Here is a 72,089-nt window from a genome sequence, read left to right on the forward strand (position 1 = left end):
CTTTCACACCTGTTTCAGTGAGTCCAATACCTACTGCAGGGGTGACAACCGGAGTTTCTGGAGTAACCACCTGAACAACTGGAATAGGTATCACCACAGGAGTGACAGGCTTAGGCGCAGTTTTTGGTTTAGGAGCAGCCACTTTTGGTGGACCTTGGTTCTTCTTAGGTTTCCAAACCTTTTTTGGTGCCCCTTCAACCTTTCTACATTGCTCAGTCGTGTGCCCCATCCCTTTACATTTATCACAGGACAAAGGTAACCAATCATAGACCACAGTCACCCTCTGAATTTTACCCAATTCATCCATGAATTCAAGCTCAGTAGGGAACTGTTGTCCTATTTGGACCTCAATCATGATCCTGGCATATCCTAAAAACATACGATGCTTAGTGGCATCATCACACCGAATCATCTTGCCTACCAATCCACTTATCTTCCTGAGACTGTCAGATCCCCAAAATTTAATATCAAGCCCATAGAGTTTCATCCAGATAGGAATTAACTTCACATCATGTTTTATCAATTCAAAGATCGGACTCCACTCTTTAACAATGACGGGTTTGTTATCAAAAATCAGATGACCATTATTAACAACCTCTATCTGTTTGTCCTTAGATTTGAATCGAACTAAGAAGATACCATTCGGTAAGAACGAAATTCGATCAACACCATAAGGTTGCCACACACGCTTAATAAATCCAGTAATAACACTGCTAGGAGGATTAACACCTAGAATGTAACAAAATACAGCAGAAGACCAATAATTGATCTCACCTTCCACATCTGCAGTCGTAAGCCTGAGAGGCGGTAGCTGCTGCACAATTTCACTCTCAGGAATCTCCTCCTCCTCTTGCTCACTATCCTCCAAAATCACATCCAATTCCGAATCAGAGGGGATGAGTTTAAGATTGATTTTGCGAGCAGAGTGCGGTGTTTTCGATTTTCCCTTACTTGTACTAGCGATAGAAGTATCTACAGTACCATTTTTTTGTGATTTTGAGTTAATATGTGACGTATTATTATTAGATGATGTACTACTATTATTAAGATTAATTGATTTAGGATTATTATACTTAGGGTTCTTAGATTTTGCCATTGCAGTAATTAAGATCCCTAATTAGATTTTAGAGGTTTTTATCTCTCTAAAATCTCTCTCATCCCTACTTACCTAATATTAACCCAGTTGTTTTAATTGTTACATCTAGCGAATCGACCGGCCGGAGACTAGCTAGATAACTTGGGAATTTCTGACCTAGATCGAAAGATTGGAAGGGAATAGACCTAATTATGAACAATAGACTACCCTAGTGGAACGAAAGGACCTAGAGTTATTTAGGCATTAGATTACTCTAATGAGGGCGAAAGTTAAGTTAGAAGTAATCTAGGGCGAATAGAGACCGAAAGGAGATATTCACTGCCCTTCTATGAGTACCCAGACCGGACCTTAGCTATTTTAGACCGTCATAGCTGTAGTAACCCGAAATCCTAGTATCTTCCTCTCTTATTACTCTGCTCTTATTTTCTCGTACTCTTTCTCTCTTTGCTTTAGATTAGTTTTAGATTAATTACAATCAATCAACCCCCGTTACTCATAGACTAAAATAAGACAGATAAATCTCATTTTGCCTCCCTGTGGAGATCGACCCTACTTACCGCTAGCTTCTGGTAGTTGTACTTAGGTATTTATTTTTGGTACCTGATGACGGTATCAAATTTTGGCGCCGTTGCCGGGGAGGCAGCGTAGTTTTATCTGTTTTTATTTAGTCTATTTCTTGTCTCAAGGAACCTCGGTTCCTTGAGACCGTTCTCATGTCTTTCGTTCTTGACTTTCCGCAGAGAGAGAACGAAAGCTTTGGTGCTTATATAGACAGGTTAGAGGAGTTTCTCGAACCAAGACGAGGAAGGTTTTCGGGAGAACAAATTTGCCGGTCTATCATCAAGGGAATGAATTTCCCTACGTGAGCATACCTCGAGGCTAAAGGTAAGGGGGATTTTGATGGACTCCCCACAAAAGAGGTATTAGAATTTTTTGATTGGTTTGCTGCTGAAACTGTTAAACCCAATTTCTCTCTTCATGTTGACTCAGACGAGGGGATGGGTGAGACTTTAGAGACCAATCTAGAGGATGCCATAATTTTTTACGGAGACATAGAGGAGACTTCTAGCATGGTTAAAAATCCCTTCTATAGGGAAAATCTAGAACCCCTTTATGATTCTTTCACAGACAATGAGGACGACTGGGAGGGTCTCTTTGAGAACTTCCCTCCTGACGAGTCTAGCGCTAGGGGGAGTGAGGAGGTAGATTTAGACAGTCTTGAGGTCATATGGGATAATTATGACAATGTAGATGAGCCTATTATAGAGGACCCGATTGACCCAATTGACTTTACATCCCCATGCATCTGGGATGATTATCCACCTTCTCTTTTAGCCGGCCAGATTCCTCCACTTCACAGTTTTTACCCGTCTGAGCATTTAAATTCTACTCGCGTTATTTTTGAGTCAAATGCTACAGAGCTCCTTTATTTACCACCTGCGGTTATTTTGAGCTTCTATATTCCGTCCTTAGCTGGAGGGAGGAATAATTTTGTGAATGATTTTAGGAGCTGTCATAGGAAATTTGTTAGGCTTAAATGTTATTATATTTTACTTTCCTATGCTGTTGCTGTCTTATAGTGCTACTTACAGTTTTGTGTAGCACATGCGCAGAAGTTTGATAGGTTGCTGTGAGCTTTGAGCTGTTTTGATAAGGCTCAATTAATTAGAGCAGCTGGATGAAAAAGAAGGTCGAGTTGGGACCTGTCTGAAACTAGCGCTACCCGGGAGGCAACCCGGAGATTTATTTTTAGTTGTTTTTCAAACATTGCATTTTATTTTAGTTATGTGTAATAATTGGTCTTCGTACCATAGACTATATCAGTATGCTTGCTTTGTTAGTTTTGCGGGCTGTTTTTATTGCGTCTTTTGCAGGAATATACTAAGGATCACTCGATCGAGTACTTCTTGTACTCGATCGAGAGCTTTTGCTGCTGAAATCATTCGATCGAGTACTTATTCTACTCGATCGAGTACCTGCAAAAAAAAAAAAAAAAAAGTACTCGATCGACCACTATTCCTCTTGATAGAGCTGTTTTGGACGCCCATTGCTTGGATTAGCTTTTTGTGACGATGTTTCGGAGCTATTATTGACCTCCCACGTTGCTGGCTGGTTTGGGGAGGTCCCTTATTCCCGCAATCTTGTGAGCTTTCCGTATTTACTCTCTTTCTCTTTTAGTTTGCATTTCCTTTCCATGTTTTGGTACAATGAGGGCATTGTACGGTTTGGTTTGGGGAGGTTATGCATCCATATCTGTGTCTGCATCTTGTTTTTATTGCATTTCTGTTATCACGTTTAATTTCAGTATGCATTGTTGTTTATTTTCATAAAAATCAAAAATCTCATAAAAATTGAAAAATTTCAAAAAATATTCACGTTTATTTTTACATATAGGTTGAGTCGGAACGGTAGATTTCTGTGATGAAATTGCACTTAACTTGTCTTTTTACTTGAGCCTTGCACTTTATTGACAGTTATTAGCTGAGTCTTGCGCATATCTACGAGTTTTTATTCAAATTTAGCTGACTGTTTAGACTTGACCTGATAAATTGGCAACCTACTCTACAATTTCTGAGTTTTAGAGCCTTATAACTGTTAACATTCATAACCGGTTCATGTAGGAATTGAGAATAGTACTCCTTGCATAGCATGTTCGTTATTTTTGCACTTTTATGACATTCGATTACTTGTCAAATGCATACATTCGGGTTTTTGGTCGGTGTCACATGCAGGGAGGTGCTTATAAATTTTCCCTTTTTCTTATATTTTTCACCCATATAGCTCCACTTAAGCCAAATCTTGCCTTTTTGACCCATTAGCTACACCCAAAATTTAGCCTGCCCAGTCAAGCTAGTTTAGTGTGACTTCTTCTGGTACATATCCATGTTGCGAGTTTGGCTCGGTTGTCCAATTGATTGCAGTTGGTAGAAAAATAAGGAAGGATGACAAAAAAAACGCGTGAAAATGAAAAAAGAATGAGACGTGGAACAAAAGAAAAAAATGAAAAAAAAAAAGAAATGAAAAATGAATTACACGTGAAACAGGAAGGAAAAAGAAAGAAAAAAAATCAGGAAAAAGTTGAGTTTGTTGAAATAAAAGACCGATTGTGCCTGTTTCTATCTTGTGACGGTCTTACTCCTCCGTTTTATTCATATCTTTTTGAGGAGATAGTGTTTTGAGTAGTAAAATGTGTGCCAATGAAGGGCACCTGTACCCTATTTTCTAGACAGCTGAGATTTGGATGGTCTTATATGGCCTTGTTTAGGAACTAGCTTGACGCTTTTACCTCCATATTCCCATAATTTGTTTTGCCTTTTCTCACCTGAACCTCACTTTCCCATATCATTTGTAAGCCCTCAGCTGTGACGGACATTGTTGGTTGGAATGTATGTGTAGTACTTGAATCGTCTATCATCTTTGTTGCATGCATGTTATGTAGGTCGCAGTCTAGGTGAGTGACTGTTTTCTCTTTCTCTCTTATACATATACTTTCACCCTTTGCTTCATGAGAGAAGAGTGACCACGTGAGAGTCCGATTTTGTCGGTCTTGCAAGGTCGATAGGTCAGCTTTATTTATGGACATCTTATAATTCGTTTGCTTATTGACCATTGTAGCTGTAACTGTTAGTTTTTGTTGCATTAAACTGGTTCAAGTAGACAAGTTAAGCTAGCTCTGAGTTATCATTTCCGTTCCATTAGTTGCATTTTAGTTTACTCAAGGACGAGTAAAGGTTTGGTTTGGGGAGATTTGATACCTGCATTTTATATAGTCTTTTTAGGCCTTTTTATGCACGTATTTCTATGCTATTATCGTAGTTTATGCTACGAAAAGCCCCGAATATGCTACTTTGGTTTGTTTTGTCTTATTTGCAGGAATGAAACAGAAAGTAGTGGAATCGAGCCTTTTACCGTCCGTTTAGCATGCATTTGGAGGAAGAGTGAATTTGGAGCGGGAATGTAGCTATTTTGAGATGCGCAAAGAAGAAATATAGCTAGGCAAGCAAAGGAAGAACTTCAAATTGCTAGTGCCTACTTTTGAGAGCCATATCTCGAGTTATACAACAGATATTCAGGTGATTCCGATTGGAGATGAAAGTTTGTCCTCTTAGCTTTCCAACGCCACCGGAATCGCCCTGTTTGCCCAAGTAACGAAGAAATGGCAGCCGTTTGAAGTTCAGTGCGCAAAGCAGAAAATTGTGCGCTGGAAATCTACTCGATCGAGTACAATTATGCTCGATCGAGTCCTTTTTCTACTTGATCGAGTAGTTGCATTTTAGGATTTACTCGATCGAGTAGATTTTCTACTCGATCGAGTGGTTTAGGCTTTAGTTTACTCGATCGAGTGGTTTTAAATCACTCGATCGTGTGGATTCTCTTATGGGCTTGGTCTTTTTAGTTTTATTCCGTCATTAGGTCAAATAAATCCTATTTTCTTATAAATAGGAAGTTAGGACGTCATGTTTAGGGGGCTTCTCCTCTGGAATTTTACCACATACGTTACTTTTTCTCTTTTCCACTGTGGAATATTACTTTCTCATTTCCGGATCTTTCTACTGTAACTTTCTCTCTTTCCCTTTTATTTAATTAATGTTTATTGTTCTTTCTCTCTTTATTCTTGTTCCTTATTTATTCATGTCTAGCTAATTTGCATACTAGGATTAGGGAATCTATAGCATAGATGGACTAATATGTTTTAGATCTGGAATTGGTATTAGTAGAATTGCCTCATAGTTGTTTTAATTGTTACATCTAGCGAATCGACCGGCCGGGGACTAGCTAGATAACTTGGGAATTTCTGACCTAGATCGAAAGATTGGAAGGGAATAGACCTAATTATGAACAATAGACTACCCTAGTGGACCGAAAGGACCTAGAGTTATTTAGGCATTAGATTACTCTAATGAGGGCGAAAGTTAAGTTAGAAGTAATCTAGGGCGAATAGAGACCGAAAGGAGATATTCACTGCCCTTCTATGAGTACCCAGACCGGACCTTAGCTATTTTAGACCGTCATAGCTGTAGTGACCCGAAATCCTAGTATCTTCCTCTCTTATTACTCTGCTCTTATTTTCTCTTACTCTTCCTCTCTTTGCTTTAGATTAGTTTTAGATTAATTACAATCAATCAACCCCCGTTACTCATAGACTAAAATAAGACAGATAAATCTTATTTTGCCTTCCTGTGGAGATCGACCCTAATTACCGCTAGCTTCTGTTAGTTATACTTAGGTATTTATTTTTGGTACCTGACGACGGTATCAAATTTTGATCGAGTGGTTTTTACGTCCATGGTTGGTCGATCGAGCAGTTTCTTACTCGATCCTTAAGTTGCTGAAAGATGGGTTACTCGATCGAGTAACTTTCTACTCGATCGAGTAGATGCTGTTGAGGATTTGCTCGATCGAGTGGTTTTATTCCACTCGATCGAATGGTTTCGCTGTTATGGGCTTTAATTAGCCCGTGTTATGTTTTAATTTCGCTAAACTTAATTACTTTGCTATTTAAGCACGCTTTACTAGGTCATTAGGATCTATCTTTTATCTATCTTTCATTCACTTTAAGCAGTTTACACATCAAACTTTGTTACGTTGCGTTTCTCCTTTACTGTAACTTTGTTCTTGGGATTATTTCACTCGGATTTTGTGTTCTTTATGCCGGATTCGCTTGGATTGTAATTCCTTTTTCTTCCTTTATTAATAATTGATCTTTTGCTTGCTTTAATTCTTCGTTTCGTTACATTTAGTTTCTGCCCTAATTTCTCTTTAATGCTTTTTATTTGTTATTTCATTATGTTTACTGCTGGAATTTTATCTGCTGTTAGTTTAATTAGTGCCATGAGTAGCTAAACCCCTTTCATGTTGGGATTAGGGGTCTGCGGTAGGATTGTGACGATGTAGTAAATGAATTAGATGAATTGATTACGGGACTCTGTCACCATAGCAATTTAATTGTATTTATCGACTTAGTTGAGTGCACGCTTCTGAGTCATCCTTTAATTTGGCTAAAATTAATCCTGGATCGAAAGATTGGACTAAATAGGCCTGCTATGAACAGTAGACTACCCTGACTAGAATGAAAGTTAAGTTAGTGGTATTTTAGGATAGAAAGTGGACCGAAATGACCTTTCCCGTATCCGTCTCACATTAATTCGTCTGAGTCATTTACAGCTGAGTCACTGGACTACCGTAGTGAACCGAAATCCTGACATGTCCCTCTCTCTCTGATAGTTTAAAACTTATTTCTTGCTTTTACTGCTCTTGCCCTTTATTTCTCTTCCCTTAAAACTTCGTAGTTTAGAAAACAAATCAAACACCCCCCCCCCCCCCATTTGTGACAAAATAGACGAACTTCTACAGATATCTTACCTCCCTGTGGAGATCGACCTGACTTCCCTAGCTATATAGTTAGTTTAGTTAGTTTATTTTTGACAGGTACACGACAGACGTGTCAAGGACCGTTCTGAGAAATATTTTGATATGGACGCCCTGGACGAGTAAGGTTGTCTATATCTTGATTTTTGATAGCTTTGACTATATCCTCACTAACCTTGACTAGATAGTGTTCTGTGAGGTATTCATCTTCATCGTCATCGGCCCATATTCCGTTGACGATACTAAGCTCTCTCAAACCTGATTATCTCGGCTTCTAGACTGATTATTTGGTCGACTAGGTTGTCAACCACGGCGATTACCTCTTGCATTGTAGACTCTTGAGACAGACTTAGTGGCACGTTTTCCTGGGGTATGGTGCTTGGATTGCGTAGGGATGCTATTACATCTTCCAACTCTGAAACTTGCCTACTTACACTCCTTGCCTATGCAATAAAATTGACAATGGTAGGAGAAATGGTAGAATAACTCCCCTCATCTTCTAATGCATAAATCTCATCTTCGACTGGAGAAAATTGGTGTGAACAATCCAAGTTGGATTCTTCATCTATGATCATCAGAACTCCAAGAGAATTCTGAGTATTGTTAGGTTTACCTCCAGGAGGTATGGGTAAACGACCTTCGATCATATCTTGAAGGACATGCTTTAGCTTGAAAAATTTCTCTGTATCGTGTCTCTTGCCTCTATGATATTCGTAGTATGCATTCTCATCCCAGAATTTAGACTTCTTTTCTGGGTCAGGCGTAGGTCCTATGGGTTGGAGTTTGCCTTGTTTCATCAACCTTTTCAGAGCATTGGAGTATGTGTCGTCAATGTTTGTGAACTTCCTTTGTGGTTTATTCTCTTTGATGATTTGACAAGGTTAACCTCATCAGTCTTGCTAGTAGAGCCATAAGAACGACTCGTTGAACCTTGATATCCATGACCCACCGTCTTGGACAAGAGTCTTTTACGGATGTCATCTTCAATTCTTGTCCCTAGCACAGTCAGATCTTTGAAGGTCTTTATGTTTTGGTACCTCAAGTGGTTTGAATAAATGGGTCTCAGGTTATCTACGAACTTTTCCACAAGAGTAGCTTCATCTGGACGTTCAACCAGTTGTGTGCTAGTCTTCCTCCACCTACTTAGGAAGTCGTTGAAGCCTTCTTTTTCATTTTGGGTAAGAACCTCTAGAGTACGCATGTTGACTTGGATCTCAGCATTATCCACGTATTGCTTAGTGAATTCAATTTCAGCGTCATCCCAGGTTGCAATCTTCTTGTGTTCTAAAGAGTAAAACCATTGATTAGGAATGGTGTCGATAGATGAAGTAAAGATCCCTAGGAACATCTCAAGTTTGATGCCTTTGATAGACATGTAATCTTTGAAAGCACGAATGTGGTTCAAAGGGTTTCCATGCCCCTTGAACTTTGGGATGTCAGTCATGTTGAAGTTGGTTAGCAATTGAGCATTCACGGCCTCATACTTACGATTGTTCTCCCTGTAGATGTCATCTCCCTTAAGGTACATTAGTTGTTCCTCCAAGTATTGGAGTCGCTTTTCAGCTTCAGTAGGACCTAGTGGGGGGTTGAGTTCTGGTTGCCCAACAAAGGGTGGAATGTCATCATGTACGCTCGCATTAGGAACATCATTTTCTGCAGGAGGAAGCCTAGTTCTACAGCAACAATTCGGCCTTCAATAGCGTTGAGGCGAGCATAAGCTTGGTCTTGGCTTGTTTGGAGACGAACGAGCACAGATAGGATTAAATCATTACAATTTTGGGGTTGTCCATTAACACTTGCGTGACTAGTTCCAGGCATCTTGGAAACTAGATAAGAGATCGACGATGAATCAAAACACGGTCGACCATTTTAGCACACTTACTCAAAAAAGACTCAACTTGTGAAGTGGGAGTGTGCCACTTGTGTTGAGTGAGGTTTGAAAATGATAAAGTTTTGAAATGTTTGTCCTAAGCAACTATAGTGTAGTTGTAGGAGTGTTGACTAAAAGTGAGGTTTTGAAATGGGTTTTGAGGCCCGAATTTTAACTGGAGATTTGGACATTGTTTTGACTCTTTTTGCGCTAATCTAGGCCATCTCTAAATGTTTACATTTTTAAAAGGTTTTTTTTTTTTTTACAGAAATTTTGTTATGGTTTCGTTTACAAAATGGTGATCACATATGATACAAGCATTCATACAGGCATTATAACGGTATGTTGAGTGCATTTATAAGGGTTTTGTCTTAAAGGTGGGTTGCCATACCAAGCAATCAAACCCTGGACTGTGGAGAGGTCTATGCCAAACAAGAGTAAGGTCGGTTCCTAGTCCATTTCCTCGAGTAGTGAAAGCCCTTGATACAAACATGAGTATGTACCACGGTATGGTTGATGTCAATCGCTATCTATCCTAGGCCCAAATAAGAATTTGGACCGTCCAGATGGGACGATTCGTCGAATGGGTTGGGTTGGGCCTAGGAAAGCCGAATAAAACGACCTAAGAAGGTCGAGTAATGAGAATCGACAATTGTCTCGTATAAAATATTCCCTAACCTTGTTCAAGTTTCACCCTTGGCCACACATAAGTGTATTAATCCCCAGTGAAGTCGCCAAACTGTGGACACGGGGGTCCCACGGGGGCGCTTGGGAACAAGCGTTGCATTTGTGGAGTCGCCAACAATTTTTATGAAAAATTGAAACCGTTCGAATACCTCGTATCATGTCAAGACACAAAGTAGTGACATGAACACTAAGAACTCGTTACCCTTAGCATTCTATGTGTAGAATGATTCTCGTGGATGCCAATGAACACGGATGTTCACAGAGATCTGGAGTAAGGGGTGAGGGTACGTATTAGGAAGTCCTTTTATTGAACACCTAATCCCGCCCGCCTCGATAGCGGCCTCTACTAACGATTAGGGAAATTATTTATAGTCGATGTGTTGTCGATTATATGCATGCAATACAACCATCTAACGAATTAATCCTAACATGTGAATTAAACTAAGTCGGTGATCATGTAATTTAGCATACAATTATGTCGAAGTTGATGTTAAATTAATTACATGTGAAGAGCTAAGTAAATAAACCATACAAAAATAAATAATAGTAAATAAATAACGATAATTAAAATTACAATGAATTACAATGATATAATTTATTTACGTCAAAAATATATTTAAGACGGACGATTTGAGGAAAATAAAGGAAAATAAATAAAGTTAGAAAATATGGACATATTAAGAGTAATATTACGGCTAATAGTCGATTAGTTACGCTATTAAGGACTAAGACAAAGCAAGAACGGAAATTCAGAGACAGAACTCATCCCGGAATAGGCGCAGCATTTGCTGCGTCCCTTGGAAGAGGTGCAGCTATCACTGCGTCTGTTCCTGAGGTGAGTTCTGGCTGTGAAGTCAGAACTGCGGGTCTGTTAATGTTCGTTGGTGTGTTTAATGGTTGATTATTGATTTTCGACTCAAATGAAAGTGATTTAGCAGATTAATTACATACAGAACTGTCATAAAAGCGATAAACACGAATTAAAACGAATTAAAACTAATTAAAACGAGTTAAGAACGGATTAAAACGAGTTAGATCTAATTAGGTTTATATACGAAGGCGGAAAACGATTTGGAAGGACATGATAAACTGATGAAAACATGTACAAAAGTCGAATTCCAGAAACTTGATATGAACGAATCGAGTCTCTAAGAATCCGGGTTTGGTCTGATGATGAAAACCCGCGAATATCAATTATTAGGGATTTAAGCCGTAAAATAAGACAATAATTAGAAGTAAAATATTAAAATCTTATCTTTGTATGAAGAAAAGAAAGGAAAATAAGAAAGTAAAACAAAAGAGGCGAAACAACTGAAAACCGAGGAAGAAGAAGAAGAAGAGCAGGAACTGCGGCAGCCTCTGGAAGAGGCGCAGCAGATGTTGCGACTCTTCGAAGAGGCGCGGCAGTTGCTGCGTTTCTTCTCGACGTCTGGTTACTGTTGATCCACAAAAGCAGTTTAATAAAAGGGTTTTAGAAGACGGTTTTAAACATACTTTTGACGTGAATATTACATTAATTGGTACAAAAAATAAAATACAATAAAAACAAGTGTGATTTACACCCTCAGACTTACATGTTTGACGGAACGAGATTAACTAAGTTAGCGTTTAGTGATTGCTCGACTCGAATGTATGTAGAAAGTGCCCTCGTTAGAGGATTCAGATTAAGTTGATTGATGTGTAGTGGTCAAATTGGTCGGTCATGCAACGTGACTGGTACTCATAATGATTTGAGCTTACGTGGTCAATTGATCAAGCACGTAGATGTCAAAAGCTTAGAGCACGGTCTTAGAATGCAAAGAGAGAAGAGAAGGGCGGACACTCACATGAAAAATATGTGGAACGAAGGTCCCTATTTATACTAAAAAATAAGGAGAGTTATGGAATGACTCAAACTTTGGAAATAAATCATGGAAAAATCTGAAAACAAGCAGAAATGAGCTGGGGAAGAGGCGCAGCATCTGCTGCGATCCTTCGAAGAGGCGTAGCATCTGCTGCGTCATTTCCCCAGAGGTTTCCTCCTATGGAAGAAAGAATTCCGCATTTCTTTTAGGGAATTGCGGTGGATCTCTACTTCCTTATTTCTTAAAATAAGATTTTCGGGATATATTTTACCAAAAGATATAAAATCAATTTATGGAATAAATATCCGAAATATTCTAGAGCATTCCGAGTCGACATTTTAAACGGTGTGTTAGAAAATAAAGCAGTTTTTGACCCGAACTCCAAATGAACTCTAATTACTATCAAAACGACCGTATCGGCGCGTAGATGATGACCAAGGGGTAGACACAAGTATTTGAGCTATTACTTGAAGATAAACTTACGAACTGTCATAAATCGTTCCGCGTACCAAACATGCGGCCCAATCATCACTGAGTTGTTGGCGGGAGGTGCGGAAATGAGGTATCTACAATAACGCAATTTAAGTGAGACATTTAATTATTTATCAATGATGAAGCGTTCAAATTGGGAATTTCTGGAATATTGAAAAGCTTGATTAAGGGGGCTATCGTGATGAGTATAAAACGTTTCCCGTTTTCAATTACTGAGATAACGCTCGAATTGTTAAAGAGTTGTTTGTTTTATGAGAAATCAGTGTTTTGTGCTTGTCTCCCCCAAAGACACGTGGTTTATGGTAAATATTCAGTTTACCCTTTTAATAGTATTTATAGATTTATAGATTACAGATTTTACCTATTTATTGGGATGATGTGGAATTGTTAAATTAATCATCTTGTTCATTAAAAAACAATATTAAAATTTATGGGATATTCTCTCGTGTACCCCTAAACTTTTTCTTTTTCTAACATGTACCCCTTTTTTCATGCAAAAAAACTTTGGCCATCAATATCTCTTGGCTACAAGTTCAGAATACGATAAACTTTTTTTCAAATTGACCGTCTTTAAGAGGTCTTCAGTTTGAAAAAGAATTTACCGACTTCTCAACTCGTAGTTGAGAATTATGGTCGGTAAAAGTTTATTCGTTAAAAAAACTTTGACGCACCATAACTACCGGCTCGAGTTCAAAAAACGATTTTTTTCAAATTCAAGGCCTTGACGAGTTAATTGGTTTAAAAAAAAATTACCGTTTTTTGAACTTATAACAGAGAATTATTGTCGGTCAAAGTTTTTTTTGTGAAAAACGAGGAGTACACCTTAGAAACGAAAAAGTTAAGGGGTGCACAAGAAAATATCCCAAAATTTATTTAACTATTGATTTGTAAAGGTGGAACTAATTTTAGTATTTACTTTTGTGGTGTAAATAATTAGAAAATACGAATATAAAGAGAATGATAATTTGATCTCGACTTTATGTCTATTTCACCCGGCTAAAATCTCTTTGATATTAAGAAATAAAATAGTTACATCAAGGGGGCGTTTGGTTCGAGGTCTATAAGAAAGGGGAAGGGAAACAAAGATATTAATTTCCTTTGTTAGTGTTTATTTGACACAAACAAAGAGAATGAAATTTCCTTCCTTACAGCTCAATCCATCTAATTCTTTATCCCCCTCCCCCCGGCTAAGATCTCTTTGATATTAAGAAAGAAAATAGTTACATCAAGGGGGCGTTTGGTTCGAGGTCTATAAGAAAGGGGAAGGGAAACAAAGTTATTAATTTCCTTTGTTAGTGTTTGTTTGACACAAACAAAGAGAATGAAATTCCCTTCCTTACCGCTCAATCCATCTAATTCTTTATCCCCCCCCCCCAAGGTATTAGATTTCATTACCTTTGTTACCCTCCAACCACCTTATTTACCTACCACCACACTTGCGACTCCCGGCACACCAGTCACAATCAAGACGCCATCGCTGCTGCTGTCACCACAGCCACCCCACATAAATCACCACCACCACAACACCACCGCCACTATAATACTACGGATTTCCTAAACTTGTACTCGGCCGAGTATGGCCTACTCGGCCAAGTAAGGGGTGTCGTGTATCCTGGACAATTTACTGCCCAAGAATACTCGGCCGAGTATGTGGAATACTCGACCGAGTAGATGTTACTCAGCCGAGTATACTCTATACTCGACCGAGTATCCGGTCTGACAGGTGTTATTTCCGCGGTTTGATTTAGAGATGGTTAGATTATATAAAACGCGTTAATCAGTTTCTAATCACTTTTTACAAAACCTAAACATTTCAACGACGCTCTAATCCTCTCCAAATCTCTCCCTAGTGCGTGATTGTTAGCAAGTTTCTTCATCTTTCGTTCTATCGTCGGTGTCGATAAGTCCTTGATTTCATTAGTTCTTTTATTATCGTTTAGGGTTTGCTTTGATTTATGAATTGGGGGAAAAAGGGTGATGCATACGGTAATTGGAGTTTATGTGATTGTTGATAGGTGAAGAATTCATAGAGAAGCCTTTCTAGATTATGTTGCTTGTGTCGCTTTGCAGTTGTGCTAAGGTAGGGTTTCCCTAGTCAGTTATTGTTTAATTGATTTGAGATTGTGTTGTATTGTGTACGATTGATTGTCTGTTGATCATTGTTGGAGCGTTGGTGTTGGTGTGGTTGTGGTGATGGTTATTGAGTAAAGTTACTTGCGGGAGTGGCTTCATGCCCTAGTTTCGCCCTCTCTGGAACCTGCCACAGAAGGGGATGTGCACATTAATGAACAAGGTTATCGCTCGTTGATGAGCGGGGCTTAGGTGGGGATTGGCCGCGGTCCCCCACTGGCGGCGAGGATTACCTGTTGTGATGGGTAATCTGGCAGGGCTACACATTTAGGTGTGTCGTCGTTTACTGTGTGAGATCGGGAGTTTGGTGGTGGATGATGATCAGCTGGTTGCCTTTTGTACTTGTCTTACTTTGATTATTCAGTAACTGACCCCGTTGTTGTTTTATAAAATCAGTGGTGATCCTTTCGGGGATGTTGAGTAGATCGTGATAGGTGATGGAGTTCTCTAGTTATGGGGCAGTCATGGGAAGTCATCACTCGAGTCTAGCTTCCGCCGTCAGGAGACTTATCTTTCATTTCTAGTTGTTAAACTTTCACAATTTTACTTTGGTTTTGGTTTTGGAGAACATGTAAACTTTAATCATTTATACTTTAATAATTGTGTTAGGATTGTTAACTTTGATATACTGACCTCGGGCAACCTAGGTGGTGACGGTCTCTCATACTAGAGTGGTCCTGGTAAGCCACCTTGGTTTGTGGGGGTGTCACAAAGTGGTATCAGAGAGACGATTCTAGCACCTAAAACTAATGAACCCAATGAACTTAGGGAGTCTAAATAAAATGAACCCGGGGAGAGTTGTTTGGAGCTACCGCAAAGACTTGGGAGATGTCCCGAAATCGCATTAAGGCCCTTACGATGTCAAGCCGGTCACATGGGAGGAACTGTTTATGTCAAGTCATGTATGTGTAATACTTGTAACTTGAATCTTGTGCATGGTTGGATGAAATGATGAAAGAAGTGGAACGTAATAGTAGTTGAAAGATGTATCGAGAATTTGTTGATGTTAAACTTTGAGCATGGAATATGTTGGCATGTTAAGTGTTTATTAGGTGGCTTTCAATAGGGTAGTGACATATCGTATATATCTTGGTAGAAGAGCATGTATAAAGTATGTTTATGTTAGTAGTAGCTCGTTTTTTGCATGACTCAGTCGAGCAGGGCGGGTACTCAACCGAGTAGGGGGTACTCGGCCGAGTAACTAGGCACTCGACCGAGTGTTGTTTGAGGGTACGAAGCAGTAGCTTCTGGCTGTGACTACTCAACCGAGTAGTAGATCATACTCGACCTAGTAGAGCATACTCGACCAAGTATCATACATACTCGACCGAGTATGTTTTCTGTGTTTCTGACGTTGGCTACTGGAGTGGACTACTCGACCGAGTATTAGTGATACTCGACCGAGTAATCCATACTCGATTAAGTATCTCACCATACTCGGCCGAGTGATTCTTTGGCGGAGGGTCATGTTTATTTTGAGACGTAGACTTTGTGCTTACGTTTCCTTGCTTCTTATCAGCTCAAAATGCCGCCAAAGAGGTTTGACGCGTATGTTCAAGCATCCGAGATGACCACAGATGAGGTAGCTCGTATGATCGAGCAGTAGGATGCACTCCTTGAAGCTCTTATGAATGTGGGTAAGGGGGATGAGAAACCGGTGGATGCTACCCACCTGAGCACTATCATCGCCCGCTTCAACCCATCGACTTATGAGGGCATCGGGAACCTGAGCTGCTCGATAACTAGCACCTTGAGATGGAGAATCTCCTTGAAGTGGTGAAGTGTCCGCCGGAGTTAGCTGTTGAGCAGGTAGTGTACTACCTGAGGGGTGAGGCTGTAGTGTGGTGACAGAATGTAAAAGAAGATGCCAGGGCTTACTACAAGGACGAGGGGCTTGGTGCTATACCGTGGTCGGGTTTGAAGAGCACTATTAGGGAACAGTTTGTGCCGAAACACATCTGTTACAAGATGAGATCCGAGTTCGCTTCCTTTACCATAACTAATGACATGACGGTCACATAGTACTATCACCAGTTCCTTGAGTTATCTCACTATGCAGAAGACATGCAGTTAGGGCAAAAGGGTTTGGCTCTTCGTTTTGAGAGGGGGTTGGCACCAAAGATCATGAACCGGTTACCAGCTGGGGTTATCACCGATCTGAACGATGTGTACTTGAGGGCTAGGCAAGCGGAGAGGTTAGTGGACCTATCCAAGGAAGCTACGGAGAAAACCGCTACTGAGAAGAGGAAAGTAGAGAGTGGGAGTAGCAACCAGTCGGGCTACAAGAAGGGCAAATTTGGCCAGTCAAGGGCTTTTTTCAGAGGAGCTGGGTTCTCTGAAGGATCTCGAGCATGGGGTAGGGGTGGTGGACGGAGTGTTAGTGACAACTCCAATCTTACTTCCTTTAACTGTGGGGGAATAGGCCATAAGAGGTATGATTGTACTAGTGCCAGAGCTGGAGGAGCCTCAGGGGCTTATCAGGGAAGTTTCTCACAGGGTCCGAGTCAGAGTTTTGCTAGCAACAGGCTATTTGGGTTATAGGGTAATCGTGGAGGGCATAAAAATAATGGCGGCTTCAACCGCAACAATGAAGGACCTTATCATCGCCTGAACAACAGTACGACTCAGAACTCGGCAGCTAGGTCGAGTACTTATAACACCTCGGTCCAGGGTAGAGGTCAGAAAAGCAGTGGGAAGCTCTTCATGATAGGCAAGCAGGAAGCTGAGAATGATGCTCATGTAGTTACCGGTACCTTTCTTGTTCATAATACATCGTCTTTTGTTTTGTTTGACTCTGGGGCAACACACTCTTTTGTGTCTAGAGGCCATGCTTTGTCTATGGGTTTGGGGGAGTTTGAGCTTGTAAAATATGATGTGTTTATACCTTCTGGGGAGTCGGTGTCATGTGTCAAGTTGTATAGGAATGTGTCTATGTTGGTTGGAGGGGTAGACTTACCGGTAAACTTGCTAGAGTTTCCTATGGATGGGTTTGAGGTCATCGTCGGGATGGATTGGTTGGGTAAGTATGACGCTAAGATAGATTGCCGACAAAAAAAGTGTCTTTAAAGGGTCCTAAGGATATAAGGGTGTCTTATAAGGGGTTTGTTGGGAGACCTAAGTGTAAGTTCATCGCGGTAATGACCTTAAAGTTATGTTTGAGGAAAAAGTGTCCATTGATTCTTTGCCAAGTGAGAGATCAACGCGTGGAACAGCTGACAGCTTCTGATATACACGTGGTGGGAGAGTTTAATGATGTCTTTCCAGATGAGATACCAGAGTTACCACCAAAGAGGGATATTGACTTCAATGTGGAGCTTAAATCGGGAACAGGTCCTATATCTAAAGCACCATACCGCATGGCACCTAAATAACTCGGAGAGTTGAAGAAACAGTTACATGATCTGTTAGACAAGGGGTATATCCTGTTGGAGTATGTGTCCTCAATAATAGTGCGATTACATGTTTAAATCTCATATTAAGAATACATAAGGGATGATTCATTTATATAGTCAACTGATCAACATTTATCAGTAATGATCAGCTAACTAGAATTAGACATTACTGTCGTTTGACGGTGGTGATCAGTTGATCCCTTAAGGTCAAACCTAAAGGACAATTCTCTTAATAGATAAATTGATTAATTGTATGACGATACAAGTTAATCAATCCCTTAAAATTGAACAATTCACTTGTGAGAGAGAATACAAATATCTTATTGCAATGGATTAAATAAGATTTATTTTAGTAATTGAAATACTTTATTACGAAAATTGATTATTGTTTGTGAAACAATTGAGATAAGAATGAATGGTTAATTATAATTACAATATATTGTGAATTATAATTATATGACCCATTTTATTTATGTGATCAAGTATCACTAGTCAGTTTGTTGTATGTGATTTAATTAATTTATAAAATGATATATATTTGATAAATATACATTAAATTAATTAATAACATGTAACATACTACATGTGACATATTGTGTGATAAATGACAAATTGACAAAATAAAATGGTAGTCCATTTTATGAAGTGGACCGAAATAGAGGGAGTTGTGATGCATTGTGGTTGATTTATTTTATGAAATAAAATAGGTGTAATCATACCTATTGCATCATAGCCTTACATACCTATTTCTTGTGAATACCAAAAGCAAAAAGAAAGATGCCATTCTTTGGCCTATTCGCCTTGCTCCCACCGGTTTTCCTCCTCTTATTATAAGAGAATTGTTCTCTTATTTTTACTAACACATTCATTCAACAAACATGCAAACTTCTCTTCCTTCTCTCACAACTCTCTCTAAAATAGTTTTAGAAAATCAAAAGGTTGTTCATAATAAATTCTAATCACAATATAAGATTACTAGTGTAGTAATAAGTATATTACTAGAATAAATTTTAAGGGTACTATTATATTAATCTAGTTAATTAATATACTAGTTTAAGGGATTAGTCTTGGATGCAATCAAAGGATGATCTCTACATTGGGATTTTGGAGGATCATCCAACATATTATAGATCAAGAAAAAATGAGGAAGGTGCCCTTATTTGTGCCCTTATTTCGAGCCACTCTACAATGTAAAGGATATTGTTTTTCCTTATTAATCTCTTATTTTGTTATGCATGCACTAGATCTAAAGAACATATATTAAGAAGTTAATTAGTTCACTATTATAAGAGTCTAATAAGAGGTATATGAACCTAACAATTGGTATCAGAGCATAGGATGTTGCATGCATAATCGGTTATTGTTTTTCCGAGTTAAAATGTTAACATATAAAACTAAATATTTGTGATTAATTAGATTAAGTTACAAAATCATGATGTATGTTATATATTCTGGTCCTAAATTGTTTTTAAGTCATTTTTATGATTTATGGTAATTTATTGCTCATTTTAATGATTTTTAGTGAAATAATTACATTTTTTATGAGTAAAATGAACTTTTATTCACTAAAATAAGTTAACCTTCACTACTGGCCGTGATTTTTTAATACGACCTCACATGAATATTTTATATATTTTATGTAACATTTCATATTAATGTGATTAATATTTCATGATTTATGATTTTTATGTGATAAAAACGGTATAAATGGAGGTTAAATGACTAAAAATGGCTAAACTTAGTTTCTGATCTTGAAACTTTTATATGACCTCATATGCATATTTTAATTATTTTATGTAAAATCTCGTATTAATTGGATTAATATTGCATGATTTATGATTTTTATGAGATAAAAATGGATTAAAAAGAGGTGAAATGGTTAAATATAGTTAAACTTTGAAACAAGTCATGAGATTTTAATATGTTGTCACATGCATGATTTACACACTGTATGTAAATTTTGAGATGAAATGGTTTCATTTAGCATGATTTATAAATTTTTAGTGTAAAAATGACATAAATGGTGACTATTTTAGCATAAATGGCTAAAACGAATTACATGGCATAAGAAAAATATTTTAGGTTGCATTAATATCCCACTTATCAAATCTAAAGTTGTAAAATTGATTTGATTAATTTTTGTATACTTTAGATGTTTTATTAGATAAAACCGATAAATTACAACTATATTTTCTCGAAATTAAATTTTTAACCATGATTTTTGACATTATGAGTGTCATGGAAATATTCCATAATGTTCAAAAACTTAAAATTCAAATTTTGAAATTATTGTAATTTAATTTGGATTTATTTCATAAATGTTATGATTTTAAGGTCAAATATGAGCATAAAAATTAAATCAAGTTGCATTATTGTCAAAAATTGAGTGATGACTAATTTTTGAGTCCTAAGAGTGTTAGGATAATTAACTTGAGCTTAAATTTGATTTAAGTATTGATTTGTGATTTTAAGAAGTTATTATCACGCATTTCCATAAAACCGGGTTATATATACGATATAAGTTAAATAGGGCGATTTGGCACATAATTTGTCATGATAGATACATATTATAAAGCTGAATATTTCAATTGTTGAATGTCTTTTTATTTATATAATTTTGAATTATGTTATTTTATCTTAGTATGGCCTTAGTTTAATCGATATTACCCGTAATGAAAGGGAATATTGATTTGGTTGTAATTTAATGTGATCTCGTATCACTTTTATTTTTACTAGTTTTTCATATTACAGATGTATAATAGGAATAGCTTTGTATTTTTATTATTATTTGTAATCATGGAGTTTCTTCAAGACGGTGCCATTCGGAAAGGCGTTCCGACGAAGACGGTGTTCTTGGGATGCGTGCCACTTGAAGATTCAAGGGAACAAAGGAGTTGGTTTCCGAATATATAATAGATTATTTGATTTTCTATTTTAGGAAGGCCATACTAGGAATTTATTATTATTGCTTTGCATTTATTTTAATATGTTGCATGCATTGCCAAATCGCCATAACAACACATGCATTTGATATCGAGTTATCGACCGTGTCAATTATAATTATCGTAGTTCACCACTTTAGTTCACTTAAAACGTGATAGGTAATAAATTGACAAGACCTCTCACTAAATAATAATTGAGAATTAGCCTTACCAAATAGTAGAAACCATGAGTCCCAATTTCATAAGGAAGTAGGCTCGGCTCACCGGGGTGCTAAACTTGTTACGATTGGGTAAGTGGGTAATAAAATGTTATTACATCGAAATTTGGACTGAGCTCAACGGAAGTATTCGTGACCGCAGTCGCATGTGTTCCGGGCTAAAGATAAATATTAAAGTAATTTTTATCGACCGAGAGTTCTAGAAGTAGAATCGATTAAAGAGTTAATCCATCGAGTTATATTAATAAGGGATGAATCGGCTCACCGTACCCGAGTTAATATGAATTTGGATCTCGGAATCATTTATAATAGTTGGGTAGAGGTCACTATATAAATGCTTAAACTGTTTACAAGTATTATTAAAACGATAGATGTATATTGATTCCTCCACTTCTTATTTTGTAGTCGAAATTGTTTTCTCAATTGCAATGGCAACTCTAATCACATCCGCAACCACTAGCTCCAACACTCTCACCAATGTTTCATGGCTCCAATCCTTCATGGATCGTTGTAAGTTAGAAAAGAATGAGTCCAATTTTGCCGATTGGGACGCGCAACTTCGCTTGGCCGCGGAGGGTGACGACAAGCTTCGTTACCTTACCGAGGCCTCTCCCGCTGAACCTAATGCTAGGTCTACCACCGCCGCCAGGCAAGCTTATGAGGTTTACCAAAAGGAGTCGACCGCGATCAAAAATGTGTTGATCTTCTCAATGGAGGCCGAACTCCAAAGAAGTGCTATAAAGATTAGCACCGCTTATCAGATCTGTACGAAGCTTGTGACCATGTTTTCACGAGCTCCAAGGATCATTCAATATGAAGCGGCATCCGCATTCTTTGATCTCAACATTAAGGAGGGCCAAAAAGTTAGCCCTCATGTGCTCAAGTTGATGGAGCATGTTAAGACCTTAAAATTGCAAAAGGTAGAGACTCTCGAGGAACGCGTCATTGATCGAATTCTTCATTCCTTAAACAAGGTTAAGGCATATGTTCAATTCAGGGTGAATTTTAATATGCAAAACAAGAAGGTTTCCCTTGATGAGTTGCACAAAATGCTTGTTCAAGCTGAGAGGGACATGGGGCTAAGTGTTCGCACCACGAAGGATGTGCTCAACGTTAACCGTAAGAGCAAAGGGAATTTCAAGAAAAGTGGCAATAAGGGAAAGAAGAAAACTCTCTACAAGAACAAAGGAAAGGCTTGTGAAGCTAGCTCCTCCAAGCCCAAGAACAGTGCCCCGTCCGGGGATAATTGCCACTATTGTAGTGGTGTTGGGCATTGGAAGAGGAATTGTTCAAAATACCTTGGCGATACCAAAGCTGGAAAGGTCATTCTAGTAGGTACATAACTATCCCTATCTTTTATGTTTCGATCTCAACTTTGTTATTTTGATACAACTTGTGATGATTACAATTTTATTGTAATTAGGGCATCCTAGTAAGGACAAGGGCAAAGAAAAGCAAGTCTAGAAGATCTTGAGGGAAGCTAGATGTAGCCGACCATGGTGCTAGAGCTATGGAAGCTTGGCTTTATTTTGCTTTGTCTTTATTTTCATGTTGTATTTTGAGATTTTAGAACTATTTTGATTTCCTCATTCGACTTGGAAATCTGTTTGTATCCTTTAAACAATGGTTGTATTTTGGATATTGGTAACTTGGTTTGCAACCCAAGTCACTTACTTTATCATATTGTTTGTTCTAAAATTTATCATCATACACTACGTGCATCGTGAAACATAAAATTATCGACTTAAATTGATCAAATAGACAATTATAATGATTAGATCATTATATGTCCATAAGCTATGAATTCGATTCTTATTATGCCATTGTTACTAAAAGTAACAACTTACTTATGTAAGATCAATTATAATGTTTTGTTGAGCTATTGAACTCACATTAGGGAATTTACAAACCAAAACGGACACATTATTCTAAACGGATGGTCAACCAGGAGATACCTAAAATAGAGAGTCTATTTAACAGTTGACATGGATAAGACTCGTATATTACATGAATCAAGCTGCCATGATAGAGGTGGTCTTTTTATGTGCAAATACGTCAGTCTAGACAAACTTCCAATTACTTCACCATATATGTTTGTTACTCACAAAGCTATCTCTTAAGAAGATAGGTGTATTTCTAAAGAGATAGAGTGGGAGTAGATTGTAACTAACAAACATGTCTTATAGTTATTGTGTTACTTTGTGAAAGTAATGGAACTATAATCTATCAAGATAGAGTGTGAGTATAGTTTAGTGGGAGTATAGCACATATGTCTTGTTAAAATGTTGCTTTTCGAAAGTAATGGTATTATGACCTTGTCCCAAATTGACCTTGTTGCATACGAGCCATAGCATTACAATCCAAAGATTGTTACTCAAGAGTAGATTTACTTTAAGGCGAGGGTATCTTTAAAGTAAATAGAGCTTTAAAGTACTTAAATGCATAGATTGACATGAAGATTGATCAAGATAAATTATCTTAGGAATCGCTACATTTCATTTTGATGAAGAATGGCAAATGATATTAAAAATTCGCTTTTCTAAAATGGGAATTTAGAGAAGGATGTGTATGGAATACAAAACCTTAGATAAAGATCTAAGAATCCTAACGTATTATGCGTAGCTTTCTTAAGTGATCCCAGAATAGTCTTAAGCAAGCATTAAAGGATTATACTTTTTATTCATGTGATAATTGAGAATGGTATCATTCACATGATTGAAGAATCATGTTTATACATGAAGTTAAGTGGGAGCTAGAATTATTTTTCCCATGTCTTATATGTTGAAGACATATTACTTATTGAGAATAATGTACCAATGCTATCTTCTGTCAAGAGTGATTGGGAGACTAGGAAAAGGTGTGATATATTTTAGATTATCGAATCTATGTGAGAGAATATTGGCATAGAGTTGAGATTCTTATGATGATAAGATCTTTCATATTTGTTTAACATTAACAAGGTTGAATAGGTTATTCATGTTGATGAAAGTGGAATTACTATGATGGAGTCATAGTCGTTCACTGAACCTATTAAGTTGTTGATTACATGAAATCGATTTCTAATGTTTCTGCCATTGGAGTGATCATGTATGCCAACAGACGCACATGCCATTATGTAACATATGCTTAGAGCATGATAAGTCAATAACAAGTTAATTCGAATGATGGCTTGTGAAATCCTTAAAGAACATACTTGAGATTCTTGAGAAGAATTAGGGATTCGTTCATCTGTTTGGATGATATACTAAGTTATGTGTTGAAGGGTTGCACAAACTTTAGTTTCCAAACCGATAAGGATTTGTTGAAATCCTAGGCTGTTTTTTATTGACTTAAGAGTAAGAGACTAGAAAAGTGTTTTAGTTTCGTACATTGCAAATTCTACAACAGAAATTTAAGTAAATTGTGATAAAATGGTCAACGTAGGGAATGAGAGTAAATTCCTCTAACAAAGACTTTATCACAAGTTATTTGATAACAGTGGGAGTATCTTTCAAGTTAAGAGCCCAAGTCTAGAAAGAAGACTAGACATATACTTAGATAAATTCATGTTATTAGAAATAACATTGAATAGAAGGAAACAAAAATGTATAAAGTTGGTATGTATGGATATATGGTATATCCACTTGCCAAGCTTTTATTGCATTTCAACTAAGTGTAAAAGGTACACTATAGATTATAAGATATGAAGTAGTAATAGTGTATTGACTATTCATATATGATCATCGCATTTATCGTTTGAGTTTCTTTAAACTCATTTATTACTTTGTTAAATACAAATGGGTTGTTGAGACAAATTGAACCCCATTAAAGTAAACTATATTGACATAGTATTCGCCCCTAGTTACTTGAAGGAGGTGACGTCTCGAAGTAACTAGAGTGTGATGCGAATGATGGCAAGTTCAAGTGCCATAGAGTCATATGGGATTACTAGTCGATCACATAGACACACTGTATGGGACACTCTGTCGGGCAGTGACCGCTTATAGAGTTCTGGTAATTCATAAAGCCTGGTCGTGGCAAGAGCTGCTATAGTATTCTTATGAGTCAATTCTTTTGACTAAAGACTATTCGCCCAAGTTGGCACAAATTTTTGATTGACTTTGATTTATGGTCTACGACTGTCGTAACTGAGGTCAAATGAGTATATTTTGGGTTATGATGAAATGTGGCTATACGAAGGGAATAGTGCGATAGGAATTATCCACCCCCTAGTCAGGGTTATTTGAAATCTCAAGGCCACTCGAGGAGTAGTGAACTGGAAATACGTGGCCACGCTCAGAAATTATCTATGGTAGATAATTCCGGTCAGAGAGTTACACTCTAGATCGAGGAAACCACTCAAGATATGATCAAATGCAAGTACGACCTGTGAGATACCTTGTATTGAGTGGGATATTGTAATAGGACAAGAGAATTGGTGACACACACTTCTCTCGGACAAGTGGGAGATTGTTGGAGTATGTGTCCTCAACAATAGTGCGATCACATGTTTAAATCTCATATTAAGAATATATAAGGGATGATTCATTTATATAGTCAACTGATCAAAATTTGTCAGTAATGATCAGCTAACTAGAATTAGACATTACTGTCGTTTGACGGTGGTGATCAGTTGATCCCTTAAGGTCAAACCTAAAGGACAATTCTCTTAATAGACAAATTGATTAATTGTATGACGATACAAGTTAATCAATCCCTTAAAATTGAACAATTCACTTGTGAGAGTGAATACAAATATCTTATTGCAATGAGATTAAATAAGATTTCTTTTAGTAATTGAAATAATTTATTACTAAAATTGATTGTTGTTTGTGAAACAATTGAGATAAGAATGAATGGTTAATTATAATTACAATAGGCTGTGAATTATAATTATATGACCCATCTTATTTATGTGATCAAGTATCACTAGTCAGTTTATTGTATGTGATTTAATTAATTTATAAAATGATATATATTTGATAAATATACATTAAATTAATTAATAACATGTAACATACTACATGTGACATATTGTGTGACAAATGACAAATTGACAAAATAAAATGGTAGTCCATTTTATGAAGGGGACGGAAATGGAGGGAGTTATGATGCATTGTGGTTGATTTATTTTATGAAATAAAATATGTGTATTCATACCTATTGCATCATAGCCTTACATACCTATTTCTTGTGAAGACCAAAACCAAAAAGAAAGATGTCATTATTTGGCTTATTCGCCTTGCTCCCACCGGTTTTCCTCCTCTTATTATAAGAGAATTGTTCTCTTATTTTTACTAACACATTCATTCAACATACATGCAAACTTCTCTTCCTTCTCTCACAACTCTCTCTAAAATAGTTTTAGAAAATCAAAAGGTTGTTCATAATAAATTCTAATCACAATATAAGATTACTAGTGTAGTAATAAGTATATTATTAGAATAAATTTTAAGGGTACTACTATATTAATCGAGTTAATTAATATACTAGTTTAAGGGATTAGTCTTGGGTGCAATCAAAGGAGGATCTCTACATTGGGATTTTGGAGGATCATCCAACATATTATAGCTCAAGAACAAATAAGGAAGGTGACCTTATTTGGCCCTTATTTCGAGCCACTCTACAATGTAAGGGACATTGTTTTTCCTTATTAATCTCTTATTTTGTTATGCATGCACTAGATCTAAAGAACATATATTAAGAAGTTAATTAGTTCACTATTAGAAGAGTCTAATAAGAGGTATATGAACTTAACATATCCGGCCTAGTGTGTCACCATGGGGAGCACCAGTGTTGTTTGTGAAGAAGAAAGACGGGAGCATGAGGCTATGCATCGACTATAGGGAGCTGAATCGTGTCACGGTGAAGAACACGTATCCTTTGCCTAGAATTGATGATCTGTTTGATCAGTAGAGTGGCACAGGGGTGTTCTCTAAGATCGATCTGAGGTCAAGTTATCACCAGTTAAGGATAACTGATGAGGATATTTCCAAGACAGTTTTCCGGTCCCGTTATGATCACTATGAGTATGTAGTGATGCCTTTTGGTTTGACGAATCCACCAGCAGCTTTCATGAATCTGATGAACCGTATTTTTAGTCCGATCTTGGACAGGTTTGTGATCGTCTTCATTGATGACATCTTAGTCTACTCTAAGAATAAGGAAGAGCATGAGAAGCACTTGAGGTTAGTTTTGCAGACCTTGCGAGACAATCAACTTTATGCCAAGCTATCCAAGTGTGAGTTTTGGTAAGAGGAAGTGGCTTTTCTGGGTCATGTGATATCCAAAAAGGGTGTGTCCGTGGATCCTAGCAAGATTAAGGCAGTGACCAAGTGGGAATCACCGAAGAATGTTGCTAAGATTCGGAGTTTCTTGGGTCTAGCTGGTTACTACAGGAGGTTCATGAAGGACTTGTCTACGATGGCATGGCCTATGACCGCTTTGATGAGGAAAGAGACCATATTTCAATGGGATGAGAGTTGTGAGACGACGTTCCAGACCTTAAAGGAGCGTTTGACCACATCTCTTATCCTAGATTTACCAGAGGGTTTTGAGAACATTGAAGTATATATTGATGCTTCAAAGAATGGGTTGGGATGTGTTCTGATGCAGAATGGGAAGGGTATAGCTTATGCGTTAAGGCAGCTGAAGCCATATAAGGAGAACTATCCTACTCATGATTTGGAACTGGGTGCAGTTGTCTTTGCTCTTAAATTTGGAGGCACTATTTCTACGGGGTAACCTTTAAGGTGTTTTTAGATCATAAGAGCTTGAAATATATCTACACTCAGAGAGAGCTTAACATACGACAGAGACGATGGATGGAGCTGATCGGGGACTATGACATGGAGATCATCTATCACGAGGGTAAGGCTTGTTGGAGTAGTGTCCTCCACAATGAGTGCGTTTACATAATAAATCTCGTAAAAGAAATATCAGGGATTTATTTATTTATTGTCAGCTGGTCATCGTTAATCGGTAATGATTGGCTGACTAGAGTTTGACATTACTGTCGTGTGACGGCGGTGATCAGCTGATCCCTTTAGGTCACACCTATAGGATGACGCCCAAATAGTATAAATTAATTGTTTGTATGAGATACGAGATAATTAATTCCTTGTATTGTTTGACTCTTAATTAGTCACATAAATGTATTATTTGATGACGGGTTACGAACTCGGGACAAAGAGATTTATTATTAAATTATGTGATATTTAAATAATAAATGATTAGAATTTATTAATTAATTGTTAATTAATTAATTTTATATGATATGTGTATATTGTTTGAGGTGGAATTTATTAGCTATTTATATTTTACAAGAGGTTGTAAAATTAGCTAAATGGGTTAATATTGACACATTGTATGTTGATAATATGGTCTTATGATTACTTAATAGTTAAGTAGTCATTGGTAGTTAATTTATATTATTTAAGGGTTAAATAATTAAATTAATATTTAATTATGTAAGATAATTAAATATAAGACTTATAAGCATTTGCGGGGCAAATGTCAAAAACCAAAATGGACCATATGTAGTCCACATGTTTCGGTTTTTATGAGGACATACAAGTGTCCTTTGTAGTGGATTTTCCACTAAGGATTGTTCCCTTATTTTTGCTATAAATACCCACTAAATCACACCATTTCTAAGGTTGAAAAAATTTGAAGAAAATTTGGTCCTTTATTTGTGCTTTGGCCGGTTTTCATCATCATCAAGTGACCAATTTTTCTTCTTAATTTCTTCATCATTTTTATCTTAGAACACATATAAAAACTAACTAATACTATTATCAAAGTAATAATATTAATTAGTACATCAAATATACAATTACAAGGTTACTACTACTATTAACTAGTTATTAATTTTAGTAGTATTTTTGGGTTAATCTTGGGTGTCACCAAAGGAGATTACCTATTTTGGTAATTAAGGTGTTGGAGGATCATCCCTATTGCATTAGCACAAGAACAACATCAAGGAAGGAGTCCTTGAGTTGTGCCCATTTTGCCTTATAACATTATAAGAAATTTTTGTCTTAAGATGGTTTTATACCATCTCTTTTATACATTCTTTTGCATGCATGTAGATTTAGACCACTTTAAATTAATTTGTAATTTTAATATCATAAGATGAGTATTAATTTGGTCTAAATAACTAACAAGTGGTATCAGAGCATTGTTAAATACATGCATGTTATCTTAAGACGATTTTAGTAATTTATGAGATAAATTAATAAAATTGATATTATGTTACTAAAATTCGTTTTATCACATAATATAGTCTTGCATGTAAATAATCTGGTCTTAGGATGATATGGGACGAAAATTTGATTTTTGTTAAATTGTTCCACTTTTTATAACTTAAATTGGCATAAAATTGAGTAAAAATACATTAAAATTAATTAAGAGTTAATTAAATTGGGTTGCATGTTAATTTTATGCATATTTATTTATAAATAACCACTTGCATGTTCTATTTATGAGATAAGTAGATACTTTAGATTAATGTGATTAATTTAGGTAGTTTATTGATTTTTATTTGATAAAAATGGGTAAATAATGGTTATTTTGTAAATAAATATTGATTTAATTTTGGGGCTCGAAATTTCTGAATTTTTAGCTCCTGGAAATTGTTCCAAAATGTATAAAATTTTATTTTAAGTCATTTCAGTTTTTATGGTTTGATTTAGAATTAAATCGTAAAAATTATCGCTTTACCGATTAAATTGTGAAATCTTTTTAAATAAATTTTAAAAACAAAAAAAATTTCACTTGCATGGCATTTTTGGTGTAAGACCAGAATGTTCATGGTTTTGAAATTTATTTTTCCAAGAATTTTTATATTAAATGGAATTTTTGTATGGTAATTGTGAATTATTATATCTTTTTTTGTCACAATTGTGTTTTAATTCCCATATAAATTCAAGATAATTTTTGAGAATAATTATTTTGATATTAGACCAGATTAGTATGATGAGTAAGTCTTAAAATTGTTTTAAGAATTGATTATGAATTTTTATTGGTAAAAATTCCGTCAAGGCAAGCTCAAATGATCGTTGTTGGTAAGTTAGACGATTTGGCATGTCATTCTCCATAATGCATTTTATTATTCATTTAGATGAATGGTTTTTAGAATTATAATTATGTAATTTTTTCTAATATGGCCATAGGTAGAAGTTGATATTTCCCGAAATGTAAGGGAATATCGACTTGTTTTGTAATTAATTGCAATTTCGTATCGCCTAATTTGTAATTAATTAATAGTTTTATTTTAATTTTATTACAAATTGTATAATAGGGTATTGTTATGTAATTTAATTATTAGTAATTAGATGAAGCATCTAAAGACGGAGTTTTCATAAAGACGGTGTTTTCGGAAAGGCGTTCCGAAATCCTAAAGAAGGAGGCCAATTTATGAAGACTCAAGGGACCAAGGAGTTGGTTTCCGAAGTGTAATATTTTTTTTTAGTTAATTAGATTAACTAGGTGGCCATATTAGGATTTGTTTGTTTTAATTCTTTTATGCATTCATGCCAAATCGTCACTACATGTTTTATTTTTGTTGTTATCGATTTAATCGTCAAGCATTCACTAATTTTGTTCACTTAAAAGTGATAGGCAATTAAATTGATAAGATCTCTCACATTTGTTTAAAATTGAGATTAAGCCTTACCAAATAATAGCACCTATGAATCCCTTCTTCATTAGAGGTAGGTTCGGATCACCGAGGTACACTCTTTTTACGTTGGGTAAGTAGGGTAATAAAAGTTATTACGCGTGAAAATTGGTTGGACTCAACGGGATAAATATGGGTTGAATCGGTCCACCGTGCCCATATTTATTCTGGGGCTAAAAGATAGATTTTAAGAAAATCCGTCAACCAAGAGTTCTAGTAGTAGAATCAGTCAAAGTTGTTGACTCACCAAATTTATATATATATGGGTTGAATCGGTCCACCGTGCCTGTGTTTATATAAAATTGGATCTTGGAATTATTTATATAATTCAGTGGGAGATCATTATATAAATGGGAACTTGTTAAATAGTTTCACAAGTTAAATATTTCTAGACGATAAATGTTAATCTTTCCTTTATTTCCTTTGTAGTAATCACGATGACTTCTACTAGTGAAACCGCCACAATAGCTAGAGATTCATGGCTACGTTCTTTTATGGACAAATATGTTTTAAAAGCCGACGGTAGTAATTTTAAAGATTGGGAAGAACAACTTCGATTATCTGCCGCAGGTGATGGCAAATTACGTTACCTTGTCGATCCCTCTCCCCCTTCGCCTAGTACTAGGGCCACTGCCGATGTAAGGGAGGCTTTTTCAAATTATCAAAAGGAATCCGCTGCAATAAAAAATGTTTTGATTTTTTCAATGGATCCTGCTTTACAAAGGCAATGTGTCAAGTTTCGTGATGCACATGAAGTATTCTCGAGGCTTTCAACTATGTTTTCTCAAGCCCCGAGAATAATTCAGTATGACACCGCTGTTCGTTTCTTTGAGGCTAACCTCAAGGATGGTCAACCTATAAGGTCACACGTACTTAAAATGATTGAGTACGTGGAAAATTTAGAGGGGTTGGGATGCAAGATCCCCGACGAACTTGTGGTGGACCGAGTGCTCCACTCTCTCTCGCACGTCAAGGGATTTACCCAATTTAGGGTAAATTACAATATGACGAACATGAGAAAGAGTTTACATGAGCTCCATTATCTGCTTGTGCAAGCAGAGAAGGACATGGGATTGAGTGGGAGTACGAGGAAAGATGTGCTTGCGATTAACGTGAAGGGGAAGAAGCAGTTTAAGAGGAACGCAAGTAAGAAGCCCGTTTAGGTGGAGGGCAAAGGTAAAGCAATTGCGAATTGCTCTACCAAGCCAAAATCTATAAAGGGTAATCCTCTTAAAGATACTTGTAATTATTGTAATAACAAGGGATATTGGAGACGTAATTGTACGAAATACTTGGATGACATCAAAGCTGGCATTGTGAAGCCAACATGTAATTTCTCAACCGAATCTTTTATGATAGACATAAATTATGCTTCAAATACAACTTGGGTATTAGATACTGGTTGTGGTTCTCATTTGTGCAATCATTTGCAGGGCCTAAAAAGCATAAGAAAGCTAAACAAGGGTGATGTCGATCTCCGAATGGGAAACGGGTCTAAAGTAGTTGTCGTCTCTGTAGGAACTTATGTACTTAATTTAGCTTCGGGGTTGGATTTGCATCTTAATAATTTTTATTTTGTACCAACGCTATCTAGAAATATAATATCCGTATCTGTGTTAGACACAGAAGGGTTTTCCTTTGGTAATTAAAGACAAGTGTTGTACTTTTTCCCTTAATGGGATTGTATATAGTCAAGCTATTTCAATCAATGGTATTTATATTCTAGATACTTGCAACGATGTTTATCATTTAGATAATAAAAGACTCAAAACAGGTGATCCCGATCTATCTTATTTATGGCATTGTCGCTTAGGACATATTAACGAGAAGCGCATTAAAAGACTAGTGTCGACTGGTGTAATTAAACCTTTTGATTTCGAATCATTTGGTACATGCGAATCTTGTCTTCTTTGCAAGATGACTCGTTCACCTTCGTTCACCTTTTCTAGGAAAAGGATCTCGAGCTAGTGAGTTATTGGGTTTAATACATACCGATGTTTGTGGCCCAATGACAGTCACTGCTAGAGGTAATTATGACTATTTCATTACTTTTACCGATGACATGAGTAGATATGGGTATATCTACTTAATGAGGTATACAAGTGTAGCTTTTGATAAGTTCAAAGAGTTTCAGAATGAAGTAGAAAACCAATTAAATAAGAAGATTAAAGCATTACAATCAGATCGTGGTGGGGAGTATTTAACCAATGACTTTAGAGATCACCTTAAAGACTGTGGTATTGTATCTCAGTTAACTCCTCCTGGCACACCACAATTAAATGGTGTGGCTGAAAGGAGGAATCGAACTTTATTAGATATGGTTCGATCGATGATGAGTCAAACAGAGTTACCTAAGTCATTCTGGGGTTTTGCCATTTTATCTGCTGTACAATCACTTAATAAAAGTCCCACTAAAGCAACTGCAAAACTCCATATGAGATATGGAAAGGGAAAGTCCCGAATCTGCAATACATGAAAGTATGGGGTTGTGATGCTTATGTCAAGAGCAAGTCTGACGATAAGCTTGCACCTCGTTCTGAAAAGTGTATTTTTGTAGGCTACCCTAAGGAAACTTGTGTATATTACTTCTACAATAGTAACGAGAACAAAGTGTTTGTGGCTCGTGAAGCTGTCTTTCTAGAAAAAGAGTTTATTTCTAGAAGACAGAGTGGGAGAAAATTTGAACTTGACGAAGTTCAAGAGCCACAAACGATATGACAATACAGAAGATGTTCCTTCTACGTCCGAATCGAGTTATTGTTCCTTCAACCTGGGAGGTCAGAAAGGGTTAGTCGCCAGCCTGATAGATACCTTGGTATTATCGAGGAAGATAGTGACTATGAGGTTTTACTTTTAGAAAGTGATGAACCCAAGACCTATAAAGCAGCTATTATGAGTTCTGATACTTTTAGAAAGTGATGAACCCAAGACCTATAAAGCAGCTATTATGAGTTCTGACTCTAAGATATGGCTCGAAGCCATGCAATCCGAAATGGATTCCATGTACGATAATCAGGTATGGGACCTGGTTGACTTACCTAAAGATGTTCGACCTCTTCAGTGTAAGTGGATAGTCAAGATTAAAATCGGCATGGATGGACATAAAGATGTCTACAAAGCTAGATTGGTTGCAAAAGGTTTCACTCAGGTTCATGGTTTAAACTATGATGAAACTTTTGCACCAGTTGCTATGCTTAGATCTGTTCGGATAATGTTAGCGATTGCTGCATTTCATGATTATGAGATATGGCAAATGGATGTCAAAACCGCTTTCTGAACGGGTTTTACGGAAGAGGAAGTGTTCATGACACAACCTGAGGGTTTTGTGGATCCTAAAAATCCTAACAAAGTATGCAAACTTAGGAGATCCATTTATGGTCTTAAGCAAGCGTCAAGGAGTTGGAATCATCGTTTTGATCATGTTATTAAACAGAATGGTTTTACTCGAAGCGTTGAGGAACCCTGTTTATACATGAAGTTTAGTGGGAGTAAAGTTGTTTTCTTACTTCTTTATGTGGACGACATATTACTCATTGGGAATGATGTTGATATGCTTGCTTCTGTTAAGAAGTGGTTGGGAAATCACTTCCAAATGAAAGATTTGGGAGAAGCTCAGCGCATCTTGGGTATCCGGATCTATAGGGATAGATCCAAAAGGATATTAGCATTGAGTCAAGAAGCCTACATCGATAAGATTCTTGACCGATTCAATATGAAAAACTCCAAGAGAGGTTTTCTACCTATGGGCAGTGCGATCACTCTGAGTAAGTCACAGTGTCCTACTGAGCCTAAGGATATTGAACGCATGAAATCGATTCCCTATGCTTCTGCTGTTGGATCTATCATGTATGCTATGATGTGTTCTCGTCCTGATGTCTCGTATGCTTTGAGTATGACGAGTCGTTTTAAAACTCCGGTGAGAGTCACTGGATAGCCGTCAAGAATATTCTAAAGTACTTGAGAAGGACTAAAGATTCATTCTTAGTGTTTGGAGGAGAATCTAAATTACGTATAAGAGGTTATACGGATGCCGCTTCAAACCGATAGGGATGATTTGAAATCCCAGTCGGTTTTTCTTTTTTTGTTGAACGGAGGGGCGGTTTTTGGAGAAGTTTCAAAGAGTCTCAGGATCGCGATTCTACAACGGAAGTTTGAGTACATTGCGACCTCCGAAGCTACAAAGGAAGCTGTTTGGATTAGGCAATTTTTAGAGGGACTGAAAGTAGTTCCGACCGCCGAGGATCCTATCACTTTGTATTGTGATAACAGTGGGGCTATTTTTCAAGCAAAAGAGCCCAAGTCTAGTAACAAGTCTAGGCATGTACTTAGGAAATTTCATGTAATTAGAGATTTAATCGAAAGGAAAGAAATTACAATTTGTAAGGTTGGGACAAAATGACAACATCGCCGATCCTTTAACCAAGCCATTGTCTCAAGCTAAACATGATAGTCATGTATTTTCGATGGGGTGAGACGAATGCCGAATCTTGTTGTAAATTATATGATATGTAATAATCAAAATATTGTATTTATTATTTCATATATGATAAGTTGCATTTATCGTTATATTCAGTTTTATGTCTGAATTTATATACTTTGTTTTCTCCAAATAGGTTTTAAAGACAATGTCGAACCCTATTAAGTGAACTGGATTAACATTGTATTTTGTCCCTAGTTACTTAATGAGGTGACGTCTCGGAGTGACTAGATTGTAAGGCGATAGGTGACAGGTTCGACTGTCATATGGTCATAGTGATGACTGGTCGATTACATAGGCATATTGTGAGACAATTTGTCGGACATTGACTGTTTATAGAGTCCTTTTGTTGCTAGGTCATGGCGAGGACTTCTATTTATTCCTTCGAGTCAATTCTTTAGACTGGTGACTATTTGTCTGAGTCGGTACGGTTTTCCGGTGGCTTTGGTTTTTGTTCTAGGTCGCACCGTAAAAGGAGGCCGATGAGCATTTACTTGTCATTGTGATCTCAGATCGAACGAAGAAAATAGGTCAACAGGATTGTCCTTTTAAGTCATATTTTATCTCAAGGCCACTCGAGGAGAGATGACTGTGAATGCGTGGCCACGCTCGGATGAGATCTATAGTAGATTATCCGGTCAGACAGTCATTCTCCTGATCGAGTAAACCACTTTATGATATGATCACGTGCAAGAACGACCTGAAAGACATCTTGCATTGAGTGGGAGATATGATTGGACAAGAGAATTGGTAATGCACACTTTTGTCAGACAAGTGGGAGATTGTTGGAGTAGTGTCCTCCACAATGAGTGCGTTTACATAATAAATCTCGTAAAAGGAATATCAGGGATTTATTTATTTATTGTCAGCTGGTCATCGTTAATCGGTAATGATTGGCTGACTAGAGTTTGACATTACTGTCGTGTGACGGCGGTGATCAGCTGATCCCTTTAGGTCACACCTATAGGATGACGCCCAAATAGTATAAATTAATTGTTTGTATGAGATACGAGATAATTAATTCCTTGTATTTTTTTACTCTTAATTAGTCACATAAATGTATTATTTGATGACGGGTTACGAACTCGGGACAAAGAGATTTATTATTAAATTATGTGATATTTAAATAATAAATGATTAGAATTTATTAATTAATTGTTAATTAATTAATTTTATATGATATGTGTATATTGTTTGAGGTGGAATTTATTAGCTATTTATATTTTACAAGAGGTTGTAAAATTAGCTAAAAGGGTTAATATTGACACATTGTATGTTGATAATATGGTCTTATGATTACTTAATAGTTAAGTAGTCATTGGTAGTTAATTTATATTATTTAAGGGTTAAATAATTAAATTAATATTTAATTATGTAAGATAATTAAATATAAGACTTATAAGCATTTGTGGGGCAAATGTCAAAAACCGAAATGGACCATATGTAGTCCACATGTTTCGGTTTTTATGAGGACATACAAGTGTCCTTTGTAGTGGATTTTCCACTAAGGATTGTTCCCTTATTTTTGCTATAAATACCCACTAAATCACACCATTTCTAAGGTTGAAAAAATTTGAAGAAAATTTGGTCCTTTATTTTTGCTTTGGCCGGTTTTCATCATCATCAAGTGACCAATTTTTCTTCTTATTTTCTTCATCATTTTTATCTTAGAACACATATAAAAATTAACTAATACTATTATCAAAGTAATAATATTAATTAGTACATCAAATATACAATTACAAGGTTACTACTACTATTAACTAGTTATTAATTTTAGTAGTATTTTTGGGTTAATCTTGGGTGCCACCAAAGGAGATTACCTATTTTGGTAATTAAGGTGTTGGAGGATCATCCTTATTGCATTAGCACAAGAACAACATCAAGGAAGGAGTCCTTGAGTTGTGCCCATTTTGCCTTATAACATTGTAAGGAATTTTTGTCTTAAGATGGTTTTATACCATCTCTTTTATACATTCTTTTGCATGCATGTAGATTTAGACCACTTTAAATTAATTTGTAATTTTAATATCATAAGATGAGTATTAATTTGGTCTAAATAACTAACAAGGCTAACGTTGTTGCAGATGCTTTGAGTTGGAAGAGTGTTCATTCGCTAGGTACAGCTATGTCTTTGCTGAAGCTGAGGGATGAGATGTCCAAGATGGGGATCCATATGATTCGGAAAGGAGATACCATCGGGGATTTGATGATCGAGCCAGATTTGTATGAGGATATCAAGAGAAAACAAGAGCTTGATCCTAAGATCCAAGAATGGAAGTCTAGGGCGGAGAGTTGCACAGTTTCCAGGTTTTCTATCCACACAGATGGGAGTGTCCGTCTTGATGGGAGATGGTGCATTCCTGATGATGCAGACTTGAGGAGAGTAATCATTACAAAGGCTAGATGTTTGACATGCCAGAGGGTCAAGGGCGAGCAGCGGCAACCATAGGGTAAGATTCAGTCTCTTGAGGTACCTGAGTGGAAGTGGGAGTCGATTTCTATGGACTTTATCGTGGGGTTACCAAGGACACGGCAAGGTAACAATATGATTTGGGTGATCGTCGATCGATTAACAAAGTCATCTCACTTCATTCCAATGAAGGATACCTGGACTAAGATACAACTAGCTTTGAGTTACAGGAAACATGTGATCCGGTTACATGGTATACCTAAAGATATAGTGTCGGATTGAGATGCGAGGTTTATACCGAAATTTTGGCAAGAGTTACAGGAATTGATGGGTACGACCTTAAAGATTAGCTTTTCATCCTGCAACAGATGGTCAGACTAAGAGGACTATCAAGACCTTGGAGGATATGTTGAGAGCTTGTGCCATGGAGTTCGGTGGAAGTTGGGAGGACAGGTTGGATTTGATCGAGTTCTCGTATAACAACAGCTACCATACTAGTATCGAGATAGCACCTTTTGAGGCTTTATATGACAGGAAGTGCCGAAGTCCAGTTTGTTGGGATGACAGTGTAGAGGCAGTGGTTTTAGGACCACAGATGGTGCAGGATATGGTTGAACAAATTCGGCTAATTCGTCAAAAGATGAAAGCAACTCAGGATCGCCAGAAAAGTTATGCCGATTTGCACCGCAGGGACATCGAGTTCACAGTGGGTGACAAAGTCCTTTTGAAAGTGTCACCAATTCGAGGAGTGATGAGGTTTGGAAAGAAGGGTAAGTTAAGCCAGAAGTTTATCGGTCCATATAAGATTTTGGATCGTATAGGTGAGGTGGCTTACAGGTTAGCTTTACCACAAGCTTTGGATCATGTCCACAACGTGTTCCATGTTTCACGGCTCTAGAAGAATGTGAGTGACCCGTCACATGTGCTGGAGGTTGAGAATATCGAACTTGATGATTCCTTATCTTGTGCCAAGGTTCCTAAGAGATCTTAGACCGCAAAGTACGCAAGACAAGGAATGGTGAGACCATCTTACTCAAGGTGCTTTAGTCTAATCATAATGTAGAAGAGGCCACATGGGAACCCGAGGAAGCTATGCGAGAGCGTTTTCCCACCTTTTTTATCAGGTATGTTTGGTTACAGGGACGTAACCGTTGTCTTTGGGGGGGGGGGGGGGTAGGAGATGGTCGCATGTTTGTTTTTGAGTTAGTCTGAGTCGGTTTAGTGATATTTTTTGATGTTTTGTGTTAGTTTAGTTATGTTTGGGTCGTGTGGTTGGTTGTGTTGGGAGTTTGTTGGTCGTGTTTTGTGTGTATAGTGTGAACTTCGGGGACGAAGTTCTTTTAAAGGAAGGAAGACTATAATACTACGGATTTCCTAATCTTGAACTCGGCCGAGTATGGCCTACTCGGTCGAGCAAGGGCTGTCGTGTATCCTGGACATTTTACTGCCCAGGAAACCTCGGCCGAGTATGTGGAATACTCGACCGAGTGGACGGTACTCGGCTGAGTATACTTTATACTCGACCGAGTATCCGGTTTGACGGGTGTTATTTCCGCGGTTTGATTTAGAAATGATTAGAGTTATATAAAACGCGTTAATCAGTTTCTAATCACCTTTTAAAAAACCTAAACATTTCAACGACGCTCTAATCCTATCCAAATCTCTCCCTAGTGCGTGATTGTTAGAAAGTTTCTTCATCTTTCGTTCTATCGTCGGTGTCGGTAAGTCCTTGATTTTATTAGTTCTTTGATTATCGTTTAGGGTTTGCTTTGATTTATAAATTGGGGGAAAAAGGGTGATGCATATGGTAATTGGAGTTTATGTGAGATAGGTGAATAATTCGTAGAGGAGCCTTTCTATATTGTCTTGCTTGTGTCTCTTTGCAGTTGTGCTAAGGTAGGGTTTCCCTACTCAGTTCCTATTTAATTGATTTGAGATTGTGTTGTATTATGTACGATTGATTGTCTGTTGATCATTGTTGGAGCGTTGGTGTTGGTGTGGTTGTGGTGATGGTTGTTGAGTGGAGTCACTTGCGGGAGTGGCTTCACACTCTAGTTTTTCCCTCTCTGAAACCCGCCACAGAAAGGGATGTGCACATTAATGAACAGGGTTATCGCTCATTGATGAGCGAGGCTTAGGTGGGGATTGGCTGCGGTCCCCCACTTGCGGCGAGGATTACCTGTTGCGATGGGTAATCTGGGAGGGCTACACACTTTGGTGTGTAGTCGGTTACTGTGTGAGATCGGGAGTTTGGAGGTGGATGAAGATCAGTTGGTTGCCTTTTATACTTGTCTTACTTTGATTATTCAGTAACTGACCCCGTTGTTGTTTTATAAAATCTGTGGTGATCCATTCGGGGATGTTGAGCAGATCGTGACAGGTGATGAAGTTCTCTAGCTATGGGGTAGTCATGGGGAATCATCACTCGAGTCTAGCTTCCGCCGTCAAGAGACTTAGCTTTCATTTCTAGTTGTTAAACTTTCACCGTTGTACTTTGGTTTTGGTTTTGGAGAACATGTAAACTTTAATCATTTATACTTTAATAATTGTGTTTGGATTGTTAACTTTGAAATACTGACCTCGGGCAACCGAGGTGGTGACGGTCTCTCATGCTAGGGTGGTCCTGGTAAGGCACCTTGGTATGTGGGGGTGTCACAGCCACAACCACCATGATGCCACCACCACCACCACCACCACCACCCCACTACCACCACCATTACCATGATATCACCATCACCACCACCACAACCACCCCACCTAAACCACCACCCGCACACCAAAACAAACCACAATCCACCACACTCCATTTTCTTGATGTAACAAAACTAGTTAAGTTTTAGGTAATCCCTTACCTTTCCCCCTCTTACGCTTTCTATTTCCTTTCCCTTTCGATTTCTCTAACCAAACGCCCCCTAATTATGTCATGACTTTACTTATAACTTGACTATTCTGTTGGACCATATAAATATATGTTTATGTTTTGATGATGTCAAGAATGCTTTATATTCTTTATACTCGTTGCGCGTAATTGTTTGTTTAGTCCTTTTAGATTAGACTTAGTAATCGCAAATTATGATGAAAGTATACAAGAACATATCATGTGATCAAGCCCTCAATCAAGGATCAAGATACTACAAGCTATTAAAGTATTATTCAAGCATTCATGAGAAGATGAAGCTCATTTAAAGATTAATCAAGCTTGAATAATGAAGAAGCCTACATTTAAAGATCTCCTAAGAATATTAGAATAGTGTAGGTGGTTATCTCGTAATGGTAACGTAAGAATGAACTTCTTAAATTGGTAAAGTTATAGCCTCACAGCTATAACATTATTTATATAAGTGCTCAATGTTATAGCTCTTCTACTATAACATTGAGATGTGAAGTTTATATAATACATGACAAAAATAGTTTTTAATTACTTTTAGAAAACTATTTTTATTCCTTTTAAATGTTTTTAGCATAAATATTTATTTTACAAGGAAGCTTATATTCATATTGAATGTTGTTTTATTTTAAGCTTATAATCAGTAATTATGTTGAATCAACTTATGAGTTGAGTCATATTACTAATTAGGGTTTCTAATACTACACACTCTAAAACTCTAAACCAAACCTAATGTCAACCTAGGGTTTTCACGAAAAACAAGGCCTATGAGCCATGTGGACTCTCGTGTAAACCTAATAATATAAGTTAAGTATTGTTAAGATTTTATTCTCTCGAATTATCTTAACATATCTTTTATATCTAGCATGATATGGTTATATATCATAAGATATTTTTATTATGGAAAAATCTTATTATATCTTAATATTTAAGGAAAAGATAATAGGAGAATAATTGATAAAATTATTTTTTAGTTATTCTCTATTATTTCCTAAGATTTTAAGGATAGAAATAATAAGATATGATTTGTTTACATATCTTATATTTCGGCCATCTAGGTTTTTGGCGATACCATGAGTCTTGCTCTCCCTTGTTCTGTAAATACTCTACACTTTGCAAAATTCAAAAGTAACACCTTTGAGCATAACTTTGATTTATTTTCAAAAAGCAAAACCGTGTTTTAAAGCAAAAACCGTTTTGGTATTTTTCGGAAAAGGGTCATGTGTTTTATACACTTGTGCATTCATTCTTTCGTTATCGCTATAAGATAATAGTGCTTAATTGATTTCTTACTCGTTCATTAACGTGAACTTTTAGTACAATCATTAGTGCTTTCTTATTGGCGTAAGTTAGTCACTCGAGTATTTAACGGTACTCACTTAAGTTACAACTAGGGTTAGTTATACGAGTTGGGTTAGTAAATTTGTAATCCGTAGAAAGGTACTAAATTTATTAATCGAGAATAGTGGACGTAGGTTTCGAATTGTGAAACTGAACCACTTCAAAAATCCGTGCGTCTCTCTTTCTCTTTCGTTTATTTCATGTTCTTTCAATTCAATCAATTACTTAGTTAAAGTTAGATCAATAAACTTTAAATAAGTAATCAATATTTACGCTTAAACAGATCGATTAAAAAGTGGGCTAAGCTTTTAATCCTCAATTCACCCCCCCCCCCCCCCTTTGAGTATTTCGGATCGATAAGCCTCTTCAATTGGTATGAGAGCCTCGTGCTCTTGATTGCCTAACCGCAAAAAGACTGATCTGTGTATCTTTGTTTATCTTATCATTTTATATTCCGCTGCCTATCACGTTATAAATGGATTCCAAATACCTCAAGTGTCCCGTCTTTGATGGGAAGAATTATGGTTTATGGAAGAACATGATGACTCACTATGTGAAGGGTCATGATTGGGAGTGCTGGAGGATTATCCAAAACGGACCACATAAAAAATTGGTTGCATCCACTGAAGGCACTACCTACGAGGCTACGAGAAAAAGGAAGAGGATTATGTCGAGGCTGACTACAAGAAGGCTGAAAAGAATTCTAAAGCAATAAGCCTATTGTAGAATGGCATGACTACTGCAGAATTTGATCGCTTCTCTTCTTGCTCAACGGCCAAGGAAATATGGGATGGGCTTGAACTAGCTTATGAATTATTATTTCAATATTTATTCTTGTTGAATAGAGAGAGAATGAATAGAGAGATGCGATTTAGGTTACAATTTCTGCGATTAACAATGGCTAAACAAAATAAAAACTACCCTAAATCTAGTAGATTAGTAAGGATAATATCATCAAATAATACAAAAAACACAAAAAATTCACTTAATAACAATAATAATTCATCGAATAATAATCATAATCAAAATTCTGGATCTCGATTTCGTGTTTTGCCTTTGAATCCTCCTGATTTGGGGGTTTCGGATGCAGGTACTAAGGAGCCAGTATCGGTTCTTCGTCCTTACAATCTAAGTGAGGTGATGGAATCGATACTAGAAGAAGAATCTGATGAGGATTGGGAGGAGGTTCCTGGACGCAGTAGTGGGCAAATCTCGGAGTCGCCTTCATCAACTAGGGTAAGTGGGCTTCAGCTAACAGACTCTGATGTTAAAGACGAATTAGAGTATTGGTCAACAACTGTATATTGTTATGTTCTTGGAGCGAATCCTCCTTTTAAGGTCTTAGATGGTTTTGTTAAACGTATCTGGGGATATACTGAAATAGAGAAGATTTCTTTTCATTCTAATGGTATCTTTCTGGTGCGGTTTAAAACTGAAGCCATGAAAATGAGAGTATTGCAAGCTGGACCGGTTTTCTTTGATAATAAGCCGGTTGTTGTCAAGGAGTGGTTACCGGAGTCGAAACTTATAAGGGAGGCAGTTGATATGGTTCCAATTTGGATTAGATTTTATGGGCTCCCTCTGAAATTCTGGAGAAATGCTCTTAAGAAAATTGCTAGTCTGGTTGGGAATCCTATCAGGTGTGATAGTAATACACAGCTGAAAACTTTCCTTGGTTATGCTCGTATCATGGTTGAGGTTAAAGTGGGGGATGATTTGCCTGAAGTTATTGAGTTTATGGATGAATTGGATGTTAAGCATAGGCAGATTGTTCACTATGAATGGAGACCTACCATCTGTACTGAGTGTAAAGGTATGGGTCACTTCTCTCGAGATTGCAGAAGTAAAGACAAACAGCCTAAGGGGCCAGTGCGTGGTAGGAAGACCTGGGTACCAAAGAAGACTACTGTTCCTATTCCACAGCCAGCTGCTGCTGTTCAAGCAATAGTGCCAGCTGCTGCAGGGTCTGGTGCTGTTCCTGAACAGTCTAGAGTGAAGATGACTAGGAGTGGGGAGGGTCCTGCTGAAGGGGTTGGTGCCTTTGTTACTCCAATGCCCTTCTCATTTCATCCTTCCTTTTCTCCTTCAAGAATCATTACTCAACTGACTCGGCAGGGTGGGATAAGTGTGAGTAGTGTTAGGAGGACTTTCCTGGAAGTCTTAGAACGTTCTATTCAAGTTAGAGAGGTCAGTGAAAGTGAAGTGGTTGATGGCTTGCCTCTGTTAGAGAATGGGTAGCATTGGGTTTTGGAATGTTAGAGGGTTTAATAGTAGTAATAAGCAGACTGATGTTAGAAGGTTTCTGCATCTCAATAATGTAGGTTTATTTGGTATCTTAGAAACTAGGGTAAGAATAAACTCTATAAATAAGGTCCATAATGGACTGGGTGCTAATTGGTCGTTAGTAACTAATATTTGCAGTCATGAAGGTGGTAGGATTTGGATTGTTTGGGATGCTATGAACTATAAGGTAGAGGTCATCAGTAATGAAGCTCAAGTCATTCATACTAGAGTGACTTTCCTTCCTACTGGGGTGCACTGGTGGTTATCCATGGTCTATGGGTTTAACAGAATTGCTGAGAGGATACCCCTTTGGGAGTCTCTGTCTAATATGTCTGCCATTGTTGATGGTCTCTGGGTAGTCATGGGGGATTTTAACAATGTTCTTGCTATGAATGAGAGAATTGGGTCTGAGGTCACTAATGCTGAGTTGAGGGGGTTTCAGACTTGTATTGCAGCCTGTGACTTGATGGATATTCCTGCCCATGGGGCTTTTTTCACCTGGAATAACAAGCACGAGGTTGGGGATAAGGTCTACAGTAGAATTAATAGAGTTCTGGTGAATGATGAATGGCTCAGTCAGTTCCCAGAGACTCATACTATGTTCCACTCTAAGGGTTTATTTGACCATTGCCCTTGCACTATCACTCTTTGGCCTGAGGTTATAAGGAAGAGAGGGAGCTTTAAGTACTTCAATATGTGAGGGAGTGAGCCTACATTTGGAGATGTGGTTAAACAGGTATGGGATTATCAGATTGAAGGCAATACCATGTTCCAAGTTGTTAAGAAATTGAAGTTGTTAAAACAGCCTCTGAAAGCTCTGAATGCTGCCAGTTTTGCCAATATTGAGACTGCTGCTAATGTGGCCCTGATCCACCTACATGATGTTCAGTCCCAGTTACACCTGGATCCCTCCAATGTTCTGTTACAACAAAATGAGAAGGTGGCTGCAGAAGCCTATCGTGAGTTGGATAAGGCTAGGGTGAGTTTCCTTAGCCAAAAAGCTAAGACCCAATGGTGTAGTGAGGGGGATGAGAATACTAGCTATTTTCATAGTACTCTAAAAGCTAGGAGGTTCCAGAATAGAGTCTTTTGTATTCTGTACAGACATGGAGTGTTGCAGTATAATAATGCTGGTATTGAGAAGGCTTTTGAGGATTATTACAAGAGTCTCCTAGGGACTAGTAAGTGGGTTGGTAATGTTCACATTCCCACTGTGAGACATGGGGTGACTGTTTCTGAGACACAGGCTGCTGAGTTAATCAGGGATGTGACTAATGCTGAAATCTATGAAGCATTGTGCTCTATCCCTCCCAACAAATCCCCAGGCCCTGATGGATATACTTCTCAGTTTTACAAAGATGCATATTCCATTGTTGGTAAAGATATCATTAAGGCTGTCAAGGAGTTCTTTATTACTGGTGAGCTTCTAAAACAAGTGAACTCTACTACCTTGACTTTGATCCCCAAAAAAGAGAGACCTCTGAGTGTGGCTGACTTCAGGCCTATTGCCTGTTGTAACGTCCTCTACAAGATTATTTCAAAAGTTATTTGTAACAGAATGGCTAATGTCCTCCCTGAGATCATTAGTCCTAATCAGAGTGCCTTTATCAAAGGCAGAGAGATAGTTGATAATATCTTAATTTGTCAAGATCTAGTGCGGCTATACAATAGGAAATCTTGCTCTCCAAGGTGCATTATGAAGATGGACCTCAAAAAAGCGTATGACTCCATAGAGTGGCAGTTCATTGAGCAGATGTTATTGGCCCTAAAGTTTCCTGCTAAGATGGTACAGTGGATTATGAAGTGTGTGTCCTCCCCATGGTTTACTCTCTCACTAAATGGGTCTACATTTGGGTATTTTCAAGGGAAACGTGGGATTAGACAAAGTGATCCAATGTCACTCTTGGTTTTTACCATTTGCATGGAGTATTTGAGTAGGATTCTAAGGGTGGTTACTGAGCAATTGGAATTCAATTATCATTCCCTCTGCAGAACCTTGAAGCTTAGTCATTTGTGCTTTGCAGATGACCTTATTATGTTCTGTAGGGGGGACAGGGTCTCTATTAAAGTGTTGTTGAGAGCCTTTGCAACCTTCTCCTCTGTTTCTGGGCTTGAAATGAATTGTGACAAATCTGAAATTTATTTCAATGGCATTCCTCAGGGAGAGATTGATTATATACTCAGTATATCTGGGTTCAAGGAGGGGAGCTTCCCCTTTAGGTACCTAGGAATCCCCATTTCTTATAAACGTATGGCAATTGGAGATTGTACTAGACTTGTTGAGAAAGTGGTTAGTAAACTCAGGGGATGGGGGGCGAAGAAGCTCAGCTATTCCGGGAGACTGGTGCTGATTCAGTCTGTCTTATCTCAACTTCATGTTTATTGGGCTCGAATTTTTGTGATCCCTATTACAGTTCTTGATAGGGTCACTGCAATTTGTAGGAATTACCTCTGGAGTAGTAGTGATCAGTATGGGAAAGCTCCTTCTGTGGCATGGGATGCACTCAGACCGAAAAAATTTGGTGGTCTTGGTATAGTGAATTGTAGATTATGGAATCAAGCTTTAATTGGTAAATATACCTGGTGGCTCGCTTGTAAAAGTGATCATTTATGGATCAAGTGGGTGGATCATGTGTATATGAAAGGTAGGAATTGGCAGGATTATGTTCCTTCATTGCAATTAAGTTGGACATGGAGAAAGATTTGTGCTGTTAAGGACATCTTTAAACCTGGCTATAATCTGAATCAGTGGTGTGATGGGAAGTATACTGTGGTTGCGGGTTACAGATGGTTGCAGGGTCCTTAGACTAAAGCTCAATGGGCTCCTGTGGTATGGAATAGGCTTAATGTACCCAAGCATTCCTTCATTGCTTGGCTGTTTGCTAAGGAGAGGTTACTGACTAAAGATAGATTGAGGGCTTTTGGTCTACCTATTGATGGGGTCTGTGATCTTTGTGCTTTGTATACTGAGAATCACCATCATTTGTTCTACCAGTGTGAGTTCAGCATAAGGTGTTGGGATATATTAAGGCATTGGTTCAGTGTCTCACTTCCTACACAGGATATTCTGCAATGGTGTGTTAAGTGGAGATTCAGATCGCTGCTCAAGAAGCATCTGGTTTTTGCTGCAGTGGTGGCTGTCTTATACAATATTTGGCGGGTCAGAAATCTCTGCAGGTTAGATATGGTTCTTCATTCCCCTATTCAGGTGATGAAGGAGGTGAAAAATTCAGTTCAAGCTCGGTTTCAAAGCAGGACATGGCCGTCCAAATATCAGTCTCCCTGGTTATTTTAAGGCATTCTGATAATTTTTGATAAGAAATTTTTGTAGGTTTCATATATAGTATGATAGTCAAAATTTGTATGTAATGGTGGCACGTTTTTGATATTAACATATATTCACATTCTACCAAAAAAAAATACGGAAATATGAGCTATTCAGTATGGAGCCAAATGAGTCCTTGGATAGTATGTCCGCACGTTTTTCAAGCATCATAAATGAATTAAAAAACCTAGGAAGAAAATCTGATACCGAGGACATTGCAAGGAAGGTTCTTAGGAGCCTAACTAAAAAGTAGCGCACCAAGGTCACTGCAAAGGAGGAATCAAGAGATCTTGCGAGCCTATCCTATCAAGAACTCATTGGTGCCCTCATGGCCCATGAACTCACTATAAATGCTGATGAAGCAGAACCGAGTAGAGTTAAAAACATGGCCTTGAAAAGCAAGGATGTCAGCTCCGACATAGAAGATGAGACCGTATTGTTTGCTCGTCGTTTTAAAAATAGAATCTTTCGAAACAAGCAAACAAAGTCTACTACTAATAACAACAAGTCTTTCAATAAGAAAGCAACAGAGTCTAAATCATCATTTGCCAACAGAGGTTGCTTCAAGTGTAGAGAATCTGATCATATGATCAAGGATTGTCCCACATGGGAGAAAATTAAAGACAAAACAAAATGTGAGAAGACAAAGAAGGAGTTCAAGCAAGTAATGATGGCTTCGTGTTGGGGAGATCTTGACTCAGAAGATGATGAAGGATCTGAAGATGACGAAGAAGCAAATATTTGTCTCAGCAGCGTCTGTCTTGACCAAATTTCTGACAGCGACGATGATAGCATGGATTCTCACTCAAATTACTGCTTTCTAGGAGAATCAAATGAAGATGACGATGATGAGGTTAGTTATCTTGAACTCAAAAAGCGTGTCAGAAATGCCCTAATCGAATTCTTTGAGCAATCCTTCGACAAATGTTATGAACAGGATATGGAACTAAGGGGGCGTTTGGTTAGAGAAAGGGAAAGGGAAAGGAAATTAGAAAGGGTAAGAGGGGGAAAGGTAAGGGATTACCTAAAACTTAACTAGTTGTTTGGTTACATCAAAAAAATGAATGAAGTCTGGTGGGTTACGGTTTGTTTTGGTGTACGGGTGGTGGTTTAGGTGGGGTGGTGGTGGTGGTGGTGGCGTGGTGGTGGTACTAGTGACAGTTGGGTGGTTATGGTGGTGTGGTAATGGTGGTGGTGGCGTCATGGTGGTTATGGAGGTGGTGTTGCGGTGGTGGTTTATATAGGGTGGTTGTGGCGATGGTTTTTGGTGGTGGTTTAGGTAGGGTGGTTGTGGTGGTGGTGGTGGTGGTGGTAGTGAGGTGGCTATGGTGGTTGTAATGGTGGTGGTGGCGTCATGGTGGTTGTGGCGGTGGTGTTGTGGTGGTTTATGTGATGTGGCTGTGGTGGTGGTTTTGGTGGTGATGGTGGTGGTGGGTGGTGGCGTCTTGATGGTGACGGGTGTGGTAGGAGTCGTAAGTATGGTGGTAGGTAAATAAGGTGGTTGAAGGGTAACAAGGGTAATGAAATCTCATACCTTAGGGGGGTGGCGGGTAAGGAATTAGATGGATTGAGAGGTAAAGAAGGGAATTGCATTCTCTTTGTTTAACACCAACAAAGGGAATCAATAACTTTGTTTCTCTTTCCCTTTCTTATAGACCTCCAACCAAACGCCCCCTAAAATATCTAAAAGAACAGATTCTTGATATTGCTGAGGAGAATCATATTCTAAAGACAAAAGCTAAGAAGTTGATATCTAAAGTTACAGCTGATAAAGCTATAACATTAGATACTGCTAATGCTGAGAAGAAGGAACTAGAGTCTAAAGTTATAGGTAATGAAGCTATAACTTCAGATCTAAAGCTTAATATTAAGCACCTTCAAGCCAAAGTTATAGCTAATGAAACTATAACTTTAGAACTTAGAAAGGCCAAAGAATTCTTAAGAGTCTAAAGCCACAGCTGATGAAGCTGTGATTTTAGATCAAAAAAAAGAAATAGATTCTATCATAAAGCAATTGAAGGAATCTAAAACTGAGATGATCAATGTTAAGAGACAACATTCGGATGTTGTATTTATTCTTACAAAAGGTTCCAAGACTTTCGTGACAATTACAAAAAGGATAATGACGTAGATCACAGGAAATGTCTTGAAGAGATTAAAACCCTAAAGGAATTACTCCTACACGCAAAGAAAGTCCATGATAAATGGGAAGGTAGCACCAAAATCCTAAACTTCCTAATTAACCAAACAATCTGACAATAATATGAAGATGGGTTTAGGACATAAGTGCTACAGTCATAGAGATCATTCTAAATGCAAATCAACACCTTCTGATCATGATTTCAGAAAAAGAGAAAATATGTTGATCTTCCTGAATACTTGATTTGCAATTATTGTGGTCATACGGGTCACATCCAAAACAATTGTGTCAAACGTGTATAAGATATACGAAAGAATACTGAATTTGTTAAAACGGTTGACACAGTAGTTGAGGATGATGAATCCTCTATACATGAACCTAACGAAGAAAGAAATAACAACTTTCGCTGGTTCTACGACATGGCCTTTGACTACACTAAAAGGCCCAGTACCTCACAAATTCCTTGTCAACCTAAACAAAGTAGCCCTAAACACAAGGAGACTAGATATGTGAGACCCAGGGAGTCCCCTAGACCTAGAACTCCTCCTAAACGAAACTACCCAAAGTTTAGAAATACGATTATTAGACAAGTTTGGGTACGAAAGGATTTACTGTATAAAGTAACTAACCATAAAGGACCCAACTTAGCTTGAGTACTTCAAAAATGTATCTAATCCTTTTACAGGTAATGGTGAAAGAAAACAACCAATGGTATCTTGACAGTGGATGCTCAAGACACATGACTGGAGATGATCGTTTGTTTCTTTCACTCAAGCCTTTCAATGGAGGAAAGGTAACATTTGGGGATGACAAGAAGGGCAAATTGATTAGTGTAGGCAAAATTGGAATCTCTAAATCACACGCAATCAGTGATGTGTATCTAGTGGATGGTCTCAAGCATAATCTACTTAGCATATCTCAACTATGCGACAAAGGTAACAAGGTTATATTTCATGCAGATGTTTGTCGTGTTATAATTGAAGGTACAAGTAGTATTATTTTTGAAGTCCATAGAAAAAGAAATGTGTATATGGTAGATTTAAATGCTGTACCTACTAACTCCTTTTCGTGCATGAAAGTTACACTTGATGATCCATGTTTGTGGCACAAACGTTTTGGTCATATTAGCTCACCTATTTTGAATAAACTCAAGAGATGGGACTTGGTCTAAGGACTACCTAAAATCATGTTTGACCAAGAGAAGATGTGTGACACTTGTGCTCGATGCAAACATGTGAGATCATCGTTCAAACCTAAAAGTGTGGTAAGCACAAATCAAGCCCTGAATTTGGTACACATGGACTTGTGTGGTCCCATAAAGGTAAGAAGTAGAGGAGGATCTAGGTACGTTTTTGTACTCATAGATAACTACTTAAGGTATATATGGCCTATATTTCTTCATTCAAAAGATGAAACTTTTGATGAGTTTGTTTGTCTTATGAAACTTGTTCAAAATAAATATAAGACTAACCTTGTTTCTATTCGTACGGATCATGGCACCGAATTTGATAATCAAGCCTTTATAGAATATTGTGGAGTTAATGGTGTAGGACATAAATTTTCTGCACCACGAACTTCTCAACAAAACGGTGTTGTTGAACGTATGAATAGAACACTAGAAGATATGGCTCATACAATGCTTTGTGCAGTGGTCTACCTCGTAATTTTTGGGCTAAAGCCATTAGTACTTCATGTTATATTCATAACCGTGCTATGATAAGACATATCCTAAAAAAACCCCTTATGAAATTTTAAGAGGTCGTAAACCTAATATCTCTCATCTTCGTTGTTTTGGGAGTAAGTGTTTTGTTCATAACAATGGCAAAAATAGGTTAAGTAAGTTCGACCCTAGAAGTGATGAGGAGATTTTTATAGGTTATTCTGATCATAGCAAGGCTTATAAAGTCTTCAATAAAACAACACTTTGTATTGAAGAAAGTATTCATGTTATTTTTCATGAAGATAATGTGTTTGATAAGCCCTTACAGGATGAGGAAGAAGACATGGATGAACCTGACTTTAGTCTTTCCAGAAATGATCCTCCAGAATTGGAAATTGAGGACAAGGAGATTGAAGGAACAAATCAATGTAATGAGTTTAAAGTCATACCTGACTCAACTATAACACCACGATTAGATTCAGGGGGAATGTCCTTAAACTCTGAGCCAAATGAAATTGGATCAAGTTCAAATGCTGAAGAACCAAGTACTTCAACAAAATGGAAATATAAGAGTTCACACCCTATGGAAAGCATACTTGGCAATATTAAGAAGGGTATTTAAACGCGATGATCCCTGAACAATTTCTGCTCCTTCTATTCGTTTCTATTAACAATTGAACCAACGAATATCAAGGAAGCTCTCGCAGAATCAGATTGGATTATAGCTATACAAGAAGAGTTTCAACAATTCGAACGGAAAAAAGTTTGGCACTTAGTTCCTAGACCCAAGGACCGATCTGTAATTGGAACCAGATGGGTGTTTAGAAATAAACTAGATGATGTCGGGGTCATAGTTCGAAATAAGGCGAGATTAATGGTACAAGGTTATAATCAACAAGAACGAATAGATTATGAGGAGACCTTTGCACCCGTTGCTCGTCTTGAAGCAATTAGACTTCTGATAGCATTCGCAGCTCATAAAGGAATGAAGCTCTAACAAATGGATGTCAAGACAGCATTTCTAAATGGGTACCTACAAGAAGAAGTCTTCGTAGAACAACCTCCTGGATTTGTGGATAACAAATTTAAAGATCATGTCTTTAAATTAGATAAGGCCTTGTATGGATTTAAGCAAGCACCAAGGGCCTTGTATGACAGATTATCGAAATTTCTACTCGATAGTGGATTTAAGAGAGGATCTGTAGATAAGACATTATTCCTAAAAACCGAGGAATCTGATCTTTTGGTTAATCAAGTCTACGTTGACGATATTATTTTTGTGTCAACTAACCGTAATCTATGCAAGGATTTTTCTGAGTTGATGACTTCTGAATTTGAGATGAGTATGACGGGAGAATTGAAATTCTTCCTAGGTCTATAAATTCAACAAACTAAGGAAGGCATCAAGATGCATCAACATAAATATATTAAGGAGTTAATTAGAAAGTTCGGAATGGAAAATTCACATGCTCTGTCTACTCCAATGGTCGCAGACAAGAAATTGACTTTAGATGAAGACGGTAAGTTTGTTGATGAAACAACTTACCGAGGAATAATTGGGTCATTTCTATATTTAACTGTAAGTAGACCGGATATCATGTTTAGTGTATGCATTTGTGCGAGATATCAATCATCTCCCAAAGAATCTCATATGACGGCCGTAAAAAGAATCTTACGATATCTTATTGAGACGTCCAAACTATATCTATGGTATCCTACGGAATGCCATTTCGATCTTGTTGGATATTTAGATGCTGATTACGCAGGATGCTCCTTAGACAGGAAAAGTACGTCATGTGTTGCCACATTTGTTCGACCTTACATTATCACTTGGGGTTCAAAGAAGCATAATTCAATTGCACTTTCAACAGCAGAAGCCGAAAATATTGCAGCAGGACTGGTATGTACTCAATTATTATGGCTTAAGCAACAGTTATGTGATTATGGTATTAACGTAGGTTGTATTCCTATTTTATGCGATAATACGAGTGCTACTATAATTTCCAAAAATCCCGTGCAGCACACGCATACTAAGCATATTGAAATTAGACACCATTTTATACGTGACCATGTTGAAAAAGCGAATATAAAACTCGAATTTTGTAGTACTGAAAAACAATGGGCAGACATTTTGACAAAGCCTTTAGCTAGAGGACGTTTTGAGACTTTGCAGTTGGAAATTGGTTTAATCGATCGCACCTAAGCTTTTATAAATGTTTAATTTCCCAATGATTGATTAGTATAAGATAAGATTGTATGACTGTGTCCGTATTTTCCGCTGCAAGTACATTCTTATATAGTATTTTATTATTTTATGAGAATATTCTGTTTGGTAGTCTGTTATATTTTGTGTTGTATATAGACCATATCTTTCCTTACTTATACATTCTAAGGTTTAGAGCTTCATAAACCAACGACATTCATGATTGATTTCATTTAGGATGTGAGTACTACTCCTTACATGGCATGTAACATCAAATTGCATAAGCATTAAATTTTTCTCTTATTGCCTGTATACACTCGGTTTGTGGTGGTGACACATGTGGAGAGGCGACCCTTCCTTTACGTTTTACCTACTAACCTCACATTAGCCAAATTTGTCTTGGGTTTGACCTATTTATTCAACTACATTCCATATGGCCTACCCTTGTCAAGCTAGTTTTGTTGGTAAATTTGGAAGTCTTGTTGTGGTCAATTTTGTTGGTGTTGTGATGAATATTAGAAGGGATGAAGAAAAAGATGGACTAAAAAAATACGAAAAAAAAGAGGAGAAAAATGATATTATAAAAGATGGAAAAGCAGAAATCTCTTATTACTCTTATTCTTATTCATTTTCATATTACTTGAGGAGAAGTACTTGTTGATGTGAGTGAGTGTGTGCTGTACTTGGCATGGTGCATCATCTTTTATGTCGGGTTGGAAAGTGGAATATGGTTACTTTTGGTTGTGATCGGTGCTAGCTTGGCTTTTACCTCCACATATCCAAATTAGTTTGCCCCTTCTTACCCAATTACCTCTTCTCACATTCATATGTAAGTCATTGCCATGTGTTTTGTACCTCGCTTGGTTAGAGTGTATATGTACGATAGCTAGAGATATCTATCATGTTAGATTGCATGCTTCTATAGGTCGCAGTTAGGTGAGTGACTAATTTCCTTCTCTCCTACAAAATCTGTACTCAACTTGGTTTGTATTACACACTTTATATGTAGGGCTTGCTTATATTGAAGTCGTTCTTATGCTATAATATATGCTTTGATTGATATATATTTCTTGCCTCAGTTGATATCGTTCTAGTAGTTTTATGTCTGTTCTCGTCTTTTCGATGATGTCAAGAGGGGGAAGAAATGACCATGATTTAGTATTTGCCTAAGCTTGCTCCTTGTCAAGACCTATTGTCTCTCAAAGTCCTTAAAGTTGTAGTCTTGAATATAATTGTTTGATCTTGCGTTAATCTTTATCTATAAAGATGACGGTATTATGTTGAGGGGGAAGTATATACTTAGTCACAATTCAGGAGACTTGTTATCATCAAAAAGGGGGAATTTGTTGGACCATATAAATATATATTTATGTTTTGATGATGTCAAGAGTGCTTTATATTCTTTATACTCGTTGCGCGTAATTGTTTGTTTAGTCCTTTTAGATTAGACTTACTAATCGCAAATGTGATGGAAGTATACAAGAACATATCATGTGATCAAGCCCTCAATCAAGGATCAAGATACTACAAGCTATTAAAGTATTATTCAAGCATTCATGAGAAGATGAAGCTCATTTAAAGATTAATCAAGCTTGAATAATGAAGAAGCCTACATTCAAAGATCTCCTAAGAAGATTAGAATAGTGTAGGTGATTATCTCGTAATGGTAACGTAAGAATGAACTTCTTAGATTGGTAAAGTTATAGCCTCACAACTATAACATTACTTATATAAGAGCTCAATGTTATAGCTCTTCTAATATAACATTGAGATGTGAAGTTTATATAATACACGACAAAAATAGTTATTAATTGTTTTTAGAAAACTATTTTTATTCCTTTTAAATCTTTTTAGTAGAAGTATTTATTTTACAAGGAAGCTTATATTCATATTGAGTGTTATTTTATTTTAAGCTTATAATCAGTAATTATATTGAATCAACTTATGAGTCGAGTCATATTACTAATTAGGGTTTCTAATACTACACACTCTAAAACCCTAAATCTAACCTAATGTCAAGTTAGGGTTTTCACGAAAAACAAGGCCTATGAGCCGTGTGGACTCTCGTGTAAACCTAATAATATAAGTTAAGTATTGTTAAGATTTTATTCTCTAGAATTATCTTAACATATCTTTTATATCTAGCATGATATGGTTATATATGATAAGATATTTTTGTTATGGAAAAATCTTATCATATCTTAAGATTTAAGGAAAAGATAATAGGAGAATAATTGATAAAATTATTTTTTAGTTATTCTCTATCATTTCCTAAGATTTTAAGGATAGAAATAATAAGATATGATTTGCTTACATATCTTATATTTCGGCCATCTAGGGTTTTGGTGATACCATGAGTTGCTCTCCCTTGTTTTATAAATACTCTACACTTTGCAAAATTCAAAAGTAAGACCTTTGAGCATAACTTTGATTTATTTTCAAAAAACAAAACCGTGTTTTAAAGCAAAAACCGTTTTGGTATTTTTCGGAAAAAGGTCGTGTGTTTTATAAACTTGTGCATTCGTTCTTTCGTTATCGCTATAAGATAATAATGCTTAATTGATTTCTTACTCATTCATTAACGTGAACTTTTAGTAGAATCATTAATGTTTTCTTATTAGCGTAAGTTAGTCACTTGAGTATTTAACGGTACTCACTTGAGTTACAACTAGGGTTAGTTGTACGAGTTGGGTTAGTAAATTTGTAATCCGTAGAAAGGTACTATATTTATTAATCGAGAATAGGGGACGTAGGTTTCGAATTGTGACACTGAACCACTTCAAAATCCGTGTGTCTCTCTTTCTCTTTCGTTTATTTCATGTTCTTTCAATTCAATCAATTACTTGGTTAAAGTTAGATCAATAAACTTTAAATAAGTAATCAATCTTTACGCTTAAACAAATCAATCTCGAGCTTACCCGAGTTTGAAAAAAATATGCTCGTTATCAAGCTTGCGAGCTTTAAGGCGAGCTTGAGCCAAACTCGAGCTCAAATCGAGCCTATATATAATTGCTTTTTTATATAAAAAATATTATTCCGATATTTTCAATAAAAAGGCTCGAAAGTTATATGTAAAAATATTTGACAAATCAGTGAGGCATTTGAAATGTGTGATACAAATATATAATAATGATAAAATATTTTTATAACATATGAGCAATATCTTATCTAATCACACAAGTTTGAGCCGCTCGCGAGCTTTTTGAGTCGAGCCAACGTTTGCTCTGCTTGACTCGTTAAGCTCTCGGGCCGAGCCCGAGTCGAGCCCGCACGAGCCGAGCTTTGACCGAGCTGATCTCGAGTTGCTTGCGAGCTGTCTCGTCTCATTAACAGCCCTAGTAACTGATGAGTAGTATTTTAGTCGCTTTTTACCCCGTATTTATACCTTATTCCGACTCGATTTTGCGTGCTTAAATGTTTAAATAGCTCATTTAATAACTAATTTATAATTATTAGCCGTCTTAGTCATATTTAATAATTAGTCGTATTCTTATATAATATTAGAATTATTATTATTTTATTAATATTATATGTAGGTGAGATGGAAGAGCAAGGCGGAAATTCAATGAGACGGGAAGTGTAGGCGAGTCGGATTCAAATTAACAAAGGAGGAAAAATAGACTAAGTAAAGAAAACAAGCTATAAGCCTTCCTTTGTGGCCGTCTTTTCTACACTTTTTCAGCCACCTCCGACCACCGTGGATCATCACCACCTACCACCATGGGCCCACCATCATCACTCTCCCCAAACCAACCGCCTACAGCCATCATACCTACCACCACCAGCCACCATATCCTCTACATTATCCCTTATCCATCGACAATGCAAACAACAATGAAAGACGCTCAGCCGGTCCACCGGTGGCCTCCTCCTCCACCGGTTGGGACATCACACACATCTCCCTCCATTTTCCAGAAGACTCCCCGCCGGTCATGACCCCAGCGGCCGGCCAACAGGCTCCCAGCACCTCTCCTTCACTCTTCAACTCGCATTGCAACCAACCGACTTCCCAGCCGGGGTACCGGCCGCCTGGCCACCGGCTGGGCACCCAACACACAAAAATCAACACTATGAAGCAGGAACCTCTCCGGCGGCCGGTGGCCCGACTTGGGCCCGTTCGCAATCCCTTTTACTTGTTTGTGTGTGTGTGTTGATGTTTAAGTCGATGATTTTTTGTAATTAGAATTTTAATTATTATTATTATTATTATTATTATTATTATTATTATTATTATTATTATTATTATTATTATTATTATTATTATTATTATTTTATAAAACGTAAACCTTTATAAATCAATCAAAAGTTTACAGGAAATTGTGGGTAGCCGAGATACAATCTAGGCGCCCACCCTCTTAGCAATAGCAAAGCTAAGTCTAGTGAAAATAAAAGCAGCAGCGCGCTGTAGATACCCAGTATCTGCTCAGACTCCAACAAACACCCGATGATTATCAGACTATAACATGTTTTGGGATCACGGCGTTTGATCGACAGTTTGTGTACAACTTTACGTCGGAAAACTTAAAATGATTTCGAAAATAAAACATTTCAAAACATTTCAAAAATACCTGGAGTGTTTAATGCACGACGACGGGGTCGCAATGACACTAACTAGAGTCAAAACCGACACCGGACCAAAAACCGACTCAAAAATTCAAATCCCGACTCCAACAACGAGTCAAACCGAGTCAACCACCAAAAACAAAACATTTCAAATCTTCTACCTTAAGTTTTCCCGGATTCATGTTGGTCAAATACCAAACATGTGACTACAAAACCTAGGCTAGAACAAATCATGATTGCGTTTGTTGTGAAAGTGACAACACAACTCGAAGAACCACGACGTGGCTCGCGCCTCTTTGAGCAGCCCAAGTGGCCACGTCGCTCAAAACTCACACAACCACTCATTCTCCTATAAATACCCCTCAAATGCCACCCATTTGAGACTTACGCGAGTGTCCGCCCCCTCTTTTCTCCCTTAAAATTCTCGACTCGACTTCTTAAGTCACAACCCGACGCGTGTTTACGACCTACCGATCGTAAATACAAGCCTTACACATTGTCTGGTACCGTCATCGTGCATTAAATCACTTGACCGACCATTTCGACCACTACACCATCACTAAACTTAAAACACTCTTTTTACTTACCAAAACGGTTTTAAACCGAGTTTTTTCCGATCAAACGAGTTGTTACACTTACGTCGGTCACTCGCCATAACCAAACATGTAAGTATAAGGGTGTAAAAATCCTCTTTTATTATGTTTTCATTTGTTTCATGACTATAACATGTTAAAACGTGCATAACATGAACCAAAATATGGAATAAACGAGCCAAAACTGATTTTGGTCTGAGGCAGAAGCCCCTTAGGTCACCAGCTTACCCGCGCCTAAATGGGGTGTTCAGACCAGAGATCAACCGTGTTTGTTGTCGTCATTTCCCTTTAATTCATTTTCATATTTGTAATCGGTTTTTACCATTCCAAATACTTTCGAACCCTTTTTATTTTATTTCATTTGTTTTAACCATAAAACATTTTTCACCCTTGGTTCCTCATACCATGACGGTTAAATCCGTGTTTCGGTGATAATATTTGGTTAATGACATTTAAAAGGGATTTTAAAACCTTTTATTTCATTTCTTTACATTTTTAAAAACAAGCATATTAGTCACCAACACAAAGTCATCCTTGGTTCTACATACTGATGCGTGTCTTTTATATGATGTTTTACATCCCATTTTACACGCATTTCAGAGCTCATTTGTGTAGATTATGCTACATTTCTCCCTATTTCCGTCTACTTCCGTATTTTGTACATTATTGCAGAAATGTGAAGAATCCAGCGGAAATCAAGCTAAATCCGTCCCCGAGTATCTTGCATTGCATTTGACGTGAAGTATTCACTTAAGGAACGAGCTTGGTGCGCATTTCGAGGCCCAAAAGACAAATCTACAAGTTTATAAAAGGCAAGTAGCAGCTCATCCAGTCGATCGACCAGTCCTAGCAGTCGATCGACCAAATTGCTATTCCAGACGAGAATTAAAAGACCGTGAATCTTGAAGCCCAAAGTTATGTTAGGTTTAGGAAATAAAGCTACGTTAGTTGCTATATAACGTAACCTAGAAACATCAGATTAGTCATCAAGTTTTATCAGTTACATTAGGGTTTATCATTCAGTTCAAATACAATTCTTCATTGTTAGTTTAGTTCTTCAATAAAGTTTACTTTCTTGCAATCGGGTTCGGATCCTTCCTCTGCAATTTCTACTGGTATTCTTTTGCTTCATAATTTCAGTCTTATTATCATTCGTAATATAGAAATTGCTAGGTAGTTTCCCAAAGCCGATATTGTCGTTTATGTTATTTATTTGTTTAATCGCTTTTATCATGAATTCCGTAGACTTAATGATGAATCTTATTGTTGTTATCGTCCTTAGCATGAGTAGCTAAATAGTCTGTGCTAGGATGTAGGGGAATTATGGCGTAGGCGGTGTAGTATTAAATTGGACTGAATCGCATGTCAGTCGATCAACTCCCTTATCCGGTCGATCGACTGACCTCGTGAGGTTACCTTTCGTTTTAATTGATTTTAATGATTTATTTAATGAGTCGAATGCATGCGACCAGTTAGATGCTTAATTTATGACTGACCCATTAGATCGAAAGATAGGGACAGTTGTTAGACCGACAATTAAAATGACTAAACTGTGCTAAGATCGAGAGATATGTATAGTTTAGACCGTTAGTCACTTTTCAGGACGAGAGTCAGTATTAGTGATATTAGGGACCTATAGCGAGATCGAAAGATGCTATTTGTTAAGAGTGGACCGAGAGGACTTCTTGTTTCCCGCCTCACTTGTGTTCGATTCAAACCGACTTAATATGCTGCCGCCGAAGCTGTAATGAACCGACCATCCTAGTGCCCCTTCTTTATCTGTTTAATCCGTCTTTTTAGTTTATTGTTTTTATTTACTCTTAGTCATAGACCAAATCAATCCAACCCCCACAATTGTTACCCTAGACTTTTATTAGACAGCTAGAAATTACGTCTGCCTCCTTGTGGTTCGACCCTGTTACCACTAGCCTAGGTTAGTTTTAATAGGAAAATATAAATCTTATTTTTGGTACTCACAACAACGGCTATCAAATTTTGGCGCCGTTGCCGGGGAGGCAATAGTTCTAATTTTTAGCTGTTTTAATTTAGTCTTTCTTAGTTTAAGGAACATCCGTTCCTTAAACTTTTCTTATATTCTTTCTGTAGTTTCCTCTTATGCGCAGGTCACAGGGTGGTGAACTAGTACCATTCGATCCTGAGATTGAGAAATCTTTGCGCGAGTTAAGACGATCACAAAGGATATTACCGACAGAGGAAGAGCTGAGTACTCTGTCAAGCTATTACGAGAACGAGCTGTTCGAGGAAGATCCACATTCCTCACCCGTTTCCACTTCTTCAGCCGAGACAATTACTTCTCCAGAAATTCCAGTCATGGCCGAGGAAGCAAGTATAGCTAGTCATTCTGAGCCGACAGCTGCAAATTTATATAAGGGGTTCGAATTACCAGGAGATGTCAGGAAGTTCGAGCCAAAGCCTTCATACATTAGCATGGTTGAGAGAAACCAGTTTGGGGGAGCTGCAAATGAAGATGCAGCTAAACATATGGAGACATTTATTGACTACTGCTGGTCCATACCCCCACCAGCCGGCGTGACCCAAGACCAGATCAAGGAGACCATGTTCATCTTCTCCCTTCGTGATGCTGCAAGGGAGTGGTATAGAGATTTGGACCGAACCGTTCATGGGATCACCGACTGGAATTCCTTGGCATTGGCATTCTACAAGAAGTACTTTTCTGCTTCAAAGACGATTGCTATTAGAGCTCAAATCACGAGCTTTAAACAAGGGCCGGACGAAAATTTCCACGAAGCATGGGTCTGCTTTAAGAAGTTGGTGTGAACCATACCGCACCATGGTTTCGAAAAATGGAGCTTGTGCAATCATTTCTATAATGGGTTGTACGACGATCAGAGGGCTATTTTGGATGCTGCAGCCAATGGCCGATTTGCTGAGAACTTGGGAGCAACCAAGGGGTGGAAGATAATTGAAGATCTAGCCACCCACAAGGCTGAGTATGGGAATTCCAGAGGGAACCAGAGGAGAGCTGCTGAATCTTCCTCTGTTGCTGCGCTTAAAGCTCTTACTGCGAGATTTGACAAGTATGAACTAGGAGGAGCTTCAAAAGGGGGTATTTACCAAGTAAATGCTGTGTCAGACGGTCCTTTCGTCTGTAGAAGGTGTGGAGCTGAGGGGCATGTTTCAGAAAATTGCCCTAGTCCTTTCGAGTCTTGTGCTGCCTTTCAACATTATAGGCAGACAAACACCTACTATGAGCCGAATACCCATCCAAACTTGAGTTGGAGGAGCCAAAATGTCCTGAATACAACTCAACCTCCGTCGCAGCAGCAACCTTATGTACCTCCTCATCAAAAGCAACAACAATATCAGAAACCTCCCTATGTGCCAGCAAAGCAGCAGAATCGCACTCTGAATTTTCCGAGCTTAAGAACTTGTTGCTAAAGGAGTCCCAAGCTAGAGAGGCCGGGATGAAGTTGCTAGAAAGCCAAATTGCTCAATTGGCTAGCAAAAGTAACACTCGAGCTTCGGGACACTTACCGACTCAAACTGACCAAAAGGAGACCTTAAATGCCATCACTTTGAGGAGTGGGTCCACCCTTGAGGGACCTACCATGGTCGAAGACGCTGCTGGAAAAGATGAGCCGGAAACAAGTCAAAAGAAAGCTTCAACGAACAAAAGCAAGAAAAAGGTGTCTACCAGGTATATCAGTCGATCGACTGATATACCCTTGGCCGATCGATCGATGATGCGCACTCAGAGCTTCGAATCTGTTCATCTCAGTCGATCGACTGAGCAAGGTGGTCGATCGACCGAGGTCACTGCTGATGTCGAGGAATTTCGTCCTTTAATGCCCAATAATCTGAGAGACCATCTATTTCGGGGTACCACAGTCCCGAAAATATTGGGGCAAGACCCGAGTGTCTTGATGGGTCGATCCGTTCAAGTTCGACCCAATGTCGGTCAATGGTTCTCATTTGAGACAATCTGAGGAAGGGTCAAGCTTTAACAAGGAAAAGGTGGTGGATTTTCAGCCTAAGTCCACGGATACCGGCACGCGCGATTTAGAGGAGAGGGCTAAGGTACTTCTTACAGCCCCATATCCGGAGAGACTCGTGCCGACAAAGGAACAGGTATCTTTCAGTAAATTTGAAAAAGTTATTCGTAGTCTGAATGTACAAGTACCCTTCCTGAGTTGGTCAATCAAGTGCCTGCATATACTAAATTCATGAAACAATTATTGTCAAAGAAAAAGTCACTTGAAACAGTGCACACTGTAGCACTCACTGAGGAGTCATGCTCCTATTTATCTCACACTGCACCCCATAAGCTAGAGGACCCGGGTAGCTTTTCTGTTCCTTGAAATATAGGTACCTTCTCTATTGAGAAGGCATTATGTGACCTAGGAGCCAGTATAAGTGTCATGCCCTTGAGTCTAGATAGGAAGCTTAAGTTGACTAGGTTTGCTATTACTGATATGACAGTACAGATGGCTGACCGATCTGCGGTCCAGCCAATAGGGGTCTTAGAGGACATTCCAGTCCAAATAGGGAAGTTTTTCTTCCCCATTGACTTCGTTGTACTTGACATGCCTGAGGATGCCCATATACCTATCATTCTGGGTAGGCCATTTCTGCACACTGCTGGTGCAGTCATAGATGTCGGTCTAGGAACCTTAACTTTCAAAGTGGGAAAGCACTCTATTGTCTTTGCCCAACCTGCTAAGAAAAAGGACCCCATGTGGCCTGTGACTTGTAATACGGTTTCTGAAAAGAAATCGTACTTTGTGCTTCCTGAATTGCCTGTCTCTATTACTACTCCTGTGTTAACACCTCCGCCCCAGAATGGGAGCAAAAAGGAGGAAGATTCTGTTGTTTTAGACATTGCAGGAGCTAGTTTGGGGAAGGGAGAGCCACTTGTTGCTCCCGCTGCAAAGAAGCCGATCATTCAAAGAGGAGGTCTTGGTTGCCTGAGCTATGGAATTGATGAGGTAGTTAATGACGAGCCGGTCAAAGCCAGAGAGTCTGACTTGGATTCTGACAAGCCCGAAGAGATCATTGACTGGGGAGAAGATGAGAGTGTTGACCCGTTGAGTTCAGCGGACGTGGAAGCTGAGAAGAGTGCGGCTGAAAAGATAAGCACCGTTGAGGCTACCTCTAGTAGCCAGAAGCCGACAAAGTGGGCCATACCGTGGCCATTCTTGATCAACTATTAGTTGATCGAGCTCTTTATAAACTTCATTTTATTTGCTTTTGTTAGACACTTTTTATTGCTTTTGTGTGCGCGAAACTTCGCATTTTATTTCGCTTGCTTAGGATTTTATATGCTTTAGACTTTGCTTTGGGTTTTTGCGCAATTTTGGGCGCGTATTATTGTGCATTTGCAGGTTTTTAGACCTCATTGCCTCAAGTTATTGAGCAAATACGAAGAAATAAGGAGTACAGCAGTATTTTTAGTCGATCGACTGATATACCCGGTCGATCGACTGAGTTGCATCTTCCAGGAGCTACTGTTCCTGACACATTGGTCGATCGACTGCCCCTCTTAGTCGATCGACCGAGGACGCTACTGTACTTGTTCACGACCCCTCCCCTGCTGTGTTTGGTTGATATGCGGACTTAAGGGAGCTTTCTACTCCACCTTACTTTCCGTCAAAATCATTTATTTCTTCTATTTTCTCAATTGTGCACATATTTGCCGCTTCAAACTTGCTTTCTCGCAGTCTTATGCGTGGGTTTTATTTGTCTTTCAGGTACCTTTTTAGTAGCACTACTGGCTACTGAAACCTCCTAGCTCACGCTGGTTTGGGGAGGTTTCCTTTGCTGCGCTTAAAGTCTTGTGAGTTCCCAAGTCTTTACTTCATGTCATTATATTTCATTCATTTCTCGCAATTCCCGTTTTCCTTTTTTCTTCATTACATGATTTTGCACAATGGGGACATTGTGCGATTTGGTTTGGGGAAGGGTTTTGCGTCGCATATCATTTGCTTGCATTCACGTTTACATTTTGTTTTGCATTGTTTATTTCTTTATATATACAAAAATCCAAAAAAATTGAAAAATTTCAAAAATTTCCATAAAATGCACGTTTATTTTAGCATATAGGTCGAGTCGAAACGGTAGTATTTCAATGATGACATTGCATTTTCACCTGTTTTGCCTGAGCCTTGCTTGATTAACATGTTATTAGTAGAATCGTATAAGTGCATATCTACGAGTTTTCGTTACATTTCTTGCTGAACTTGAGACTTGACTTTGAAAATTGGCAAACTACTTATATTTTCTGAGGTTTAGAGCCTATAACTGGTGACATCTATGACCAGTTTATCTAGGAATGTGAGTAGTTACTCCTTATGAGGCATGTTTCATAAATGTGCATAAATATGAACTTAATCATGAATACCCGTATGCATTCGGTCTGTGGTTAGTTGACACATGTGGTAGAGGTTTCCCTTTTCTCGTTTCACCCATAAGCTCCACACTGCCAAAAATATCCTTTTTGTCCTAATTACTACATCCTACATTCAGCCTGTCCTTTATCAAGCTAGTAGTCTGTGTTCTTGGGGTTGTTACTCATTTTTGGTGGCATATGCTCTGTTGAGACGTTATTGGGAAGATGAAATGAAGGAAGGAAAGAAAAGAAAAAAAAAGATGAAAAATGATTCGAAAAGAAAAAAAGAGTTCTCAAGATCTTTGTTTGTGCAATGATCGATCACCACCATTGGTCGATCGACTGGGGTTCCGAGAAGAAGAAAAGAAATCAATTCGCATGATTCTAGTCTTTACTATTTGGCGATTTTTGCTCCCATATTCCATTTATATTTTATGGGGAGTTAGTTGATTACTTTTAGACCGGAGATTGTGAGTTTTGTGCTTGCTATAGCACCGTTTCGATTGATTATGAGCAAGAAGTTGGATGTTGTCGTATGGTCCCGTTTTGGTACTAGCTTGATCACCTGTACCTCCACTTTACCATAAATGTTTTGCCTTTTCTTACCCATACCTCACATATCCCATATATACCTCGGCATGTGTCATGGTCTTTCGTTGGTTGGAATGCGTATGTACGGTTGTAGAGATTACTTTCATATTAGACTGCAGGCATGTTCTTATAGGTCGTAGTTAGGTGAGAGTCTTTACAAAATGAATTCTTTCTATCCTCTTATATATTCACCTGTGCTTATTAAGTGATACGAGTGACCCGTGAGAGCCCGATTTGATAAAGTCTCTACAGTTAACGGTTCAGCAATATTTCTAACGACCCCATAACTCGCGTGCATGATTCATTTGCTAATTGATTGTTAGTTATTGCATTAAATTGGTTTAGGTTTTACATGTTGCATTTCGCTCTGAGATTGAACTCGTTCCATTAGGTAATTAGATCGAGTCTAGTTCTTGCTTGGGGACAAGCAAGGGTTTGGTTTGACGAAGTTTGATGCGTGTCTTTTATATGATGTTTTACATCCCATTTTACACGCATTTCAGAGCTCATTTGTGTAGATTATGCTACATTTCTCCCTATTTCCGTCTACTTCCGTATTTTGTACATTATTGCAGAAATGTGAAGAATCCAGCGGAAATCAAGCTAAATCCGTCCCCGAGTATCTTGCATTGCATTTGACGTGAAGTATTCACTTAAGGAACGAGCTTGGTGCGCATTTCGAGGCCCAAAAGACAAATCTACGAGTTTATAAAAGGCAAGTAGCAGCTCATCCAGTCGATCGACCACTACCTTCAGTCGATCGACCAACCATCGGGTTCCAGAAGCTACTGTTTACTGAAGACCAGTCGATCGACCAGTCCTAGCAGTCGATCGACCAAATTGCTATTCCAGACGAGAATTAAAAGACCGTGAATCTTGAAGCCCAAAGTTATGTTAGGTTTAGGAAATAAAGCTACGTTAGTTGCTATATAACGTAACCTAGAAACATCAGATTAGTCATCAAGTTTTATCAGTTACATTAGGGTTTATCATTCAGTTCAAATACAATTCTTCATTGTTAGTTTAGTTCTTCAATAAAGTTTACTTTCTTGCAATCGGGTTCGGATCCTTCCTCTACAATTTCTACTGGTATTCTTTTGCTTCATAATTTCAGTCTTATTATCATTCGTAATATAGAAATTGCTAGGTAGTTTCCCAAAGCCGATATTGTCGTTTATGTTATTTATTTGTTTAATCGCTTTTATCATGAATTCCGTAGACTTAATGATGAATCTTATTGTTGTTATCGTCCTTAGCATGAGTAGCTAAATAGTCTGTGCTAGGATGTAGGGGAATTATGGCGTAGGCGGTGTAGTATTAAATTGGACTGAAACGCATGTCAGTCGATCGACTCCCTTATCCGGTCGATCGACTGACCTCGTGAGGTTACCTTTCGTTTTAATTGAAGGTTTAATGATTTATTTAATGAGTCGAATGCATGCGACCAGTTAGATGCTTAATTTATGACTGACCCATTAGATCGAAAGATAGGGACAGTTGTTAGACCGACAATTAAAATGACTAAACTGTGCTAAGATCGAGAGATAGGTATAGTTTAGACCGTTAGTCACTTTTCAGGACGAGAGTCAGTATTAGTGATATTAGGGACCTATAGCGAGATCGAAAGATGCTATTTGTTAAGAGTGGACCGAGAGGACTTCTTGTTTCCCGCCTCACTTGTGTTCGATTCAGACCGACTTAATATGTTGCCGCCGAAGCTGTAATGAACCGACCATCCTAGTGCCCCTTCTTTATCTGTTTAATCCGTCTTTTTAGTTTATTGTTTTTATTTACTCTTAGTCATAGACCAAATCAATCCAACCCCCACAATTGTTACCCTAGACTTTTATTAGACAGCTAGAAATTACGTCTGCCTCCTTGTGGTTCGACCCTGTTACCACTAGCCTAGGTTAGTTTTAATAGGAAAATATAAATCTTATTTTTGGTACTCACAACGACGGGTATCACATACCATGCCGGATTTTAACCCGGGTACGATGATGAGTATCGACTAATAATATTCAAATGGACTTAAAACAATTAGTCCATAACTATTTTCAAAACTATTCATGTCAAGTTTGTCAAATCGAACCCGACACCGAATATTATCCCAATAATGATGATTATCCGAGTCTAGTTCTTCAAATCAACGAATGCGGTCTAAACGACCCCTTCAAATCAAACCGGGTTCAAATACTCATTTTCAACTCGTTTTATAACGTTTTCTAAAAGGTCAGAACACGGCACATAAACCGTGGGCTAACCCGCACCTAAACAGGCCCTCCATTTCTCATTTTCAAAACCACTGGGAGGCCCCTTTTATCGCCGGCTGGCTCGCGCCTCATATAGCCATCTGGTACAGGGCCTGTTCCCTTCCAACATTAGTCTAGGTCGATCCCGACTCCTGTTAGACCGGATATAAGATGGGTCAGATGACTATTTGATTATTCAAAATCATATTTTCAAAATGCCTTACTAAGACAAATGGATCATGTTATACACCCTAAACCTAATACGGTAAATGGATGTTTAATTTCCGTCTTGCATGTGAATCAATCATTAATCCAACTCGACATCTTATACTTGATACTTGGATTAAATCAACCGACTTAGAAAGCTCTCACATGTTAGGTTTAAATTATTGGATGCGCATTCATGCATTTAAACCGTTTTATCAACTTTTGCATTCAACCAACCAAGATCGATCAGTAGAGGCCGCTACCGCGGGCGGGATTGGGTGTCTGATTAAAGGGCTTCCCAATACGTACCTTCACCTCTTACTCAGAAACTTTGGATAGTGGACGACCTTATCCAGGGCGTACGAGAGTCATTCTAGAGATAGGATGCTAAAGAGGGACGATTTCCTCATCTTTAGTACCTATGTCAAACGCTGCTTTGTGCTTCGATTTGACCGAGGTATAAAGTGGAATTCGAACGGGTTCCAGGCATCCCACAAATGCTTGGTGGCGACTCAGAACATCTTTAATCGTTTTGAGACCCTTACCGAGACGAAGCCGACCGATCTAAAAACGATTCGGTCGAAAGCATTTTTACGCCGCCGAGCGTGGCTTTCAAAAGACCGATGTGTGTCCACAGATCAAAGTGGGCTTACAGGTGGGCTATGTCCACAGATTGGCGACTCCGTTGGGGAAAACTAGGACACTTACGTCTTTTGTGATCCCTAGATGGTGAGACTCGAACGAGGTCTTAGTTGGAATGAATTAATTGATATTATGGTCACGGTCGGGTTCCTTGTCCGGGCCCACAACCTAACCCTTTTCGACCAATTGGCTCGTCTCGTCGGCGTGAGTTTTTCTCATCCCCGCATTTCGAATCCCGATTGAGTCAAGCATACCGTTGACGTTACACATTTCTGTTTCGTCAAAGAGCTTTCATCACTTTCGAGCACGAGGCTAGGGCACCCTCCTTACACATTTTGTTTGGATTGGTATTCCTCTCGCAAATCGGGGTTTGATTGCTTGGTGTGTAACCCACCCTCTTAAGCCAAAACCCGTGTCAGCATAATGCATAATATAATGAACTGCGAGTGCTTATGTGCTACTTGATCATGAGTCCTTCCGTGTCATTTTCAAGCTTTCAAAAATCACCTTTCGCGCCGTTATAATGGCCATTTCAAACCTTGGTCTTTTGCCGACCGTTGGACGCCTTTCTAGGCCGTCGTAATGACGATTTTCAAACCTGGTTTTGTATAACCATTTCAACACGCCTTTCTAGGCCGTCGTAATGATGACTTTCAAACCCGATTTTCTACAACCATTTCAAATCACCTTTTTACGCCGTTATAATCGCCGCGTCTAGACACGGATTTTAACCCGTTTTACGCCGACAATGGCTCTTTCAAAACCCGAGAGAAGCACACACCCTTTTCTCGAGACACTTTCGAGATCCCGAGGACCATGCACTGTCCCCGAGACCTCTTCAAATATTTCAAACCCGATTTTCAAAACATACAATTTTGAATTTCAAAACCGTCTTGGGAAACGATACACTGTTTTCCGAGCCGACTCAAACTCAAACCGTCTTTTGCAAATAAACTCAAGATGACCCTTTCAACTGATCGACTTACGGAGATCTCTATCTTCGGAAGCCGTCCATTAAAGCGACAAATGAATCTTTTTGAAAATTTCTATTTTCGAAAACTTCAGTCCACGATTCCAATTCCGCCTCGTGTCTATCGAGTCAAAGCAAACGTACTTATGGGTCTATACTTATGAGTCATCTCACCACGAGACCCGTCCAATGGCATCACGCCATTACGTTGGACTCGTGTCAAAGATTCGGTCAACACCGTCACGTCATAAATCGAGTCAGCACCGAGGGACCACACGCGGTCACCCTCGTCTTTTTGAGTCTGATCTTTGTCTCGTCCTTTGTGTTGTCTGCGTTCAGTCTTGGAACCGCGTCAGATTGAGTTATAATGTGAGCCGTTTTTCTGCCTCAGAGCTATGGCCCCGTCTTCATCTTCGTCCAACAACAACAATGATAACAACAGAGATGTCACAACTGATCAGCTAGCCAGCCTGCTTACCGCTCTTAAGGTCACCCTGGATCGCGTCGAGACCCGTATCGACGCCCTGGAAAACAAGGAAACTGGGGAACATAATACCCCACCTCTGACTGAAACTGAGAAGAGGATAAAGCTTTTGGAAGAACAGCTCCTAGCCCGGGGCAACAATATCCATCTTGAGAACAACCGAAGGTTCGAACCTGTTGGGGATCAATTACCTGACAACTTCACCCTGACTGATGTGCCTAAGTTCAAAGGAGTGGAGGACCCGCTCAATCATATCCGTGCTTTCAAAGACTACATGGCCATTAAAGGGGTCAAACAGGAACTCTTTACCCGGATCTTCCCGTCCTCTTTGGAACCAATCCCTCGCCAATGGTACTACTCCCTTGATCCGAGAAACCTTACTACTTGGGATGAGATCGCAGTTGAGTTTGCCAAACAGTATGCCGACAATGTCGAGATCCAGGCCAATACACGTACTCTCGAAGTGCTAACCCAAAACGACAAGGAGGGGTTCACCGAGTTCTTAACCCGTTGAAGGAGGGTGAGTACTCAACTGGTCAGTAAGCCGAGTGAATCAACTTTGGTGGAAAAGTTCGTCAACAATCTCCGCCCAGTTTATGCCAACCTACTGAGGTATCAGAATATTAAGACCTTCCAAGACCTGCAAATTCTGGGGACGCGCATTGAGGATGACCTCCGAAAGGGTGTCTTGGCCAAAAAACTGGCAGAGGCTACCAGGGATCCACCTCAACCGGGTCTCGCCCTTACGGCTAGACGAACAAGATCGATGAGGTTAACCTCGTTGAACCATCTGCTAAGAGAACTGAGCGCCCCCAGAGAGGGTTCACCAACATAGGATCGACTTATGTAAGTGCTCTGAAGAGGCTCATGGACCAGGGGAAGTTACAACCGATCGGACCCACCCCGGATCCGACCGATGCCAAGAAGTCCCGGTTCTGGAACCCCAATGCCTACTGTCAGTATCATCGAGGGAAAGGGCATGATACCGAAACCTGCTTCAAACTCAAGCACCTCATTCAAGACATGATTGAGAAAGGAGATTTGCCCTTACTCCCACCAACTAAGCCAAACCACAAAACGAACCCTCTGGGAATCCACGCCATCTCTGACGATGAGCCAACTCTGGACTGCTCACACCTCATCCTGCCAGTTGACGACGAGGTGAATGTCTTGGGGAAAGATCCCTCAGATGGAGTCTTTGTGTTTAGTGCTGCCACTATGCTCACTATGTTTCAACAGGTTGAGGAAGCCATAGCCAGCCTCTCCGAGAGAATCACCCGACTTGACGACGCCTACAGTCGACTTATCTTCAATCCACCTCCACCGCGCCCGAGGGAGAATTCCCCAAGCATCCAAAACTACCCACACTAGGATGGATTGCTCCCGCGACCATTCTGGCATAGACCGCACGAAAATTACGCTCAAAATAACTACCCTCACAATAACTACCCCCATAAAAATTACCCTCACAAAAATCAACCCCACAAAAATATCCCTCACAGGAATTGCCCACCGAGGAATACCCCTCCAAGGTACCCTCGGGATCCCGAAATTAATGGAATCTGGAGAGACGACGTTGAAGATGTCTACCTGGTCCCAGAAAAGGAGAAACGGACGAAAGAAATCGGACATCTTACCCGGTCCGGACGCCCCTATCAGAACCCGAACAATCCAACGGTCGTTCCAACAACGAATGACCAAGTCGTCCCGAAAGTGGACACTCAACCAAAGGCTCCTGAGAATTCAATCCTGAAACAGCTTCAGAAGGCAAAAGCCGAGATCTCGATCTGGCAACTGATCGCAACGTCCTTTGAACATCGACAGGCCTTGCTGCAGGCCTTCGGAAAATTAACCGTGCCCTCCACCTCTTCCCCAGAAGAAATAGTGGCACACATGACAAGGGACGCCCCTGATCTAAACAACCCAGTCGTCTTCTCCGACGAGGATATCCCTCCGTTCGGAGCCAATCATAACCTGGCCCTGTATATCACCG

The 72,089-nt window shown here is 38.4% G+C and overlaps 1 protein-coding gene across 1 annotated transcript; it reads left to right on the forward strand.

The window, feature by feature from the left end:
- The first annotated feature begins 17,191 nt into the window (after nucleotides 1-17,191).
- On the forward strand, nucleotides 17,192-53,616 carry LOC141590074 (uncharacterized). The gene is made up of 10 exons (XM_074410688.1): nucleotides 17,192-17,237; nucleotides 17,678-17,818; nucleotides 42,907-44,050; nucleotides 44,138-44,146; nucleotides 44,238-44,757; nucleotides 44,836-46,889; nucleotides 46,941-47,307; nucleotides 51,553-51,838; nucleotides 52,991-53,124; nucleotides 53,587-53,616. Exons 1-10 carry the CDS (start codon nucleotides 17,192-17,194, stop codon nucleotides 53,614-53,616), a joined length of 4,731 nt encoding a protein of 1,576 aa, XP_074266789.1.
- Nucleotides 53,617-72,089: the final 18,473 nt, after the last annotated feature.

The sequence above is a fragment of the Silene latifolia genome, chromosome 7, assembly GCF_048544455.1.
Source record: "Silene latifolia isolate original U9 population chromosome 7, ASM4854445v1, whole genome shotgun sequence".
Classification (NCBI taxonomy): domain Eukaryota; kingdom Viridiplantae; phylum Streptophyta; class Magnoliopsida; order Caryophyllales; family Caryophyllaceae; genus Silene; species Silene latifolia.

What these genes read in the sequence shown, in the direction of transcription:
- LOC141590074 (XM_074410688.1), top strand. Translation starts at nt 17,192, where the DNA reads ATGATAGGCAAGCAGGAAGCTGAGAATGATGCTCATGTAGTTACCG. An exon ending in GGAGCTTAAATCGGGAACAG is followed by an intron (nt 17,819 to 42,906) that starts GTCCTATATCTA and finishes TTTCGGATGCAG; the next exon opens with GTACTAAGGAGCCAGTATCG. An exon ending in CTATCACTCTTTGGCCTGAG is followed by an intron (nt 44,758 to 44,835) that starts GTTATAAGGAAG and finishes GTGGTTAAACAG; the next exon opens with GTATGGGATTATCAGATTGA.